Raw genomic sequence first — 72,089 nt, 5'->3', positions numbered from 1 at the left:
GCCAACTGGACTGTAAAGTTTTTAGGTACTGAGATGAAATGCTCTGGGGGAAAAAACGAACACGTCTCTGGAAATCACTAAGAGCTGTGCATGTAAAGATAAATAAAAGTAATGTTTCATATTTAAAACATTGGAATATTGAGGTTGGGTAGGATAAAGGGGAAAAGGGAGAAAACAGAAAAAATCCTTTAAAACCTCATGCTGAGTCAGTTATGTATTTCTTCATCGCCATTCCCAGAATTCCATCCTACCTTTTCTGATTTTGGCCCAAAATGATTAGTTTCCTAGGGATGTGGTGACAAAGTACTACCAACTGGGTGGCTTAGAGCAACAGAAATGGATTTCCTCACAATCCTGGCTGCCGGATGGCTGGAATCGAAGTCTGAGCAGGGCAGGTTTTGTGGGCAGGTTCTGCGGGAGAACCAGTCCACCTTCGCCCCTAATTGTCCGTAGCTGACAGCAATTCTTCGTGTTTCTTGTCTGGTAGATGCTTTACCCCAATTTCTGCCTCTGCGGTCACATCACATTCTCTGTGCATCTTGGTGTCAAAATTTCCTCTTAAAAGGACAACAGTCGTATTGGATCAGGGCTCACTCTAATGATCTCATCTTAACGTGATCACATGTGCGAAGACCTTTCCAAACAAGGCCATATTCACGTGTAGGGGGTAGGGTTTCAACATATTTTGTGGGGAAGGGGCGGGGGGCGACACCATCTCGACTCACAACACTGCCCAAGTAAAAAAAAAAATCTTCGCTTTGCGTGGGAGACCCAGGCTCTGGCCGCTTCCCTGTGGGGGGAAGGCCTCGTGGTGGCTGCCCTACAGGGACTGAGGCTCAGGGATCAGAACTGTGCTGCTATCACCTTAATGTAGCTTCTTCACTTGGCCCTCGCCAGGCCCTCTCCTCGTCCCCAACTTCCTTCCACTCTCAGTCCGAGAAATTTACTGTTAGTTTAACAAATGAAGGCTTCTAAGAAATAGTTATTTTGATGAAAAAGTCAAAGATTTTTTTAAAAATGGATCAGAACACGTGTTTCTACTCTTTTACACTCTGCTCCATTTTTCCTCCTCTGCCTTTGCCGCAACCACACGAAGGCCCCCTCTCAACCTTCAGGGGCTGCAGCGCCCCCGGCTCCCTGGAGGTCACACCCTCACTCAGCTGGAGTCAGCTGTGATATCAGATACATTATGAAGTTCAAGGCCCTCTGCTTCTAGATCTTACTGTAAAGCTTCTGTGAGTCATGTAAATTTTCTTGTCTGTAGCTATCAGCAGGAGCGGAGGACGGGGAGGAGGGGGGTGAGGACATTTTCAGCAGTGTGACATTTGCAAGACAGGATGTTATCTCTGGCCTGACCTTGGTTCACATTCTCAAGTGAACACGTGTGTATTGACTTTAGTATAGGACCAATTCTGGCTGCCAAGAGTCAGCTACTTTTTAGCGACTGCTGCCAGAAAATGGATTTTTTCCCCCTTTGGCAAAAATGTGAAATTGTAGCCTTTCATTTTATGAAAACAATTCATTTTTGACAATATTAATGAAATGACCTGAGTTTACCCGTGCTGAGTAAAGGTTTTCAAGGCCATTCTTGTGTGCTTTGACTGCAGTGCCCCCTCGTGGACACTTGGATACTGCACAAGGTTTTGGCGTTAGAATTTTCACAGAAATCTAGGAATGCATTTTAACAGACTCATTGTTTTCTAAAGTGGATCCATATTTTGTTTCTTTTTTTCCCCCTCCAAAATGAAGTTCACTTCAACACATAACCAAATTGTGTGTATGTTTAATCCTCTGATTGTTCATATGACATTGTCTACATGTCCCCTCCTTCCTCATTTCAAGAAAGAAGGCAGAGAAGGCAGATACAATAAAATAAGCACAAAAGCAAGTGACTGTATTGAACTGTGCTTGGTAACATGCTACATGTATCTAGAAAGCGAAAATGCTGAAAGTATGACTATGGGGAAGCTGCAAAACAGATTACCCTGATTTAAAATTTTTAAATTAAAATAGGGATATAAATTCATTCAGTGAGAGTCTATTTGGTGCCAGAGGGTTTGTGACAAGTGAGTGGGGGAGGAAACAGCAGGTCCTTAGATAAAGGCCACTTTCTTATCATTTTGCATAAGGACGTCTCTCCTGTGACTTTATTTCCAACTTATTCAGCTAAGACCAGGATCTCCAGTTGCCCTGTGCGCTCCCTCCTTCTGGTCCGTATTTGGGGTGACGGTGAAGGTCCTGCCTCACTTCCTTCCTCTGTAGCTTCCAGGAGACTGCAGGGTGGCAAAGCTCAGGGACTCCAGTATAGATTGTCTTGGACAGGCACAGATTTGGGGAGTTCTCAACTAATGCTAAGTTCTTTAAAGTAATTGTAAAGCCATTGCAGAGATGCCCAGATTTTTAGATCTTACAAACAAGCCAAAAAGAAAGAAAGTTTTGAATGGAGGATTAAAAAATTGCTGGTAAAAAATTTTCCATGTAATGGCATTAAAATAAAGTCATTAATGATTAAACAACTGCCATCGCCTATCGCCATCAGTTCATAAAAGAAAGAACAATTTAGTACAAAAGGTAATTTTAGAATAACACTTCTTTTCAGGAAAAATATATTTTATACATGTTTTTTGTGTGTATATGTGTATATACACAAACACACACACGCACACACACACAATTTTCCTTTCTAATCTTCCATTTCATCATGGAACAGGGAAAAGTTTGTATTGAACTATTACCTGTCTGTGACCAGCTTTTGTGGACGGTGTGGAACTTTGCCCCTGAATTTTAAATGTCCTATGTGATTTAAAGAGCGCCTCTTCTCTGTTATTTTTTCAACGTTAAGACTCAGCCTCCTCCCACTGCTGCATAAGGATGGATGAATCATAAGAGTGGCCCTCCAGGGTTATAGGACTTATTGCCTGCTGGCCTCTGCTTGCTGTGGAATGCATGTGGGAGTATCAGACCTCCGAGACTTTTGAGGACACACAGGACCTAGAGGGACTGCCTGGCGAATCCTCCCTGTTTGGTGCAGACCCATGCGTCAATCATCCCTGATGGGGGCGGAAGGATTTCCAAGCATCCAGGGGCATCGCATTCCAATGCTCAGGAAAGCTCACTCTCAAAAAGGAAACGGAGAAATTTAGAGCCGGAATGGGCCTAAAATCACATAGTCGACTTTCCCCCTGTTGCAAAGTCATTAATTCACCTGAAAGAGGCAAAGAACGAGCAGAGACTCACTAAAAGTGCCTCTGGAGAGTCTGACACTACTCCGTATGCTCCACTTAGCTCGGCACTGCTGCCCGGAACTGGGTCGCGCCTCTCAGATGGCGGGTGGGCTGGGCTGGGGACTCCTGACACGCATCTCACACCTAACCCCAACCCCTGAGAGGCACCCTTAACCTGCTGGTACCCCTGTGAGTTGAAGAAAGGCCAATAGCAGAGGCCTTTAAGAGTCGTTACCTGCTGGGCTGGGAGCTATCTATTATTTTATCTCCTAAGCGTTCTCTTAGCCATGCTCGATTTTTTTTTTTTATCCTTTCTTTAAAGGCTGTATTTTACAAATATTTACTTGTTTGATTTTTTTTTTCATATTTAGTTTCCTTTTCACAAGTGTTGTTCCAAATGGGCCACGGTATCCTAATGTCCAATTGACATTGACCGTTTATCCAATTTTTGTGTCTCCCATTCTGTACGTTTCGAGAGTCTGTACACTGCGTACCTTTGTTCAGATTTGTATTCGCTGTGTATCCTTTACTTTGCCTTGTTTTGTCTTCCTAACCTTTGAATTAGTTGTTCATTTCAACTGTTTAACTCTGTTTGTCTTTGATGATGTCTCTGAAGTGAGCTGAATGGCAGCGGAGCTGAATGGCAGCCGCCCCAAAACGTCCACATCCTAAACCCCAGAACATGCGAATGTTAATTTATATATATGTTTACCTTAATATATTACTTTAAATACATATATAAAAATATATAATTTTTTTTTACTTCGCGCATATATTGTTATTTTGAGATAGGGAGCTCATCCTGAATTATTCTAAGGGGCCCTAAATCCAATAACAAGTGTCCTTATAAGAGACATCCATGGGAAAGACGCACAGAGAAGGTGCTGTGAAGATGGAGTGATGAGGCCACAGGCCAGGAAATGCTGACAGTACCAGAAGCTGAAAGAGGCAAGGACGGACTGTCACTTAAAGCCTCTAGGGAGTGTGGCCCCGCCAACACCTTGGTTTTGAAGGTTTCCAGAATGGGGAGAGAATAAATTTTTGTTGTTTTAAGCCACCGAATTCGTGGTAATTTGTTGAAGTAGCCACAGGAAACTAATATAGTCTTTAATATTCTAAGACTACGCTTAACACTTTTCCTATACAGTGCTTCATTCAGCTATATACAATCATTACGCCCGCATTTAACTCTATTTCCCAGCTGTCAATATTTTACTGCACCTTTTAGGTCTCTGATCTCAGTCGTTTTGTGTATTCTAATCGTGGTCTCTCATCTGTCCATTTCCGGGCTGTTCTAGAATTGAAGGCTTCTGTGTCTCTACTAATCAACGGAAGATAAATGGTCTTTTTTTCTAATGTGTAGATTTTGCAGCAAAAGCCTGGAAAACTTGCAGAATCGAACAGTTTGACGTCTTCCAGGGAAATATGTGTCATGGGAAGGCGCTCTAGGGCAATTACACAGATTGTACTTCATAGCATTTAGTGTGTAATTTGGAGCTAGACTCCCTGGGTTGGAACCCAGTTTTACCAATTAATTGTGGACAAGTTATATTTCTTCCCTGAGCCTTGATTTCCTCATCTGTAAAATGGGTCCATTGACTCTACCAAGTCACATAGGGTTGTTTGGTGAAGGTGAAGGAGGTAATGTGTGTATCAGGTTCTTAGAACAGCACAGGGAGCATGTTGAACTCCACAGAAGTGCCAACTATTGTTCACGTGTTTATACCTTAAACCTCCAGTCAGTGCGAAAGCACTTTCAAAATATCGAGGGGTTAAATAGTGAGGTTATTAATAATTTAATAATCGTAAATTGTTTGCTTAGAGAATCAAGAAAGTGGGGTTCCAAGCAGAATTATATACACTTATATAGGAGTGAACAAGGAACGATGTACCCTCAGAGCTAGTATTAATTATCCTACTATTGATAGCTGTATTCAGCAGGCGGTGCAATGACAAACGCCCTCTTTTATTAAACCAGCCACCTCTGTCTCTTTTCTTGGTCCTTTGCAGTATTTCTCAAATTTATTCCATCATTTAATAGAGAACTCTCATCTAGCTCATTAATGCTTCATGCCTGCGCCATCGTAAATATTCATGGAACCCTACCTCATATGTCTAACAAGTCTTTTCCGTCCGGGAGAATTTTGGGCATGGCATTCAGCAGTCCCCAAACCTTCTGACATTCCCATTACCTACAGCAGTGGCCTCAAAGCTCTTTTGATCCTGCATGCAATCAATATTATACTAGGTGTACAACACAGTGATTAGACATTCATATAACTTACAAAGTGATCACCCCATAAGTCTAGTACCTACCTGACACCATATATAGTTATTACAATAATATTGACTCTAGTCCCTATTATATGCTTGTGTCTTATCTCCCCAACTAGATTGCTTTCTCCTTGATGATGAGCCTGCGCTTTATCATTCCTTAATTAAAAAAAAATTAATATGTGCACACAATTTAAAACATTATCGATACAAAAAGGCTTATAATAAAAAACTCTGCTACTCACTCTTCCTCATCTTTCTTTCCACCTTCCTGACAGACCTTCCCTTCCAATTATTAGTTGGTTCTCCTGATCATTTCCTCCAAATTTTACTGCTCATTCTTTAGTCCTTGAATCGTTGCTTGCAGACATCATCTACTGAGTTTCCGCTAAGGGTTATAGGAATAGGGTGTTCTGACAGCTCTTCCTCCCAACTTCTCCTGTCTCCTTCCATCCTTGCATTTTCTTAGTATATTGCAATTTTTTGTTCAGTTATTAGTCAGTATTTGCGTTATTATGACCGCTATTTAAATACGGTCTAACACTGAGACAACTAGAGTAGATGAGCTCATTTCTTTTTACGAACTTTTGTTTTTCTGAAGTTGCCACATTTTCTCACTTGTTTTATTGACTCTGAAGCTATCAGTACATTTTATTTCTAAATGTTCTCATGACACTATACAGAGTTCGTCAGTATTATTTTCCAGTTTCTCGAATGCACCACATAATCTTCTGGTTCAGGTTTTGCTGGGAGACCTTCGCCCACAGACATCCTTCACTTGCTCTAACCAGGACCAGCTGTTGTCTGAATTGGTGGCGCTGTGATCTTGTGACTTCCCTTTGATGTTCTCCTGTGTCGGACATCCAGATTTTTGGATCCTGTGTTCTGCTCCTCCTTGGTTTTAACTCTCATTCTGATGACTTTGAAATCTGAAAATGTCTATTCTAACCTCACTTTTGGTGCAGAGATTAACTGGGTATAAAATCTTAGATTAAGAACGTATTTCCTTTAGAACTTTAAAAGTTTTATCCTCTTCTAGCATTTCTGTGCCTATTTCTCATTCCATTTGTATGTTTCTTCTCTGGAAGATTCTCACATCTTCTCTGTATCTCTGGTTATTTTGAAATGTTGTGATCTTTTCATTCATTGCGCCAGGCACTCAGTGTACCTTTTCAATTTGGAGATTTGGGATCCTCGGTTCTGGGGAAAATGTTCTAGTTTCTTCCCTTCTGTTCTCTTTCTGGAATTCCAGAGATTTCGGACCTCTCGTTTTGGACCGCTGCCTTTCCTTTTCTCTCCCATTTTCTCTCTTTTTGATATTTTTGTTTTACTTTCCAGGATTTACCCCATACTGTAACACTCTACTGAAATTTTCATCTTAGTTATCCTATTTTTAATTCTCAAGGAATCTCTCTTGCTCTTGATGCTTGTTTCATATCTATCTTCCTATTTTTATTTTATGAATAAAATCCCCATAGTCTGAGGGTGTACACACACACACACACACACACACACACACACACACACACACTCATTTCCTGCACCATCTTTTTCTTCTGGAGTCCTTCCTAACAGTCTCCTTATAGTTGTGTTGCAAGTTTTCTTAATTACTCAATAATCCTCCATTATCCTTTTATAATTGAGACTTAGATACTTGAAAGCAATTTGCAAGCTCTCTCTGTGTGAGCAGAGCAGTGGACAAATGGGCTTCACAATAGGTGCCACACTAAAATTTGGCTTGGAGGCCAACTGGCCTGTTCATTAGGGGCCTGTTTCTCCAGAGAAGCCCGCAGTCTTTTGTGATTGTGGGGCGGATATTCCTCGCTGTGACTTTTTGGCGTCAGGTTCCTGGCGTCATCATTCGGCTGACCTTCAGCTAACTCCCTGATTTTCCAGTCTGTGTCTCCCCCTCTCTGTGCTCATCAGAAGCAGACTGGCGCCTCCCAGAGTCGGTTTCTGGAGGGCCCATTTCCAGCCAATGGTGGGGGGCAGGGAGTATGGAGGCGGTTGCCTCTGTTGAATGACTAGGTGAGAATCTGGGGGTGCATCTATTCTACAAAGACACTTTCTTTTTAAAAATTATTTTATATTAGTTTCAGGAATACAGTACAATGGTTAGACGTTTATATAATTTATATCGCGATGCCCTGATTACTCTGGCACTACACACAGACATTACAATAGTACTGGCTGTACACTCCATGCTGTATTCCACATCCGCATGACTATTTTGTGACTGCTAATTTCTACTTTTTCATCCCTTCACCTTTTTCACCAAACCCCCAACCCCCTGCCCTCTGGCAATTGCCACTTTGTTCTCTCTGTGAGTCTGTTTTCGTTCAGTTTGTTTGTTTCTTTTCAGAAACTTTTGACCGATCTGCCCCTCTGCCTCTAAGTCCTGGATGGATATTCGAAGGTTCTGCAGGGCAAACTAGCTTTCAAGCCCTCCTGGGAAAGAATTACAGTTTAAAAGCACTTTCTTTTTTATTAAAGGGGCCAATCAAAGAAATATCGTTGTGAATTTTCTGATGGGGTGAAATTCATGACGCTCGGTCTAGGTTGAAAGAATCAGCAGGAACTACAGGTCAGAATCTATGTCACTCAGGAAGTTGGCTGGTAGCAGGCAAATATTTAAAACTATACTGAGAACACTAACTTGTCACCAGTTTCAAAGGCAGTTTATGTTCTTTGGGACATTAGAATGCATTCTTGCTGAAACAATAATTCAAATTTGGCACCAAATAGATTTTGCTTTGTTACTGTACCCGAGGAGCGAACACTTTCTTTTCCTTGGTGCCAAGAATTCATTATCGTAAGTTAGTGAATTAAAATTATTTAATGGAATGGAATACAAAAATTAGAATATTTTAGGTGAAGTAATTTATTTTCATTGATTGTATTTGGCAGTCAAAGAACTGTGCATCTTCTGAATAAAAGAGGCTGCAGGAGCAGAGTAGCGGCATCAGGAAATTAACTCTATTCAATAAATATTCTTTAGTATGTGATGGCAGTTAATCATCCACATTTTCCATCGCTTTCCATGTAGAAGATATCTTAGCCTCTATCGGACTCTAAATCTCATTTAAAACTCTTACCGATGCCAAGCCTTGTAATGCAAATTAGAAAAAGCCTAATTTTTGTCATGAATACATATGGCAGGTAACATGAATGAATGAATAATGATCAATGACATTAATAACCTCACATTTTCCATTGTTTAATATATACCATCCATGCAGCGGAGTATTTTTGGTATTAGTTCATTTATTTTCACAACCACCATATGAGATATCATGTCAAACAACTTAAGACTGGGTAAATTAGGCTGCAATAAAAAATAGTGCCCAGATCTCAGAGGCTAATGACAACACAGGTTTATGTCTCACCCATATGACATGTCCATCATGGGGCTGCATAACTGGAGACCTAGAAGGTAGACCAAGACCTGGGTGGACATTGCGAGTCTCAGGTGAAGGGTTACAAGATGGCAAACCATGAGCTGGTTCTGAAAACTTCTGCTCAAAAGTGACACATGGCCAAAACAAGTCACACGGTCACTCCTGACCTCAATGAGTCAGGGAACTTTTATTCCATTTCATGGAGGGGCATCTCAGATCATGTGATCAGCTTGTTACCAGTGGTGGGGAAGTACCCTTCCCCAGGGGGGGCAAAAGATGTTTTGAATAATGCAGTCTACCACAGACAAAACAGAAACAGCGACACACACACACACACACAAACCACGGTGTGCAGAAATGTTAGAATCAAACTCTGTACGCCATTTTTTTTTAAATCTATAGTTATTATTCCAAGGGTTACGCAGTTGAAAAAGAAACATAAAACATTACGATACTATGAGGAATAACACCAAGAGATTGCCTTACAAAAGGGCCAATCTAGTGTTACTTATGCAAATGAATTCAGGTTTTAAAAGCTAGATTTCTGACAGCCCAGGTGGTCTCAAAGAAGAGCCTGCTTCACTTTGGGGATTCTCCAGTGTTTCATATTCATTGTGTGACTCTGAAATTTTCCAAATGTGAGAAATAGCTGAGATGCACGAAGTGTGATTGTTTTAAGGGGAGAGAATTTGAAGAGGAAATAATTTCACATCATCAGAAGCATATCTTAAACTCATGGGTACCTATCCAATCTTTACATTTTATTTCCTTTCTTGTGGTTGCATAGCCTTGTATGTCACAAGACAAGTAGGTGTATACACACTCCAAGGCTATAATCTGTCTTCAAGTTTATTAGAATCTTCATTAAAAAGTCACCACTTTTCTGGGCTTAACATTTATTGCACTATAGAAATGAGCCAACCAGGTGACAGTTTTCTTGAACGAGCCTACCACCTAGTGGTTATTTGGAAAACCAGACTTGGCAAAACTAGCACTTTGCTGTACTTTTTCCTTCAAAAATATTTTTGAGTGCCTAATGTGTACCAAGCACTGTTCTAGGTGCTGAGCTTACAACAGTGAGTAAAATGGGCAAGAATCCCTGGGGCTTACGTCTTATAGCATCAGGACCTGCGTGCATAAGTTAAAATTTGGAAATGTGGTCCATCGTCATGACCTGTTAGCCTAATATCCTACCTATATGTGTTCTCATCTTCTCCAAAGCTATATGCTTATGTGAGTGAAATATCCCCACTCCTCTAAAGGTCAGCTTTTCCTTCTTCCGTTCCCTGGATTCAAACACCTCTTGCCTTGTCAAGAGCTCCAGTACTTTGCATCTATGATGATGGTCTCTTTCTCCTACATTCTCACAGGCTTCCTCTCCCTTGCGTGTCCCCTTCTACATAGATAACAGATGTTTTGAATAATACAGTCTACCATAGACAAAACAAAATCAGTGATGGCTTTTGTTAAAAAAAAAAAAATCTTTCCTTCATCCTAAATTCTTTCTAGCTAATGCTGCATTTCCCTGCTTCCCATCACAATATAACTTCTCAAACGTTTTGTTTATCTCCCCCGTGCCTGCAAGAACTTCATCAGCCTTGTTTATTGCTGAATCCCCAAGCACTCAGAAATAGTTTCTGGCATGTAGCAGGTGCTCAATAAATATATTTAGTTTGCATATGAGTTCATAGTGCAATAATGGCAATGCCCACTCTGCCCTGGTCTGTAGGTAATCTGCTATTTGGAAAATAGAGGTGGAAAGGTCATTAAATTGAGAATCATGCTTAGCATTTGGGAAGATTTTGTAACCTTATGGATTCCCAGTTTGTAAAAGGAGGATTGGACTACACTGGCGGTGACATTTACGTATCATGTAAGGTATCTTGGAGTGAGCTCTCATTGGCAGTGGCATCTTGGGCATAATATCACAAAGAATTGTTTGGCTATGAAAAGAATGCTGTGACTAAATAATATATGTCACCTTGGGTGTGGGGGGCCGTGCTGGCCATGCATTCCTGGGACATTTGGTTTTCTCTTGCTCTCAGTGTGAACAGCAATTGAAAAAGGAAGAATCCCAAAACGTTTCCATTGCATTTTAGATTTGAACTAGACTTATCTTCTGTACAGTCTTCAACATTTAATGATACGGTGAGAGTTAAACTCAGACTCAAAATTATAATCTAAGATAAATAGAAATGGATTTGCATCTACTTATTTACCCAGAGTTCATCTGAAATCCTATGTCACGGAGGAAAAGTATTTTACTGTAGAACATTTTAAAATGTTCCTTTCAGGAAAATGTTCTGCACTAAGGCTGGTATTTATTATGCTCGATATTTTATTTCCCTCAGAAATGTGTGATTTTTCCTTCTTTTCTGGTTGGCCGATCCCACTTGTTCTCTTTCCCCTTATTTTGCTTCTCCATGAGGAGATAATTCTAGACGAGACTGACAAATATTTCAAGCTAGATTTCAATTACTGAGAGAATAAGTGTGAAATTAATGAGGTTAAAATAAAATAAACCTCAGAGGAAAGCGTAAGCCCTTTTTAATGGAAATCAGGATCAAATGAAAATTTTCATCACCTTATGTGCCAGACAGTCACAAATGTCTTGAGTGGATGAAAAAACATCTGTGTGAATTTGAAGATTTAAAAGAATGTAGTTTACCTTAGCGGAAAAAACAAAGATAGTGATTAACAATTTTAGCAAGAGGAAATTATTATATTAATGGTCTAGATCACGGGTAGGCAAACTGCAGCTCTTGTGTCGTTGCTGACCTGCTATGTGTTTTTGTTAATAAAGCTCCATTGGAAGGCAGCCGTGTCTATTTGTTTTCATGTTGTCTATGGCTGCTTTCTGAGACACTGGCAAAGTCTGCCAGCGGCTGACAGAAACCGACAGTATCACTATTTGGACCCTTCTAAGTGATAAGCTCCTCCATTAGAGTGTATGTTTTCGAAGGCATGGACTCTACGCTTAATCTTAATTTTGAATTTCTCTTTAAAAAAGTATCACTACCTTCAAAATAATCAGTTAAAAACATCTTCTCAAATGCTATATGCTTTTGTGAGTGAAATGTCCCCGCTCCTATAAAGTTCAGCTCTTCCCTGGTCTGTAGAGTGTAAAAATTGATTTATGCAGTGGATGGTATTTTTAAACATTTCTATCAGTAGTTACATGGGTCGATTAGGGCAGCCCTGTTTTTCTCAGCCCTTGGAGGAAGGCTTGTGTCCCCTGCTTCTCCTCTCCAGCAGGTTCTTCGGCGTGCCCCACCCTGGAAGGGCGCTCTGCTCAGCTGACATTAGGCCCAGCAACTTTCCTCCTGGAGCGCGTTCCCAGGAGCCATGTAAGGCACCTGTGAGCCCGTCCAGCTGGTTGATAGAGAGCACCCACCCTTGGAAGTCTTCCTGGCTCAGGACGCCTCTTCCACCCACGGTGCTTCCGGCCTCTGGGGCTTCTAGTCAGCAATGAGCAGACCCCCTGAGCCGATTTTAAGTAGCTGTCAGGAAGATGTGGGGTAGCCATTGCCAGACTCCACGGCACTCTGGTAGGCAGAAATGGGGGACCCCCTTCACCAGAACACAATGTAAGTTTCAAAGAAGAAGAAAAACTTAACATACAAATATTTCTTATTATTTTTCTGTCAACACATCCTTGAGAAGTCAATTTCTTTTTGCACTGCAGTATTTGTTTAAAGTGCACACCAAAATGTCTGGCATTTAGTGAGAGAAGCTAAGGGAGAGAGAGGAACTGCTTGATGGCCATCCTGAAGTCCCCTGGGAGTCTGGAGTCGCCAGGATGAAAACTTCTGCTTGAGACTCCAAGCTGGTGGGGTGGACATGTATTTTAAACAGATCTTGCTTGCCTAAATCCAAGGAGGCTTCTTGCTTCTTTCCTCCACTCTTCATTCGTGGAGAATCTTTGTATGTGCTCCAACACAGAGTCGCCTGTCTGGACCACATTATTTTTACCTTTTTATAAAAATGCATTAGCAGAATTATAATATGATGGTTTCTGCACTTTGCAGGTTCATATAATAAATGAGAAAAACTATATGTTCAGTAAAAATCATGATTGAGAATTGCCCTTTATAGAATTCAGTACCTTTTATATAAAGAAATACAGCAACATATTCCTCTTAAAGTTGATTACTAAGATTTGTCCCTCTCGACATATTAGAAATATTTGCTTTTTATTAGAAAAGTTAGTAAAAGTGTCCGTAACATTTTTTTTTTCTCTCTTGGCTGCCAGGAAGCTTAGAACTAAATTCCTTGTATAAACATCGTGACGTGCTTCAGGTTGTCCCTTACAGTTGTCTGTGTCCTCCCATCCTCCCCGATTCAGTACTTAACTCTTATATTACCTCATCCTTAATGATCCTGTTGGTGGTGCTTCAAAATCACGTTCTCTAGGATACAGTTTCTGAGTGTGTTTGATGAGCTGGCTAAGGGCTTTAAAATACATTTTCTTATATAATCCTCCAAACGACCCAGTGAAGTTGACATTTCCCCATTTTCCAGATGAAAAAGACTAAGGCTGAAAGATAGGAGGAATTGCGCTTAAACTCAAAAAGCTAGAAAGTAGAGGCAAAGTCAGGATATGAAATCACCGCTACCTAAAAGTCAAGCTTGTAAACTCGACCACCGAGATGCACTGTCTCCCTTCATCTGATTCCGGTAGAGCTCGACAGAAATCAAAGAGAACCGCTCCGTGAGAATGGAATGAATTTTCTTGGACGAAACCTAAACAGTGAATCGATATTGTAAAAAACAAAGTCTAATTAAATACACGCAACTCAAAACCATTTTGTACCTATGGAAGGTTGTGAAATGTATACTGCTGTTAAAGCTCTTGGGACACAGGTTCTCTTAAATTCTTTTGGTTAGACAGAATTTTTAAACCTCATTGGAGGGCAAAAGCCATACCAATCAGCACTGTGATGATTGATGGATCCCATTACTAGGAACTTAAACTGAGGAAATATTTTACAAGATGAAAACTGTGTGTTTAAAGCTGTTACAGCAGCATTATTAGAAGTAAAAAACGGATCGGGTGATAATTGGCCTTCACCAGAAGATAAAATGCGTAAGTGGTTTTGATTTGGCAGCAAGGTTGTGTACTGGAAGTTCATTCAGATGAACTGAGAAAGACACGAAAACCAATGTGATACATAAAAAAACAACTTTACATTGGTTATGGGTCCACCGATGCCAAAAGGAAGTTCAGGTACGGATCTAGCTATAGGGGAGTCTAGCTATAGGCTAAAATCTTCTTGTTCCTGCAATCGACTCAAAAGCCAGGGGTGTGGGGAGGTCCTCTGCATTTAGAAGTGGACTGCCGTGGGGCACCCTGGAGACCTGGGGCAGAAGCCAAAAGGGGTGCCAGGGCCGGAGCCACAGTCTTCATCCAAACTGAGCCATTGATTTAAAGATGAAGAAGCAGGAAGATGCAAGAAGCAGGGGTGCAGAGTTGAAGCAGGGGTGCAGAGCTCAAACACAGTGCACGGAAGGCTGATGAGAAGGCAGTCTCCAAGCAGAGATCGCTCAGCCCCAACAGGTCTCCTGGCCAACGCGCACAATTATATATTCTTCCCAAGGTCATGAATGGTCACTACAAAAACATTCCTCCAACGTGGAACTTTATCACGTGGTGTGAGAAAGCCGAGCAGCCCTCTACCTCACCTCTGAAATGACGCCGGTTCTCAGTGAGAGCTGCTGGTGGCAGTTTGGTCTAAAATCCTGTAGACATTTTCCCATGCATTGCTTTAGAGCATAGTAGGCAATACCACACATACGGTTCAGCTGCTTGATGTAGGCACTTAAGAAGTTGTTTTTGACATCTTTCCTTCTGTTTGATTTTGAGCAAGTGAATCTTTTAATGACAATGAAATTGCCTTTTTTGTCTTTGTTCCAAGTCTACCAGGAACACAGATTCTTTAAGATGAGAATTGTGATTTTCTCATTGTGTCAGATACCCTGGCCCATCACTGTGATAGGCTATCTCATTTTTATAGACAGCATTCTGTTCCCATTAAAACTACTGACATAACAGCTTTGTTTTTTGTTTTTTGTTTTTACACATCCTCGGCTGTTTATGCCAACTTTTTCCTTAATACATTTTAAAGTCTAGCTCTGCCATGTCTTACTATCTAATTTTTTTTTTTTTGGTTTGGAGAGAAATCATTCTTTCTGATGTTGGGTTGAGTTGATCTCAGTAGGAGATTCCTGGGCTTGCGACGCAATTGGGTTATGGCATCTGTTGGCAAGTCTTACGTAGTCTCTCCAAAGAGCAGAATTAGGTAGATGTTGGAATTCGGACAGCATTTGCACCTGGAGAAGTAGGGAAAATGACATGCCTTAACTTGTAGCAAAAATGTGCATTCTCTGCATTCTGGTTGACGACTTGCTTGTGCACTTACCAATCTATTTTGGGCACCATTCCTTGCATTGGAGTAAAAACATTTAAACTACCAGTAGGGGCTGATATAGAGTAGGAGCACGTGGCGACAAGGAATGGCATGGGACTTAAGGCTTGTGTTGTCTAATACTCGAACCTCTACAGTCTTATTTATTCAGAAGTAGAACCACGTGAATAATTGTTCTAAAGCATTCTTTATGCCATTGTAAGTAAACTTGTTCTGTGAAGGATTTAATGGGTGATTATGGAGGAAGGGCAGCCAAAGAATTAAGGAGTATTTTCCCAAGTAGAGATCCCTCTGTTTTAATCCCCCGCCCCACCCCGTGTCTGTAGAAACAGGTAAGCACTGCCTAGAAAAAGCCCTTGCTTGTTTAGTGGGGCAAACACTCTTCAATCATTAGTTTTGAGTGTTATCCTAATAGAAAAAGTCGATGAATAGGAAAATTACTTTGAGAATGAAAGTCTAGGTGGGGGAAATTCCGGGCTGTGACAGAAAGAAAGGAGTTGGCAATGAGCGCTCTTCATGTAGAATATAAGATTTTTTTTTTTTATCCACCTTTTATCTTGAGCAAAAAGTTCCTAGCACAGCGTCAAGGCCTGGCCGCTCCTTCCGTTTCAAGCGCGCCGCTTCCCGGTCAACACGTGTTCGCTCAGGTTTCCCAGCTCTTCATTTACAGTACATAAGAGGAAAGCGAAATAGGGAAATGAACTTCAACTGTTCTCCTGCAGTTACTCAGCGTGCAGCGTCAGAGTGGAACTCAAAATCCCCCACGTTATTCTTCAGCATTGCTCTTGAGGTGACCGCCTCGATGGGTGCCACAGTCAAGGAAGGGGTCAGGGGAAGGCTTGGGGTTCACTTGCCGGCCCCTGCTCAAAGGAGCAGCTCCGCTAAAGCCTTGTACCTCCAAACCTCTGCCTGCTAAAGACACCCCGAACCCCAGCAAGGGGCGGTTCCCTTGGAGCATGTGTTCTTACCAAAAAATCAGGCCGTGTCCAGCTTCGTGCTCTTTCAAACCGAGGTTTCTCAACCTCATCACTACTGACACTTTGGACTGAATAATCGCCCGTCGTGGGGCTGTTCTGTGCGCATCGCAAGATGGTTAGCAGCAACTCTGATCTTTGCTCGCTAGATGCCAGTAGTAATATTCTCCCTTGGACTCCCCCCAAATGCTTCCAAGGTAGCCGGTGTCTTCTGGGGAGCAAAAGAGCCCCTGTTGGAGAGCTGCTGATTGAAATAGAGGAAGTCCTTTCACTTGGCTGTGTGAAGGGGGAGTTTGTAACAGTGGGGGTGGGGATGGGGGGAGGGAGTGTAGGAAGAGAGAAAGATGGAGTAAATACTATGCAGATTTCAATATTTTCCTTTGATTAAAAAATCATAAATGGTCTTAAGGGGAAAAAAAGCTATACTTTCTTATATAATATTGGCCGTCTGGGCTTGAATTTGCAATGTGTAGATGAGATCTTGTGAAGAAATTACAGCCATTAGGTCCTCCAGCCAATACTTGCCAGCAGAGCTGAATTTATCAAGTTTCCTATGTGGATCTTTGAGGGTTTGGGTTAATTTAGTGTCCTTGCATAGAAGTTAGTAAAAAAGATGTCAAGTAAAGGTGGCTGGGTTAACACAGGTGACAGGGCCGTCTTCATGCTTTAGCTTCATTCATGGAATTTTAATCCTCTTTTAACTATTTAGGAGGAAAGGAGGGGAAACTGGAAGACGCCAGACCTTGGTGGTTGATACGGGAGGTACGGAGAGGGGAACGAGGTTTGGAGGTGAGATTTGGAGGTCTATATAAATATTGTAGACCCTTCGATTGACACAACAGATATGATTTGAAAAGGTGAACACACACTGAAGTTTTGTACACTGAGTACTAATTTAGGTGATGATGAGTTCATTATATAGCGAGCAATTCTATGACAAATATTTTAGCAAAAATCAGTAGTCACTGAATATTTTATCCTTTTGATAAATGTTTTCATAATGCAGACTATGACTGACTCGCTGACACAAATTATACAAGCAATTGAAAATGACAATGGAATTCATTTTACAACCCAGGAAGTGCCACTTTGTTTATTAAAAATATATTTCATTTGGGGGGTAAAACAGTTTTTATTTTCATGAGTATAATGTTGAAGGGTAATTAAATTTGTCAAAAATCGCACCTTTAACAAATGCTCCCAAGTCCATTTGTTTATAATCTAAACAGTGAGTGACACCCACAACAGTTAATGTTAACAATTTTTTAAACTCCACAGCTTCAAATGTTTATTCATTAATTCCCTAAGAGTGTGTTTCAAAATATTTTTCTAGAGCACACGCCTTAAAAACTTAAGATGTTAGATGGATGACTAAAAACATTACCAAATTGTACTTTACATACTAATGTACTGAGATATAACATTTTGGCTACCATTTGATATGTGTCTATAAATTCTAGAAAAGCTTTCATTCTTCGGGTTAATAGCACTGTCAGCTAGTTACATCATTATTTAATTAAAGAAGAATGTCTCAAAAAAAATCTTTTTAGAGAACAACTAAATCTCATGGAAGACAAAATTGAGGAGATCTGCAGTCTCATTGGTGTTAGCGTTTGCCTCCTGTTTCTATGGTAACCCGTGATCTGTATTCCAATCACACCTTTGAAGGCCTTGTTTTCTCTACCAGGAAAATTTAGCCAGAAGCACTGAAGGTACTGAACATTAATTTTTATGATGTCTTTTTTTTAAATGGAAAAAGAGAAAACAGAACATACCATCCAGAGCTTTATCATGCAAACACAATAGGGTCATATATTTATAATTTTAAGATGATTCACATGCCTGGAAGATCATAGGACTGAAAACTGAATACGAAATAAAATAACTACTTTGAAGCCCTAAGAAATAGATTCAATTGCAAATGTTTATCTAATTTGATAGGGTAAAAACTTAGAGACTTGCTCACAATGGTTTAAAATTTTATAGCCCAGTGGTTTTCAACCTGGAGTGATTTTTGCCTCCCAGGGGACGTTTGGCAATGTCTGGAGACATTTTTGGTTGTCGCAACTGGTGGAATGTGTGTGGCGGTGGTGCGTGTGTATATGTGTGTGCGTATGAGTGTGTTACTGGTTACAAGTGGGTAGAGGCCAGCAATGATGCCAAACATCCCACAGTGCGCAGGGCAGCACCCACTGCCAACAAAATTATCAGCCCCAAACAGGAGGTTGAGAAACCTTGTGTCTATCCTCATAGATGGTGGGCTGGAATGAGGGGCACATATTGAACATAATAAATTATCAAATACATATTTATGTTCAAATAAATGAAATGTTTTGGAGGCAATTTGCTTCTCCGCTCTTGTGCCACATTTACTTGTTATGTCATTTAAATGACTGAAAGAGAAAAGAAAAAAAATGAAAAGACAAACTTTCTTCTTATAGCCCTCTGGTTACAATGTGTCTAACTTGGTGCGGCGGTCTGTCAACTGCAAATTTCCGTTCAGTTGGGTACACAAGTGTTTCCACTGCAAAATCTCTGACCTAGCACTGGGTTGACACTGCCACCCCGCTTAATTTAAATGTAGTTAAGTTCGGATAACTTCCACTCGTTAATTGAAAATAGACTTACCTTTCCCCAGTTGAATGTGGATGCACTTGCCTTTGGCGACTTCCTCCCTATATATGATTACATTCTGTCACCCGGAATTTGGAAGACAATTCTGCCCTAGTCATACAGACGCCCAAATCAGGAGAGCAGATCCACCCAAGAGGAAAACCTGCAACCCAATCGTTTTTTCTTTGCTGGGATGTAGGCAAGCATGAAAGCCATCAAAACACAGCCAGAGGGCGCCAAAATGCCGCAAATGAAAGTTCCAAAGGTTCAGACGGGTTTTGTGGGAAGGTAAAATGGGCTTTTGTCTAATGAAAGAGTTATCGTTGTAAGCGATGTCATGTTGTGCTATCTTTTGCATTTGCTTCTTGCCGACAGATAAGCAAGGTGAGCATACCTCCCGACCCTGGCGGTTATTTTGTGTCCCGGTGTTAAACAAAGTGGCAGCCCCTGGGACTCCGCGACACATCGCAGTTGGCCCCGGCTTTGGCTTGTGCGCTTCTGTGGGTCGCCTCCGCTGACCCAGTCTTCCCGAGAACTGGTGGCTTCCATTAAAGCACAGACATAAAAAAAAAAAAAAAAAAACCAACAAAAAAGAAAAAAAGAAAAAAGGAAACACACACAAAAAACCCCGACAGCTCCTTTCCTCGGGCTCTCGTCTTCCCTCCTTTCTCTCCCAAGTCCCGAGCATCCTCGCAGGGCGACGCCGCCCGCCTCGCCAGCTGGACCTTAGCGGTGGCGCTTGTCGGAAGTCGCCGCCCGCAAATGTGCACCTCGTCCGCGGGGCGCCTCCCAGACGTGCCTGCTGTTGGAGGTCACTCTCAATCCCGCGGACATCCGTCCTGATGGGCTGAGGGGGAGTCACCGGGTCACCCCCAACCTTACTGCCAGAGGGGGTATAGGAATCTCAGCCGACGTCGAGAGCATTCGGGATTGGGGTGCTGAGAAGGGTAGCAGGTGGCAGGGGGCGTCATTCATCACCTCGAATCAGCCCCTTAAGTCTGAGCTCAAGCTCGAGCCCTTCTTATCCAACCCTTCCAAAGGGGAAAGAAGGGGGGCCAGAGAGAGAGGAGAGAGACCATTGGGACAAAAGGGCGGGGGGACTCAAACCGAGTGGCCTCAGGATGAGACGGACGGAGGAGGCTAAAACGGGGGAGGAGCTGAGGGAGGAGGAGGGAGGCGGAAGGGGCCAGGGGATGGGAGGGGCGGGAGGGGCAGGGGGAGGAGGAGGCGGCAGGGTCAGAGGAGGAGGTGGGCAGGGCACGCGGCGGGGGAGGGCGCTGGGCAGGAAGGGGAGGGGGAGCGCGAGCGCCAGAAAGCGGCGGCGGCGGCGGCGGCGGCGGCAGTAGCGGCAGCGGCGACGGCGGCGGCGGCAGCGCTCCAACTCGCTCCTCGCTCCGGGCTCCGCCGTCGAGCCGGAGAGAGCCTCGGTTAGCGGCCAGACACCAGGCCGGACGACGCCAGCGACCCGGGCCCCTCGGCGACACCGCGGTCACCCAGGGGCGGCGCAGGCACCCAGAGCCGGTAAGAAGGCGCGGAGCAGCGGCGCCGGCAGCCCCGGGGGCCTCGGTTCACCCGCTGAACAGCGCCCCGCTCCCCAGGCCCTTCCTTCTCTCTGCGCGGCAGCCCGATGGGGGTGGGCGGGTGGCGGTGCGGGGCCCGATTAGACGGCGCAGGGCGTGGGGTCCCTCCACGAGGGCTCCATCGCACTTCGGGGATCTGGGGTGATGGGGGGCCCCCGAGGTGGGTGGCTTCAGCTACTCGCAGGGTGGGAAGGATCGAGGGGCGTCAGTCTGATAAACCGAGTTTTTTGGGGGGTGGTTGAGGAAATTGCCGAAGGAGAAACCCTTGAAGCGCACTGAGTCCCGAAGAGACAGTTTCGTGGGGCCCAAGGGAGTGTTACCTGTCATCCGGACCTTCCTCTGCCGGCAAGAAGGCGCTGGGTGCGAGGGCGCAGCAGCCAAAGATGGAGGGTGAGGGTGGGGTGGGGCGGGAGTAAGGGGAGAAGGAACATGGGGAATCTGGTCTGATCAGAGGAAGGAGGTGGCCTTTTGGTTTAGCAAATGTGTTTCCTTGGCTCGTGGGACTCTTGGCTCGGGGTGGCCAAGGAATGCGAGGTTCACACGACAACGTGCCTCCAGAAGCACATCTGATCTGAGCTGATCCACAGCCTCGGCCTCGGACGTGGCTGAATCGCCTTCCCATTTACCCGTGGGCCACCTCTGAGCATTTTATTTTTTGGAGTCTTCGGTTCAGAGGATGCATTAGGAGCCTCCAACCGCGGCCCCCGCCCGGAGGGTGTGAGCTTGAACGTGACAGCGCGCGGCCCCTGACGGCCCAGCCCTTCTGTGATTTGGTTGGGGTTTAGCAGGTTTTGCCTTAAGCACTAACTCTGAAACCCGACGCTCGGTTCCAGTCCCCCCACTCCACCGCCCCAGCCCCGAAATGTAAATTTCAGAATCCCTGGATCCTATCATACACACAATGCGCGGCCGCAAACCGCATTCTTTTCATGAATATTCATCGAACGCCTGGCTGGGCTCCTTATCAGCTTTCCCGGAGATATTTCCGCCTTGAAAAGAACTCCGTGGACGGCCTGTGCTTGTGTAATTTTCACCCCGCCGAAATTAGCACGGCGCACACGGGTCCCTTTTTTAGTACCTTGAGCAGGGTTGACACACCTCGGTCTCCTGCGAGGCCAGTAGCACATGTATGGCGGGTTAAAATCAAACACTAGCTTCGAGGTGGTCTTCCTACTGTAGGGGTGTGGACCAGCACCCCCCTTTCCTCCCCCCCTGGGATTACAGCCAAGGCTAACAGATCCCCAGTACTGCGGGCAAAATGAATGAATCAGGACTGTAATTACCTATTCCTTTGTCTTGGCCTCGCGCATGCGCCGCAGAGCAGGGTGTGGAGGGCCCGGGCAGCCGGGTCTGATCTCTCTCCATCACCCACCCACCCACCCACCCACTCCTTTCCAAGGCCGAGGAACAAAGGCGTTTGCCCTAAATGTTGCGTGAAACCCTTGGGCGCAAATGACAGTTCCCTCCACTGCCCCCCCAACCACCCTCCGCCGTGTGTATGTTTCTTATTTATCAAGATGTCTCTCATCTTTTGCTTTCTTAGTGATTTCAATTGACAAAATAAGATTAGCTTTTACAATGAGAGAAAATTGTAAATTAAATATTACTGAACTGAACACTGTTATTTTCCTTTCTACTACTGTCCATTGTTCTTTTCCCTCTAACATATCGTACTGCAGTGATGGTAACCCTTAATTTTCATCTGTTAATTGTTCAACAGATTTTAGCTGTTGATCATTTGATTAAGGGACATAGGTCTCAAAACAGAGTATTGCCTTTAGTGTCACCACTTGGGAAAAAATTGAGACATCTTGGCGTTTATAGGAACAAGATGGCCTACAGAACCCAGAGCAGAGAAAATGGTTACGTTGTCAGGATCCTAACTCATTTTTCTCTCAATTCCTACCTCATTGTTTCATTAGGAATCCCAGCCAATTCCATGGAAATGGAAATCCACTCATGGGGGAGGAAGAAGGCAGTCTGGGGTTCCTGGGGGTGAATACGGTTAAGTTCATGACGCTTCCCTTTTGTGTGTGTGTGTGTGTGTGTGTGTGTGTACATATATATATATAAATACATTTATATACATATGTACATATAAATACGTTTATATACATGTGTATATAAAAATACATTTATATACATATATAATACATTTATCTTGGATGGCTGATTTTCTTTCCAATAATGTATTACCCAGGTTATGGCTTTTTAGATTTCTTTTTGGGCTACTTTGTTTTACCATCCAAAAAGGAGACGCTATCCATACAAAATAAGAGCTAAATATAATGTTTTTATAATGGTACATATATTTAAAATAATTTTATGCTTAAGTATTCTCAGTACACCCCAGTAGGACAACACGTGGCAGGAAAATGGAAATCATCTCTTTTGTTCCTTTTAATAAAAACGTGAACTTTTTACATCAAGTCATTTGATTAAGGGACATTGATGGGGTAGCTGCCTGTTACCCTCTCTTATTCCTTAGCATTGAGTGATTTATCATGGTTTAGGGGGCTATATGTAGTTTTTTCCTGTTTTCTTTTCCTGTAGGTTGTGTTTTTGAGGGAGAGCTGAGTTGGAATATAGACCAAATTCAATAACAAATATATACCAATTTACCCGAAATTCAGTGAGTCTCAGGTTTTTGAGCAAGATAATTTTTAAATGGAATTTAAAAAAAAAGGTGTTACCTTATTTTTTTAGCTAGCTAGTTTTTTGCCAAGCTTTAGCAGGTGGAGAAAGGGAGCTAACTGGGCCTTTTGAAAAAAATGCACCAATAGAGACTATGTAGACAGTGGCATTTTTGTCCTTAACTGGTGCTCACGCTTTCACTGTGGCATGTGTAAGAGGACCCTGTCTCCCCCGCCCCAGATCACTCTAATTAAAACATCCAATGGAAGAGCTCAGGTCAAAGGGCTTTGGTGCCCCATCCTCAGAAGCGTCTTTAGTCTTTATAATCTTCCTGGATTTACTAGAACAAACCATGTTATAGTGTAGGATGTGATTTGTTGTTTCTCTGTGTGTGTGTGTGTGTGTGTGTGTGTGTGTTTAAAATTCACATTAAGAACAATTTTAAATCATTTTCAGTCCATGGTCAAAATAAGTGGAATATGAAAAACTTAAACATTTGGAGAAGATTTGATCTCTGCGAAATAGATGTCTTTGTTTTTCATTTTAGTTTTATAAAAAAATTATAAAACCCCAAACCATTTTTAAAGCAATTAGGATGCTGTGTGTGTATGTGTGTGCGTATGTATACACATGCTATAAAATAAAACCTTATTAATGATATGAAAGTAAACTAGTTTTTATAGAATATTTTATAGTGCTTCATATTGGTCTTTGAAAAATAATAAATTTTAAATCTGTATGTAAAAGGGAGAGAGCCTAGCTAGTCTGCTAAGAAGCTCATTTTCAATTTCTACCAGTATACCCCTAAAACAAATGGGTTGCATTGAACATCTTAAGATGTTCATTTATAGGCTTAAAAACTCACATTAAGTACTACTGAACTTTAAAAGCTGTAATAACAATGCTTTCTAAATAAAGGATTTATAAAATTGTTTTGTCTTATTTTTGTGATATCTTATAAATTCTTGTTTTAAAAAATATCCAGAAAAAAAAAATAGCCTGTCAACCATTATTTGTCAAAAGCTATTGCTTCTGGTGTCTGATTGTGTACAAAGAAATGTTTTGGTTTGCTTAGGCTTTTGTTTTATATGTCGTTTTTTACCTACTCATTTTATACCTTTTTAATCAAAAGATTAACATCTTGGTGATTGTCTTAGCTGGTAAACTAAAAACCAGGTAACCGCTGAGGAAAAACTCTGCGTACGTAGACAAGTTGAAGTTCTTGGGGAAATTGTGTGGAATCTTCATTTTATCAAGTTTTCTCAACTCGCTGAATCCTTTCCATTTATTCTTAAGACTTAGCAGTAACCCGATGCAACATGAACTTTACTCTTTGGCTTAATTATGGTGAATACATATCAGGAAATTACTTTGAGGTTGGAATAGTCAGAATTTTTTTTAAGGGTACACTTGGTATGTTTTGGAGAGATTTTTTTGGGAGGGTTTCCTGGGGTGTAGTGGAGAGAAACTGGACTTGGAAAGTCTTTAGGCCCTGGCTCAGCTGCTTTGCACACATTATTTCAAACCTCTCTGGATTTTACTTTCTTCAGTTGTAAAACTGGGATAATTATTCCTGTTTTCAGGACATAATAAGGATCACACGTGTAAAAAGTGCATAAATACTATGGCTGGCTCTTAGGGCCTCCTGGACCTCTCTGTCTGTATTTCAACGCATTCTCTGTGATTGACACCAGTAACTAATTTCTATATATTGAGCTGTGTTTTTGTTCCATGCTGATAAATCAAGACCTGAGGGCTCTGGGTGTGTGCAGTTGAATGAAAGCTATTTCATTCTCAAAGATGCTCAAATATCCCAATTCCTAACAGATATACCTATTTGAAATTCTGAGACACTGTATGGGAATTTGCCCAAAAGTGGATTGAGCGAAGTCAGGATGGCCACCCTCATGGCAATCTCCATGGTTGCTTATGTAATGCAAGAGATGGCATTTAAGTTCTTTGAGAAAATACTGGGCTAGTCTTAGAATCACGGAAGTTCCCAGTCTGCCAAAGGAAGGTTTTTGTTAAATGTCATTTCCTCCACAGCTATTAAGGCAGACATCTAGGTAAGTGTCACGTGAGAAAAACTGTCCAGTGAACCTTATCAAGAGTAATAGACAGCCATACAGAGCCAACTTCTTACCAGCATAGAGTTAAACTCTAATTTTGAGAGGACAAAAGGCTAAGAAGCATTGTGATTAAACGGCATTCTGTTTTTCCCTCTGGAAGTCTGAAATGGGGTGCCCGGAGAATCTCAGAGTTTTTCCTTCTGCACCCTAAGGATTTAAATAACTTTAAAAAAATCAGGCTTTCCACAGGCAGAGTTTTTGAAGAAACAACAGGAAAAGAGATTTCTTGACTAGCCAAGTTCATCAGAGAGGGGAGGTTGCCACTGAGCAGGCTTCAAAGTCTGGGAATAAATTCCTGAAAGCTTTAGAGATTGAGAAACAGAAAACATCTGCAAGCACAAGACGGGCCCAGGGCATCAGGAAGCATTTCAAGATAATATAGGAAAATGGCCTTCAGTGGTGAAGGCATAGCATTTATACATTATTCCCCCCTTATGAACTTGATTTTGAATTGATATGTTGTAGTGGTTGTTCATTTGGATGAGGAGGAAGGGCTGGGCTTTGCTGGTTTGTTTTTGGGGACTTCTCTCTGAAATGTGTATTTCAGTCACTGTTTGTACATTGTGTGGGGAGCGTGATACTTAGCGTGGTTCAGAGGTCTAGGTGTGGTGGGGTTGGTCTCTGGAGCCAAATTCACTGGATTAAGGATCTCGTCTCTGCCATTTTCTAGCAGTGTGGATTTTGGGAAATTGCTTAGCTTCTCTGTGCCTCAATCCCCATCTGTAAAATGGAGGTTACAATATAGAGTTACGGTAAGGAGTAAATGACATCCTCCAACACTTAGGACAATGCCTCACACGTATTCTGGGCATTTTTATTCAGCATATTCACCGTAAAGTTGTGAGGGGATCGGCTTTTTTTACTTCATCTTCTACATCTATAGCTGTTCATATGTTTGTTTCAGAGAGGTCGAATTGCCAGGCGAGCCATGGTGGTTGGTACCTTGAAGAGAGTTTGGTAGGACATTGAAGTCTGTGGTTTAGAAAAATGGTCCAGGTGTAGCTATGGTATTTTGAGTGTGTCGCCAGGACACTTGTCCTGGTTTCAAAAGTCTAAAGTGGGTAGGTTGGTAGAACCCCAGCCGCCATACTGAATTGGTATTAAAATGAAAAAAAAAGAAAAAAGAAAAGAAAAGCGAAAGTCCTTAGAACTTGAAAGACCTTCAGAGAAAGGCCCAATGTATGACCTTGAGGACATATTTGGCTTTCTGGTGTCCTGAATCAAATGCATCATTAGCATTCGAAAGGAATGTCTTAGTCATTAGTACCAAGATTGATATAAACCAATTTGATACTTAAAATTCCACGTTGGCATATGGTATACCCTTTCTCTTTTTTATATCCCACCAACCCCATTCCAGGAATAAAACTGTAACTTGTATTATTGCAGGAATGTAAAGATGTTGTCACCTGTTGACAAAACCGTTGGAAGTAGTTATCAACATGGAGACCTTACCCATTGTGACCTCTTAAAAACAAAAAGGAAGTTCTTTGGAATTTCAGATATTTGGGATTGGTTCATACTCCAATCATTTCTAGCCTTTCTGGCATTTAACTCCGGGATGTGCCCAAGTGATCTGTTTTTGACCTTCTAGACACTGGGTTTTGCTACTGAAGAAAGGTAAAGTCATTCTCATTTTGGTTAAATCGTTTTTTAAACAATTTCTTTAAACATGTTTTGGATCTTACAGATTCAGGAGGGAAACTATTTATCTGTCAGGTATTCATTGTAGGAAAGGAGTTTTGGATATGGTAGTTGTACCTTTTAAAATGTTTTCTCCATCATAGGATTTTTTTTTTTTTAATCTGGAGAAGTTAGAATGAAACTAGACATTTGTCGACTGTTTATTGCATATCATATGCTCTAATTAAACTTTATCCCCTCAAACAAATTGTAAGCTGCATTTTACCTGTGAACAAATGAAAAAAACTGAGGGTTAACTAATATACATAAGGTTCTAGAGCTAATAGAAAGTGATAGAATTCAAATTCACATCTGGCGGCCCTGTTCTCCACAATGCTACACTAAACATCTCATAAGCTTTGGCCATTCTATCTTATACAGTATGGATAAAATAGATAACCTTCTAACATGTTAACATTTTCATGCTCATTTAGAGAGAGTTGAACTTAGCTCTTCAAAGAAAAAGTGACCCTATAGATTAGAAGTGCTTTTTGGCATAGTGAACATGGGCTGATATCTTTAAGTCGTACCTTTTCCAGTATAATGATGATGGCAGCTCTTAATAGGGACTGTGGATGAATAGGGCAGATTTGGTTGGTCTCCTTCACTTGCCTCATTACACTTCACAGGTGGAGGTAATCACTCGAATACCTTACCTGTAACTGCTTTGGAAATACTAATCAAGACACTAGTCAACCCTCTTCCAGCTATGGAGTTAGGGTTGTCTGATTAGCAATAAACCAAGTCCTGAATTTGTTAACTGGTTTTCATCCTGCCCTCATGCAGGTTTCATTTGAAGAAACTCCGCGGCTTCTTTAAATATTGTCCTAACTACAACCGGAGTCCTTTGTAAGTACTTGTGTTATCATAACACACGCTTTGAAAGCTCATGACGAAAACGCGTTAATTTTGGAACTCAAAAGGATCTTAGAAAAGTCAATGGCTTATTCAGGGTCCCATGAGGTGCTTCGTGGCTGAGTGAAAACCCAGGTTATTTCCCGGTAAAGCATCACTCCATGGCCCCTCCCTTCGGTCTAATTGAGTCAAACTCTTACTGTTTGCAACTTGCAAAAACCCTACCATTTTTTTTTGAAAATCGAATCTGATGCTACATATCCCTCTCCTCGTTGTCCTCTGTCCCCTCTTGTACCCTTTGTCACCTGCTGCCGTTTTATCTTTGTGCCATCTTTTCCTCTCGGCATAACTCTGCTTCTTACGTGACAGGCACATGATTTCCTTCAGATGCCAAAGAATTTATGGTATGAGTTAAAATACCTTTGCTCATAACACTAAAATTTTAGTGTCATATCGTTGTTTTCTTCCTAAAATGAACAATGGTGAGAGTTTGGGGGGCCGTGGATGGAGGGGACACACTTGAAAAGAAAGCCAGTTGGGTTTTAGACTAATTCGGGGCTATAGAGCAAGTGGCAAGAGGCAGGCATTGTGCCCTAGCGAAGCTCAGGACACTCTTGGAAAATCCTGCAGGCAGTGTCGTGGGGAGATGGTGGATGGACACAAGCTTTCGTGCCAGTTTACTGGTGTTACCTGGCTGTTGGTTTGAGAGCTGTATAAAACATGAAGTTTAATCTTTTTTCTTTAGAATTATCATGTATAGTATTTGGGCTGATGTAGAGGATTTAAAAGAGCTCTAAGTTTCTGAAGTAGTCATTAAAATATGGAACTTAGGTACAAGTTGTTAAAACACTTTGCAATGCTTAATATTCAGATGTTTGAAACTGATATTTACCAATTTTAATTGTTTACATTTGTATTTGATGAAACTTAGTTTTAGATAAGACACAATTTTAATTTTGTATTTAAAATGATCTATTTAGACATTTAAATAAGTGGAGAATAAGCTTTGGTGAATTTATGTTTTTTTGTAGGGAAACCTGAAATAAATAAGTGACTTCACAGTTTTTACAATACTTTTAATTATTATAATTTTACAGGTTTAGAAAAAGGACGTATTCCTAAAATAAGCCCAAATTATAACTTTTTTAAAGTTTCTGAAGAGATAGATGTAGAGAATAGTTTTTTTTCTGGTTGAGCATTCTAAATTACAAGTTTTCTGGATCACTAGGCAAAATGATTTTGTAAAGACCCACATCATTTACCTGTTGACAGCCATTCAAAACAGCATTGCCACCTAGGCTGGTATAAAAGCCAAGTTAAATAGTAAAAAGATCTAACTGGAGAAATAGTATATCAGAAAGGAAAACAGCAACCATTTAGTAAGTATGAGACAATCCCCATTTCTTCAGGATTTATAGAGGAAAGTTCTCAGAATTGTTGGGTCTTTGTAGAATACTGTTTTAAGCTCCCCTGAGCTTGTCTTGGAAACTGTAAGGGCTGTAGGAATATGTGTCTTTAACCTTTACGAATGTTCCCAGCTGTTTCAATAGAGGATAAACAGCTTCTACATTTGCCTTAGGCATATTTAAGATGATCAGAAAAAAGAAAATCTAGAGATAACAGTGATTTATGAAATGCATTGTTATGGTAAAACAAGGTGTTCTGGAATTTTCTCTGAATGACTCACTTTCTTAAGGAGAGAAAAAAAAAATCTCAGTTAACAATTAGTGGTGACAAGTAGTTCCTGGGTCTTCTTGTGATCACGCAACCTTGGTTGCCACCCTGTTGACAGGGGGTGTATTGTGTCATGAGCATTTCCCCAGCAGCCCTGGCGGTCTTTTATTGAGACCTCGAGCTTTGAATTCCTAGGGCTCACCCAACTGGACTTTACAGACATGGTTCTAGAACTTTCAGCGTGTGGTTTTCAGACAAATAGCAACAAGCGTTTGTCCCGATGTTCCCCAGAAGGTCTGTAAGACAAGACTGATAATGATTGCCCACAGCTGTGTTTCTTCGTGCAACTCACGTCTGGATGTTATTCTTCTCCTGCATCTTAGACCAACGGTTGACTGATGAAAAGTCCCACTGGTGAGACAGACAAAAACATTAATAGTTCACTCTAGTCCTTCTACCCTTTGTATTCAGACTGGTTTTATTTCCACCGTCCAGAGAGCTTAGCTCAGACTTCGGCTGTACTGAAGATTCCTGGGTGGGTGGTCATCCCGGGAGACCTCGGCAGGCCACGATACAGAGAGAAGTAACCACACAATGGAGTGATAACACATGGTTTCACTAAGGTAAGAGTTGTAGTTTTAAATGCAATATAGTCACAAAGGGAAAGGGATTACTCCGAATACAGAGAATGTAACAAAAACGTGAAATTAACAACGGCAAAAAAAAAAACAATTTAAATGTCAGCAGTCTTCACATCTCTCTCTCCCCATCACCCAAACAGCCAGTGTTTATATTGACGCTTCCTGCTTAAAAAAAGTCCCTCTTGCCCTTTAAACTTTAATGCTGTCATCGGTAACACATTTTTTGGATGGTATCCTTGCTTCCAGCAACAAATATTACAGTGTTAAGGGGAGAAGAAGGGGTGGTTGGCGGGAGGATTTGGTAAACGAGGACAAGTGTGCTCGTGCTACCGACCCCTTCACTTGCCTTCTTTAGAACAAGACATCAGGGGCTCGTTCTTGTATTGATCCCACTGGCTCGACACACGGCCAGAAGAAGACCAAGGACCCTTCATCATCTCTGTAGTGAGATAGTCTAGAATCTCAGAGACAGGGCATAGAAGTCCAGAATGGTGTCATACTGTAAAAAATGTTACCGCTACTTCTAAGAGGAGTGGAGAAAAAAAAAAACCAAAAAAAAAAAAACCCAAGCCAGTTTTGAGTTGAACCTGATTCCTTTTGGAAGAGGATGTAAACTGGGGAAGAGAGATCTGAAAACCAAAACAAAACCCAAACTCTTGGGGTGTTTAGATAGTTGTTAACATTAGTAGCATGCAGGGTGGCCAACCTGCAGGCCCTTGATTATTTGCATATTTTACCTGATAGAGAATATACGTCACTGCTAGAACAGGTGTTTTAGGGCACGAATATACACTGTGGTTAGTGTGAGGTTTAATCGCAGGGGATGCATTTCTATTTAAATCTGATTCTGATAACACATTTAACTACCTTCCTACCTAATTAAACAGCCCAACCTAGAGAGGGAGAGGCATTTGTGAGCAACAGTATTTCTTATTAAATATTTAGGTTTCCAAAAAAAAAAAAAAAAATCTTCGGAAAAGGAGGAAGTGGTTGTGCTTGGTGGGAATTCTACACAGTGACCTTGCAACCATGTTTCTGGAGGGAGCGAGGGGACACCATTCCCTTCTGTCTCCAGGAGTGTTCGTATTCACCTGGTGTAGGCAGGGTTTCTGATGAGTAGAATACAGGAAGCAAAACTACATTGTTCTAGATCAGCGGTCCGTTACCTCCCGTGGCTGAGCCCCACTGCTCGCTCCTCCTAGTGTGTGCAGGCGTGCAAAGGATAACGGCAGAGAAGGGAAGGGGCAGGAGAGGGCGGAGATGCAGATGCAGCAGTAACGGGAGTGGTAGGAGGCACTGAGGCTTTGTTCCTGTTTGTCTGTCTGTGCTGCCATAACAAAAACACCACAGCCTGGGTGGCTTAAACGACAGAAATCGATCTTCTCAGAATTATAGAGGCTAGAGGTCCAAAATCAAGGGGTCGACAGGTTTGATTTCTCCTGGGGTCTCTCCTTGGCTTGCAGGTGGCCACCTTCTTGCTTTGTCCTCACACAGTCTTGCATCCGGGTGCTTTCATCCCTGGTGTCTCGTCTAATGTGTCCTAATCTCTTTTTTTTTTTATAAGGACACCCGTGCTATTGGATTAAGGCACACCCTAATGGCCTCCTTTTAACTCAGTCATCTCTTTCAAGGCCCTATCTCTAAATGCAGTCACAAATTGAGGTACTGGAGTTGACTGCTTCAACCGATGAATTTTGAGGAGATACAGCTCAGCTCATAACAATTCACGTTTCATACCAAGAGAGGTGGTTTATATAAAGTGAAGAACAATTCGAAGCTTCTGGGCAAAATGCTGATTCACTTGTTCCTGCCCTCAAGAAGAGGGGAGTGGGGAAACTGAGCAACACTTGAGTCCCTGGTTTAACCCTCAGGGATCCAGGTGGGAGAAGCATAAGTGTCCTCATCTGACACATTAATGCAGAGAAGTTAATTTCCCCAGGATTCCCATTGCTAGAAAAGGCAGAGCCTGGCGTGGGATTTAAAGCCATGGGTCTGTGGTTCTGTTGCCCTGGGCTTGGCAAAAGGTCGCGTAGGTGCCATTTCCTCAGTTGGACTCATGATAGACATGGGTACATGGAAGAAGCCTCGGGATCCTTCTCCACACAGTGCTTTAGGCAGTCGCCACCAATCAATAGGCATGAACACGCAGCGAAACCTATTTTTCATTCTCATACTATATTGGTTATTACCCTGCTTTTTTCCTCCGCCTGAAAGCTTTTCCATTAGCTTGTTTACATACTCAAATATTACAAGAGAGTGAATAAAAGAAGAGAGAACGATTTACTTAGTGTGTCTAGTGTAAAGAATTAGCTTGTCTTGAGTAAATTAAAAGAGTCATTCTGAGAAAGCCCATTTTAAAATCTCTTGCCGACGGTGACAAGAATCAAGAGCCCTTCTAATTCTAGATGGAGGTACTGACCAGATGTGTACACCAGTTTAAAATCCTGTTCCAGCATCCATGCTTATTGGTAGGGATTCACCATACAGAATGTTACTATGGGGACAAGTTTTACTTGAAGATATCAGAAGACAGAAGCTTTAACAAAAGCACGTGTGGGAAGGATGGCTGGAATTTTGCGAGATTTCTCTGCAGGGAGACACTCAGGAGTGGGAAGTAAGAAGTGTCAGGAATCATATGATGTCTCTGACTACAAAAGTCAAGGCTAATGAACTTTTGGGTCTTTCCGAACAATGAAACACATAGTCATACTTAAGGGATTCTTTGAGGGGCATTCTCAACAATTGGGGATGTGGGTATGTTCACGTTTAACACTTCTGAAAGGCTTTTTTTAAAAAAGCAATTTACAGTTTTTGAGGGCACCCTCTCGAGTGATGCAATCATTGCTTTCCATTTCACATTAGAGGTCATGTCACATGTTAACTATGGCAATAAAAATATTACCCCATCAATCCACGGTCTAATTGAATATAACAATTCAATTTTACTGTACCAGATAAACCACTGGCCCTAAAGTAATTGAAAGTAGGTACTGTTTAATATCTTTCATAAAAAATTAACTGGTAAATTATTTTCTGCATGAAACATGTGATGTGAGTTGCTGTAGAATATTTTATTTTAACTCTTTAATTTATGCAGCATCTATTTTCAAGCCAATGCCCATGATCCTCTTTTAGTGCTTACTTTCTTGGTCAATAATACCTTCTTCCATTTATTCTAGAAAGCTGGGCTTTTCCTGGTAAAAAAGCCTTGTGAACCCTACCTTGTAATTATCTCACACACATGTCCATTTCCCTTATTGAGGAGGAAACAAATTTTATCCACCTTTCAAGGTTCCTCTGTCTGGTCTAATAATCAAATTGACATGAGAAGGATGAAAATTAAAGTTTAATAACATGCATGTCTCCTGTACTGTGTAACATGGGAGAGACCCAGGAACACTGAGGAACTCACCAAAACGGCGGAAGCCATCACTTTAAATGCCACCTTAGCTAAAGACAGAAGATGTTGGTTGTGGCAAGTTGGTCATGGAAGATGAGCAGGAAAAGCACAGTAAACAGATAAGATTATTATGCGGATTTAAGTCCCTGCCTTATCCATTGATAAGTTTCTGGGGATTTAGACATCTTCCTGATGCTTTCCTACTGTACCTCTACAGATAGATACTTCCCTTACACATGTAAATGCCCTTTTACAAAGGATAACTTGGTTTTCAGAGCTTCTCCCATATCTGCTGTTTCTTAAAATTAACCTAAGATAATCAGTATCCCAAAGAGGCATGTTTTGGGGTGGCAGACTCAGCTCCCATTCACTCAGTACTCTTAAGTCCTGAGCTTACTCAAAGCTTCTCTCCCGCCCTTGGTTACTGCCTTAAGTCTAAGCACGGTGTTCCGGTGCCTATGACTTTTTCAATCAGGACTTTCTGTTACACTTAGACTGAAATAGCAAGACCTTCGCTGGTCTGCAAGTTCCTGCACGTCCGCCTTCTGTTTTCCTCTTCAGCCTCCTTTCATCCTGTTCTCTGGCCACGTGGCCTGCTCTTCAGTTCTCTCAGGGCTCCAAGCTCTTTCCTACTGTTCCTTCTGCCTGGAATATTCTTTTTCCTTCTGTCCAGGTACTCCTCAGCTTAAATGCCGTTTTCTCAGGCACGCCTTTCCTGGCTGTCCCCATACCTCTGGTAGCACTTCCCATTCTTTGTCCCTGTATTTAAGAAAACTGATGAGATTATTTCACGTCTCTAGATAAAAAGACCCAGAAGTCAGGGATGGGTCGGTTTTGTTGACCCATAATTATGAAACATACGAAGCACACAGTGTCAAAGGTTACCTCCAGAACGTTATATTCACGGAGGGCATGTGTCTTTTGAAAGTCACCTTTGGCAGCTGAGAGGACTTCCATTTATGGACCATTGATTTCACCTCATCAGTTGTGCTTACTATGAAGATGAATATCTGATGAACTCCAATTAGTGTAATGATTCTGTTTCTATGTAGTAACCTTAGTAATTGTTCTAAATCCCTGAGACATTATGAGTAATTAGTACTAATGGCGGGTGCATCTAAGCTTCCTTCCAAGGTAGAATCTCAAAGAAAGAATGACATTGTGTATTATTTGTGGGAAAGAAATAGTGAGTATCACACTATAGAATCTTTTGGGAAGTAAGCCAAGAGGTCTGAAACCTGGGCTGATTGTCTTTCCATTCTTTACTCCTTCCGAGGCATGGGACATCATGGGTCCGCCCCTAGTTGCTCACTGTTGAGCAGCTTAACCAAGCCATTTTTGTAGTAGCCTTCGTGATGTTGGGAGTGTTCGGGCCTCCAAATGAGCATGTGGATTTAAATCTTTGTTTACACACTCATTGGTTATAAACCTAACAAAGTAAATAGAAATGTAGCCCACGTTCTGTGCTGTGACTGCTTAACAGGAGTTCCTCCAATCTGGGATCTTGCTTCATGAATCTTTGGGTGTCTGTTTCTAGCACAGAACTTGTGGTCCAGGAGAGGGCTGAAGGCATGAGGGCATGTTCATGGCTCTTGACATAGTGCTGTACAAATAAGGCAGCATGTGTCAGAATGTTTACATTCGTGATTTACTCCCTGCGCCCCCATGTACTCCTTGATGCTCAGTGTTCAGTTTTCACTGTCTCATCTCTAAGTGTCATTGGCCTTAGTCTGAACTAAGATTATCAGAGAGACATATTTTCATGTTAACCGTGAGATCTCTCACAGGTCAGTGTCTGGTTTTCTAAAGCCAATTCTTACCAATGGAATTCTTGTTAAATTTTAAAAGATAGTTTTTAATAGTGATATGAAACTTATTTCTAAAGTAATACGTAATTAAGAAATGATACAGGGTTCCAGTAAGCAAGTCTAATCTGGCAATACAGTTTAGTCATTCTAAAACATTTCTAGATATTGATACTTTATTTGCAAAATTTTATTTTAGTAGGCTTTTTTTTTTTAACACGTTAAGAGTGTGGTTATAGTCAAGGGATTGCGGAGCCTTTGTTGTCAACATCTGTGAGCAGAGCTGGGGTGTGAGACATTTTCCTACCACCTGCATGATTTATACCATAAACACTGGCTACTTTTAGTATTGAATCAATACTTTGTCTCAAGATGGTCTCATTTTAAATAAATTCAGTTTATGGATTAGCTAGTGTTATTGTCCGCAGCTTCGACTCCTTTAGCTCCCTCTACATCCCTTGATGCCCCCTTCCTCCAACATGCAGAGTGGCCCTTCCATATGGGTCTGAAGATGCTGGTTATCAGGTCAAGGGGGCGCACAGCTCTGGGTCATCTACTCCACAAGGTCAAATCAGTTTGATTTAAATCGAGTGGTAAACTAGAAAGGGCAGTGATAGCTCTTTGCAATTCATTTTTTATCTTACGTACTATTTAGCGTCCCTAACTCACCATACCAAACTTTATGTTCTGTTTTGAAGCCTTGACCCAGGTCATAGTTGGCATACTTGCAGTGGGTAATTAGCTGGAATGACATGGTGTTGATGGTTGAGCAGCAGTTTGTGGCACAAATGAGTAACTGGATGATTGATACACGGTTTGATGTGTATTTCCAAGCTGCTTACTGGAAGATGTTTTCTTTCATTTTTTTTTTAACCTTCTGATATGACTTGCTAGGGGGAAGGTTTCATTTTGGTTTCAAAACTGGGGAATACAAACAGAAAAGTTGCCATGGCTGCAGTAAGGAAGCCAAAGGCATGATTGATGTTTAGATTCTAACATCTCTGACCTCCAGGAAAGATTCTCCGTGAGCCTGAGTCTTTCACAATTGTAGGTACATACTTCACCTCCCTTCAGTAGTGTGAAGATGGTTCTGTTTCTGCACTTATTCATTTGATGTTATAAGTAAAACATTTTACATAATTAAAAAAGGTATAAGTATTGCTTTTGTGATGAAATAATTCTTTATTTAAAGATCAGTGGCTTTTGTAAATGTATTTTGTAAATGTATTTCTCAGACTAAGCTTCTTATTCATTTTTTTATTAAAAATTATTCGGGTGACATTGATTAACAAAATCAAATAAGTTGCAAGTGTATCATTTAATAGTTAGGTTGTATATATAAATGTATTGTGTGTTTACCACTCAGACTTAGATTTCCTTCTGTCTCCGTATATAAGACCAAGTCTTTTAAAAGCAGTTCAAATGAGCAAACCACATGGGGTTTTTCTACTCTGTTAAATGCAACGTGGGGAAATACAAACTACATCAAAATATTGCACAATTAATGTTTGTTTATTGAATGATCTGGAAGATGCAAAGGCCTATTTCTTTCCTTTTAAGGAACTTGCAGTTAGTGAAGGCAAACAAGGACACAGAAATTTCAGTGAGACGAGTATTAGTCCATAGAGAACATGGAACAGACGTACTAACCAGCCGATAGTCATGAAATTAACTACTCGGACCAGTCATTATCCGTCCTTTATTCTGCTCTCCGATCCACCTCTTTCACTTAACTAAGCCATGTGAGATATTCCAAGTTCATTGGTATTATTTAAATAGTTTTATGTAAATATCACTTTTTGGAGACTGTGGAATTCAGGATTGATTTCACTTAAGATCTTAATCACTAGATAGAAAAGACATTCATATATCTTAAATTTCCATCAACAACAAAGTTCTTTGGGATTTTAAATGGAAAGAAAAACCTTCTAAGAATAGTTACTTCTTAGAACACAGAGAGAACATAACATCCTTGAGCAGCATCCTTACAGTAACTGAAGGACCACTTAGGGGCCTGTCCGCAGCAGGTGTGCCCTCCTGCCAGTCCGACTGCCTTCAGACAGGCTACTCTGTTTGAGAAACAGGGAAGAATTGCTGCTGCTCTTGTCTTTAAGATTTCAAGAAGAGCACACAGTGGTTTTGCAGGGTCCTTCAAATCTAGCGAAGTTAGTTCTTGAACCCCAGGAGTGAATGGTGCTTGTCCTTTGTTCCAGAGAGGTCTATAGGAACACAAGTTGAGGGTGCATGGAAGTGACTCTGAAACTGCATGTGACATGTGATGAAAGAGAGTGTCTCTATACAAAGAAAACATTTCATTTTGATAAAGCCTACTTTGGAAGATGTTTCTTTGTGGATTGAGTAAGTATGCAGTGCTAAAGCTGATGGATTAGTTTTCTATTAATATTTTGTCATAGGAACTATATTTCCCTACGTAGCTAGTACTTTCTGCCCTTAAGTGGTGATTTCTCTTGACTCCTGAATTGCAAATAGCTTGCAGAGGTAACCGGGATGCTTGAACATGGCTTTTTGTTTGTTTGTTTTTTAAATCGAAGTCTCTCAATAAACTTGGGGCAAGGTTGGCCATCACTCCCTTATCGTTCCTCTAGCCTTCGCCTTCTAGTCTGATTGCAACTACCTGTCGTCTGTCATGGCTGATGGACAACCCCACAGGGAAACGGCTTAGGCATAGAAGAAGCCTGTCTGCTTGACGGTTGTGTCTCCCAGAACCCAGAGTAATTGCTCAATGTGAGTCAATGTATTCATCTTTAAGGTTATTCTACCTTGGGGGAGAAAAGCAAAAAGGATTTCATTCATTGTTTATAAAAAACAAATCTTTTAATAATAGGAATTAGAGGTTTCTATCAAGTCTTCGTAAACCCTAATATCTAAAAGTTGAGTAGTTCAAGTGTGCTGAGTAATGCACATTTTTAATTCCATCCACGTCTTAAGAAAGGCAGTCTTGATAGGCAGTCTTGTAAATAAATCACAATTCGGTGTATCAGAAGAGCTGTTTGTGCTACTGTGTAATTCCCCTGAAATTTTCAAAAGCTGGAATTTTTCCGTGTATCTTGAAAGCTTGTTAAAGGAATCTTCCAGCCCAGACTGCAGTAAACAATCAAGAATTCTTCCTGGAGGTGTTGTAAGGAAGGCTGCCTGATAGAGCCACAACAACCCTCCTGGAGCTCATCTGGAATGCTTTTCTGAATTGAAATACAGACTAGAGCTCGGTTCCTGGTATGAATGATGGATGGTTTTCATTTTGAGGAAGGAAAACCGCCTCCATCTGTGGCTGAACTTGCAGGCATTATAGACACGGACCTCTGGAAATGTGGGGTGTAGATGAGGATTCAGTGTCCTGGCCCCGTAGGAAGAGTATCTAAAGTACTTGTAATGTCACCAAACTAGTAGGAAGCACAATGTGTGTGCTGAGCCTGTTTAATCATATAAACGCTTATTTGAGGGATTATTGTCTTTCCCCAGTTCTCTGTCACATTCTCTTCTGGGCGGATCCAAGCAGTTTGGCACTTCTGCTGACACTGTACTTGGTTTGTGATGTGAAATATTTTCGTGAATGATATCTATTCTGTTGTCTAGGTGCCTTTCCATTTCTTCTCTATTCAAACTGCTCTCTTTTTGTCAGAATAGCTCTGGACTTCCCTTTTCCTGAGTCATTCCAGTACAGTTCTTCTCATCACCTCGGCCTTCTAACGCAGGAAAAAGTGGTCACTCTTTTCAGCTGACTCAATTTATGTGGCCGGCTACCTGAGTTTTTATTGAAACTGAAATAAAACTTCAAAGAAACTGAAGAAGCTTCGCCTCCCTTCTCTCCCTTTCAACTAACACCTACTGATGTTTATCTTGGAAATAATTTGATGTTTATTTGTTGAAACATGTAGTTAAGTGTTTGTGGAGACTAATGTCAAGCTTTGGAACAGTGTGCAGACACCTTTAAAAGTCTACGATGGGCATATGATACTCTGGTCGTGGGTTTCTATGGAATCTATGGAAGCCAGGAGTAAAAGTGCCCCAAAGAGTCCCAAACGAATGTCCTAAGTATAGCTATAGTCATTTCGCATCTGAACTTGACCCTCCTTTTCTTCTTTATTTCCTGCCATCTCTTCCTGCATCACACCATCTCCAGTCTGTCATCCTATTTTCTGGCACCATGAACCGTTCGTAATTTCTGATTAATGTCTGAAGTGTGGCATAAACGATAGGCCTGTTTAAACATGACTCATTTTGAATTGTATTTAAATATTGATATGACAATGACTTTTCAAAGAATACTTGGAAATTTCTTGAGTGTAAGCTATTAATCATCTGCTTTCTATTCACATTTGGTTTTCTTCAGTAAATTTTGCAGTTTCTTTTCATTTAAGTGTGAGGACTGCCCGGTTATCAGATAAATGCCTAGAAAAGGAGGATTGATTTACTGCTTGCTCCTTTTCGCTAGGTAGGAAGCCAGTTTATCTGGCTCCCTCCAGTAAAATGGGTAAATGAGTGGTGAGCCAGGCTACACTGCTCCTTCTCCTTACCTGAAAAATCCATCCAACTTGACTGAATGTTACACACTTCCTTCAGCTCTTTCGGAAAGAAGGTATGGCACGTATGAAAAATGCCCTCACTCACTTTGGTGTTTTTGGCAAACCATCTTTGAAGTCCTCAAATTTGGAGTCCAAATAAAAAATAGGTCAGTATTAGCACAGTGATCCCCACTACCACCTTATGCTCCGGAAATATGTTTCCAGACTTCCAGCGGCTGTTTGAAACCTCAGAGGATGCCAAACCGTACATAGACTACGTGTTATCCTCTCTGTACACACCTTGCCACTTAAAGGCAGCGCTTTGTGTCTTCTGTGGCATATCTGAATTGCCGGCATCACTACTCTTGTGCTTTGGGGTCATTATTAAGTAAGAGAAGGGTGACTTGCACACAAGCACTGAGGGGTACAGTGATAGCCGATCTGATAACCTAGATGGCTACTAAGTGACTAACTGGTGGGGAGATTCATGTCCCTAGCAGGACTGAGCTAGACAGTGAGAAATTGCATTGTTTCTCAGAATAGAGCATGATTTAAAACTTATGAATTATTTATTTCTGGAATTTTTCATTTAATGTTTTTGGGCCGTGGGTAACTGAAACCATGAATAAGCGGGAGCTACTGTACATGTAACAGAAGCCTGTATGTTTGGTGAGAACCGTTGATCCCACACCTTAATCCTGCATCTGGGCCTCAGTGTCCTGAAGGGTGTGTTGAGATAGCCCTGGCTGCTCATCTTCATTACAGCTTCAGTTACGTTCCTCCCAGGGCCTCGTGAAGTAGGGTTGACCCCGTTCCTACTCAGTTAGGAATTCGGAAATGTGTGGCACATAGTTGCATCGGATAATGGCCTCTTATGGTTGAAAACAGAAAGCTTCATTTGGTGAAGAAAAACTTCTAATTTAGAGTGCCCCCAAATCTGTCAGTTTGTACTTACTCAGAATCTTCTTTACTGGGACCACCTTGGTGTGGGGATCAGGCTCGTGAAAAGGTCACTCAGTAGCGTGGTGGTGTTGGCTTTCTCTGTTTCGGTCTGTAGCCCTGTAGTTGGAACTGTTGAGAGAGAGAGAGATGTATTTTCAAAAACTACGTAAAAAGGCTTGATTGTTGGGATTTTGATTTTAAGTTGATAACATAAGACCATTATTACAGGGAAGGCGACATTATGCAAAGATTTGTTTTTAAAATAGCATTTCCCACTATTTTGTAATCTCTTTTAATTATAAATTGCTAAAAAAAAAAGTAAACCCCAGAAACCTTTTAGTTTAGTGAACACAGGCTTTTCGCCATATGTTCAGCATATCTCAGCTTTACAAAGATTTACATTCTATGATACAGCAACCTTTCTGAATGTTGTCGGACAGGGTGCGCCCATCTTCCAGCTGCTTCCCGGCAAAGATCAGCCTCTGCTGGTCCAGGGGGATGCCCTCTTTGTCTTGGGCCTTGGCCTTGACATTCTTGATGGTCTTCATGAAGATCTGCATTGTCAAGTGCCGTTTGCAGTAGTACGCTGACAGCAGTTAGTGGACTCCTGGTCCTCCGTCTCAGAGCAGGCGTGCAGATCTTCGTGAAGACCTTGACCGAGAAGACCATCACCCTGGAGGTGAAGCCCAGCGACACCACTGAGCACGTCGAGGCCAAGATCCAAGATAAAGAGGGCATCCCCCCTGATCAAGAGAGGCTGATCTTTGCCAGGAAACAGCTGGAAGATGGGCACATCCTATCTGACTACAACATCCAGAAAGAGTCTACTCTGTACCTGGTCCTTTGCTTGAAGGGGAGGTGGCTAAGTTCCTCCTTTTAAGCTTTAAACAAATTTAATACCATTTCTCTTTCAATAAAGTTGTTGCATTTCTCCCCCACCCCCAAGAATACAGCAACCTGACGAGGCAGGTACTTCTGTTATCCCATTGTACAGAGGAGGCAGCTTTGGCACAGAGGAATATGTGATGGCCCGGAACTAGCGTCGACTCGGAACCAGCGTCAACTCATCCTTCTGGGTGCATGTTCCACGCTCTCACCGAAAGTGTTCCCAGCCAATAAGAAAGCTTAATTTATCGCTTCCAATTTGGGTAACTTTTCTTTGACTTTAAATAAGTGCCATACATTAGGTGCATTTTTTTTGGAAATGAATGAGATTCTGAAGTTTCATAGGATCTGTTCCAGAACGGGAGCAGAGCTGGTGTGCACAGTGGTCACCATTCCTGTGAGCCTCTGGGGGACACCAGTGTTCCAGACACCCCCTTTTTCAGACTACGCTGGGTGAGCGTCAGGCCCGTTGGTCGGTTCACCAAAACAAAACAAAGGCTCTCGACCCACTGATCAACCTGGAGCTAATGGACTTGGGGACAAGGCTGCAAAACTCGTACATGGAGACAGCATGCAAACTTGAGGTTTTCTGAGACTCAAATTTAAGCTTTAAAAAAAAGTAACTCAGGGGACTCTTGACTGAGAAACTGAACTGCGGTTTCCCCTCAAAATTCCAGGCACACTGCCTTTTTTAGGGTAAGCGGTTACCTCAAAGAAAGTACCTCCCTCATTCACTCGTACTCTGTGTGCTTTCTTGAGTGACAGAGAAAGGGGCGAAGTCACAGTAACTCGTCCTGTGCCTTGTTGACATCTATGTTGGCTTGGGTCAATATCTCCAGCCTTCTTAGCGTTGGTCACTTTGGTGTCTCATTTGACATGGATGGTGGCCCCCTCGCGTCATGGCGAGGATTAGCCAGGCACGGAGGAATCCCTCAGGAGGTGGGGGGTGTTACTGTCCTGCCCCTTTCTGCTCTCATCGAGATCCTTGTTTCAGTACAGCATTTATGATACGTTGTAATTATCTGGTTTGTGATTTTGTCTTATTTTTTCATGCACTTGTTTTATCATGAGATCTTATTGTTGGTGAACTGGTTCGTGTGTGAATCTGTCTTCCCTTGTAGCCCGGAATGTACGCTCTCCGCTGCCAGCCCCGGGTCTGTGTCGTGCGTGGCTGGGTTTCCAGCACCCCGCATCTCATACGTCCTCAGTGCATATTAAACAAAGGACTAGAGCCCTTGCCAGAATGTTCTTCAGGCACAATTTCTTCAGTGTGGTGTGTGCTGAGTACTGTGTGAAAGCTGGTAAAGTTAGTGCTTTGCAAATGTGTCCTTACCCTGTACACTATAAAAGTGGGTCGAAGATTTCTAATGAACATTTTAGGTTCTCAAATATTGCGAGATAACTTTCTGTTTGGTGAGAATCTATATTAAGTATTTCCGAGGTATGCCTTCTTGATAAGAATAGATACATTATGCCTTCTCAAGGTCTGGAAGACAGAATAATTAGGTGAAAAATTGGTCCAACATTATGTGTCCCCCTCCTCTCCAAATAAGTAATTTAATTTATGTCAGTCTAATTGTATTTATGCTAATGAGTAATCTGCTTTAACTTCAGGCTGGATTTTGTGATTTTATATCGTGTCAGTTTTTGTTTGATTTGCTATGTATCTACAGGTGAAAATTATATCGAATCTCAAATGTGAGTAAAAAACATATGAGTGTTGCCTGATATCAGGGAGACACATTCTAGCTTACGAGCATGTCGTCCATGAATGTCTGGGGACCTACACTCCTGTTAGTGACTCCTGCCGAGTTGGGGTCTGACATTGACTCCTGGCAGTTATCTCTTTTCAACATCCCCCTTGGGGATGAGGGAACTCTTGGCAGAGGGACTACGAGTTACCCACAAGCACACTGAGGGCTTCGGTATATACTGTCAGATCTTAAGGTGTTATTTTAACTTAAATGGGACTTGATAGACGGGTAGGTCTTGAGTATATATTTCTCTTTATGTACTTTGAAGATACTATAATTATAGTTTTTAAAAATAGTTCAATGTCAATGTCGGAATAAGACGTTTTTCCCTGTAGTGGCTATCAAATAAAATATATTAAATTGTTTTTAAATTTAACATTCAAAAATATTAACGTTATTTTAAAATTAATATTCGATTTCTTTAAAAAAATTTTTTGCTTTCTCTCATTTCGAAGATGAAGTTTATTTTGTCATTATTAATACTGTTTTGTCTCTGAAGCTACTTATTTTATTAATGCATTTGCTTAGACATATTATAAATGTCACATCCAAATGCCAAATATATGATATTTGTATATAAATACATACAAACTTATCGATACCACTTTGCCTCCATTATTAATTCAGTTTTGTAAACATTCTCACCTCAGCAATTTAATATATGAGATTCTGACATTAACGATAAATAAATTTTATAATTTTATAGGCCTTTATAAATTACCAGCTCTGTAAAGAAAGTCATATAAAGTTTTTTCCCTCTAGGCAGGGAATTCCTGGCTCTTTTACTACTTTACTGTTTGTCTCACTTAAAACACACACACAGACACAGAGAAAACTTGCTGGCAGTGGGGGAAGACAAAAGTAGAGAAAGGAAGAAGAGAGGGAAGAGGAGGAAAGCGAGACAGGAGAAGAAAATGAGATCAGGGCGAATGAAAACGGTGCTCAGGTAACTCGCGTGTCACAGAGAAGCACTAGATTCCGAGCCGTGAGCGTGATGCTTGAGCTTCTGTGGTTACTCTCAAGGAGTCAAAACGTAGAACTGGGGGAGAGTAGTGAATTACCGATACGTCGAATAATATCAATGAAATGTATGGGCAGAGGAAAAAAATGTCAAGAGGACATGAGAAAAGGAGAGAGAGAGACAGATGTTCTCTAGAATTTTTCTAGAACTTTCTATGAACAGCAGAGGAGGCTTTCCGGAAGAGCTCCATCATACTCGAAGGCATGTGGAGGAGGTCTCTCAGCCAGAAGTATTAGCTGCGACTTGTCTCAACTTTGAAGATGGACCTGGCCTCCTCGAAGGGCAGTCTTGGTTGTCTTGATAAGAGCAGAACACTCCCTGTAAAAGACCTTTGTCTTGACACTCAAGGGTCAAGGCACCCATGAAAACTAGGCTGGGAATTGAGCCCACGTGATGGCAGTGGGCAGCCAGTGGGACCGATATTTCTTCAGAGCAGCAATACTAATGCAGCTGCTGTACCACAGTTCCCAGCTCTCCGAGGCACGTCCTTGTGAGTTGGGAGGGAGAGGAAGAAACTCATGTGCTGGGGGCCCTGTTTATTTGTTATTGCTGTTTAATTCTAATGTCGTTAAATACAGCTCATTATTAGAGAGATGGTGCTATGCTTTGGGTCTGCTCGCATTTCTAACTAGAGGCAGGCTCATAAGGATATTTGTAACTTGGCAAAATCGGAAGAAGGGGCTTCATTCCCTAACTTATTTTCCAATTTGCTTTACAGACCCTTCTGCAAAGGGTCTTTTTCAAAATTGGGTTCTCCCTCTGAGCCCCTGGGGATTTGAACTCTGGCTGGGACCAAATTGCCTTTGTCTTCTATTAGTCATTTTGCACCGCCTTAGAAATTTTTAAAGGTCGTTTGGAATTTCAGAAAGTGGGGTTCATCTTTTAAAAGTCATTTGAATTTCTGAATGTTGGATTCTTACTCGGATTAAAGTTCTGAACCTACCAAATAGTGGCCACTGGATCTGAGAGGCCTTTCGGTGGGGGCCCACAGCATGAGAAAGTGCTCTGTGGGCTCCGTAAGGGGTGTGGCTTCCGACTTCATACATACACCCATGTTATTGTGTCGTTTTCATCTCGTTTGGAGGAAAAAAATCCCATAAATGTTACTGTGTGTTCATTCATCTATGGAAGAAAGCGGCCGAATATCAGCTGCCCAACGGATGTGCACGTATATAAACTTTCAGACTTTTGAGATGGATCCGAAGTTTAACTCTTAACACAAACGCTGCTTCTTCACAGGGTACCAGAGGTGGGGAATCAGCTTCGATGTGGCTTACGTAAAGTTCCTGGGCCAGCACGTAATCTGCCTTAAATTTAAACGAGATAACCCCTTGTTTAAATTTAAGAAACTGAATCTTTCAGGGTAAGACAGCGGCTGGATATGAATATGGCATTTCTGATGGTCCCAGTTTTAACTTAAAAGAATTAGTGGGCTTCATGTTGTGAGAATCGGGGGGATACATGTATCTCAGAGGATTTGGAAAATATCTAGCATTTTGTGGTCTCTTTAGCAGTGCCCCACTTTTTCCTGGAAAAAGGGCGTCAGTGATCAGAGAGATCTTGTGACTCTCTCTGCATTTGGGCCACCACGAGTTGTCGTAAGCATAAACTGGTCAATAATGCCAGGGTCGTGAGACTTCTCAGTCTTGTTCCCAGTTGCTTACGAAGATGTCAGCTCAAACACTCAAAATTCCAGATCTGGAATAGTGAACAGATGATTTCATGCTTGTCAGTATATTTTAGATGGTCGCCTGTAGTCATATTGTCAGAATTCTCACTTCAGCAATAAACCTAACAGTCTCTCTGGCACACACTTAAATTTAGCTGCTGTCTGTAAACAGTTGTGATGAAAGGACCAAGTTCACATCCAATGTCTGTGACCTGCAGAAAGTGACCAATAAGTATAAGTATCAGAGCAGTCTCTGTTGTGACCTACATCTCTTGATTTGATGTGAAAATAATGATGCCATTCTTTAAAATGAAAGGGTTTTTTCATCATATGCTGTTGCTGAATGTGTTGAATTAAGATTTTTGTAACTAAAAATTATTTCCTTACCTCGGCACATATGGGGCGTTAATTCTATAGTTGACTCTGCTGCGTGAGTTTAAGTGGGAGGTCACTTCGACAGAATCATTAAAACAGTACCTGCTTCAGCTCCTGTTGGCATTACTCTGGGGTATGTTGGGGTTCAGTAATGATTACCATAAGGACGGTTCCATGTCTATTCTACAACTGAACATTCTCTTTGCAGAAAATTGAGGATTAATAAAAGCAAGTTCGGCTGCTGACCAAGTCCAGATGCCGAGGTGTTCTTTCGAACTCGGAAGAAAGAGGCGATGTGTTCCACTGTAGGGCATGACTGGCTTCCAGCCCTCAGTGTAGCATGGCGTCCTAAACCAAGCATGCTTATGGGCGCCCACCTTAGACAAGAGGGCATGGGATGACTCTTTTTTTTTGTAGTTTTATATTTCTTTTAATTAAGTTTAATGGGGTAACTAACATTGGTTAATACAATTATATAATTTTCAGGTGTACATTATCATTTGACATCTGTATATTCTATTGTGTGTTTACCACTCAAAATCCAGTTTCCTTCAGCTACCATATATTTGATCCCCTTTACCCACTTCACCCTCCCTCTCCCCCACTATATTTGACCCCCTTTACCCCGTCTACCTTCCCCACCCCCTGCTCTCTGGTAATCACTAGTCCATTGTCCATGTCCCTGAGTCTCTGTTTGTTTGTCCTGTTCATTTGTTGCTTTTGAGTTTATATCCCATATAATTGATATCATGTGATTTTCAACTTTTCCTGTCTAGCTTATTTTGCTTAGCATGATTATCTTGAGGACCATCCATGTTGTCGCAAATGGCAGTATTTCATCTCTTCTTATGGCCGAGTAATATTCCATTGTATAAATGTACCCCAGCTACTTTAGCCAATCATCTATCGTAGGACACTTCGGTAGCTTCCGTCCTGGCCACCATGAATAATGCTGCTATGGACATCGGTGTGCAAATATCTTTTTGGATATGGGTTTTCAAGTCTTTGGGGTAAATACCCAGTAGAGGGATTGCTGGATCATATGGTAGATCAATTCTTAGTTTTTTGAGGAACCTCCATATTGTTTTCCATAGTGGCTGCACCCCTTTGCAGTCCCACCATGGATGACTCTTAACACCGTCCATGCCACCTCGCAGTTATGTGTTTTTGTAGTGTTTCGGGCACTTTTACATGTTGTTGCACTTGCTTTAGGGCTCCTGCATTACCTTTTTCTCTTCACATACCACTGTTCCATGGGCTCTAGCGTCTCTTATAGAGGCTTAGTCTACATCACGTTAAACATTGAAACACTCACGTCCCAAATTAAAGATAACTTGCGTGACTGTGTATCTATCTGTGTCGTAGAAGCTCGTTGGCATGACTGTTAGTGCAGATGCTTGCCTTAGCCTGTTAGGGCTGCTCCGACAGAATAACCAGACCGGGTGGCTTGTTTTAAACCACGAATGTTAACTGCAGTCAGCTTTGGGGGCCGGGAAGTCCAGGTCCAGGCACCAGCAGATTTGGTGTCTGGGGAGGCTTCTCTTTCTCGTTAGTAGAAAGTTGAGTTCTTGCTGTAATTTTATGGGGCAGAAAGACAAGGAGCTCTCCGGGGCCTGTTTGATTGGAGCACGAATCCCATGCATCAAGGCTCTGCCCTAGTGACCTGACACCTTGAGAAGGTGCCACCTCCTAACACCGTCATTAGGTTTCAACGTGAATTTGGGGGAGGGGCCACAAACATTCCCTCCATGGCAACGCTTAACACTTAATTAAATCTGGAGGTCTTCTTCCTGTATTTTGGAGGCACTGTTTTATTTCTTGGAAATCTCAAACTTTCGAACTTCCCAGGGCCCTTGCGAGCTCAGGCACGCTTGACCTGTGCCTGCGGGGCCTGTCTCTGTTGCTGGCTTTGCGTTGCTTCACCTCTTGACGGGTGTGTCAGATCTGGGTAGGGTGCAGTAAATGTCAGTCTTTCCAAAGCCTTGTTTTTTTACCCAGAAAAAAATTTGGTCAAAGGTGAGAAGCCACCTGCTCTTCTTGTGTGCAAACTGCAGTAGCAAATCAGTTGTTATCTCCCAGCGTTGGAATGTTTGGGGCGAGGCGGTTCCCTCGAGCTGTGGGGCCAGCAAAAGTCTATTACACGTGATGTGATTATATCTGACAGAATTCGAAAAGCCAAATTCAGTGACTTACTTCCATGAGACTTTTTCAACCTAGGCTATCAGTGCTGAGACAGTTTCACATCATACCTTTTTCTAACCCTGTGTAAAATCGCTTGCTACACACATCCTCTTTCTCTTTTGAGACTTCAGCGTAGACGCTATCATGTTTTCTGTTGAATGGCCTTTTTTTCATACAGTGACGTTTCTGTATCTTTGCTTACTTTGCCCTCCCTCCTTCATTAATTTTTCTTCTGCCCACAACTTCCTAGATGTCTTTTTTCTTGACCATCCTTGAGACTTCTCGTTCGATGTGTATTTAGGGTTCCCTTGTGTTTTTAATCACTGAGACTCACTCTTGCTACAACTGTTTTGTCCACGTATTCTAAAATACACCTCTTTTAATTTGAGTATGTTCTACTTAACCGTTCAAAGTCACTTTGTTCTTTATGAAAACTCTGCAGTGTGTCGAAAGTGTATTCTTTGATTAAATTGTTCTCATGTGAGACGAGCTGCATTTTTTTATAGTATTAGAAATCAATCTAATTTCTTGTTACGATTTATTTTTATAGCATCAGTAATATTTTATGTGGAAGATTGTTGAGTAGACTCGATATTGTCAAGTGGTATCATCCCCTGAACACTAGCAGTTGAGAAACGTATGTGTTTGAGAGATGGCGATGGAGGTGGAGGGGAGTCATAAGAATGCTTTATTGCCAAATGTGTTGAGATATTTTTCCCTGAATCTTTGGTGCTTGAGTGATTTTGAGAAATTTACTCTCTGTAAATTTACTGCAAAGATAGAACAAAACATCCCAAATAACAACGGCTTAAATGAGAGACGTTTAATTCTCTTTTCCATAAAATTCTGGAAATGGACTCCAGGGCTGATGTGGCAGTTTTGAGGTGGTGTTATCAAGACACCTAACTCCTCTCTTACATGTCTTTCGTTGTCAGTGTCGATTTCAGTCTTCATGGGTCAAAATGGCTGCTGGGGCTCCAAGCCATCTTTCTTCAGTACGTACAACACTTTAGATCACGTTCGTTTGCCAGGACTTAGCAATGGAGTTATGAACAGATTATAAGTAGAAGGGCATAAAAAAGTGGATGAGACAGTGGTGGTGCCAGTGCAAGTCGGTCCGCAAAGGATCCCCATATATCTGCCTAGGCAATGGGGCGGACGGTGGTTCTAGACTCTTGGATGGGAACATAGGAAAAAGAATAGGTTTAGATAAGTGGAAAAGGTAGCAGTGAGCTCCCTTGGGAAAATCTTGAGTTTGAAATACCCAAGGGGTGTCCTATGTTGTTATGCCACTGTGTGTGTGAGTCTGAAGCTTAGGACACAACAGTTAGTAAGCTGTAGATGCCAGAAAAAGGGATCTTCGGCATCCCAGGAGGCTCTTGAAACTGTGCAGGTGGGTGGATCTCCCAGGAAAAGCAAGACGACTGAATCGGTGAGGACCCAAGGCTGATGCTGCCACGAGCCGTTGAAGAAACTCACGGACGGAAGATTGAGTTTAGGTTGGGACTTGAAGATGAGAAAGACAGGCCGGGGAAGGTCAACAAGAAGCACCAGCTGTGTTTCCTTTAGCTTCGCCTTCGCCTCTGGACTCTTGTTGACATTATGGAAGTGTCACAAAGATGAGCATTTTACCTGCGGTGAATGCGGGAGTGGTGTGACCCAAAGGGCATGTCGCAGGGTCATGTTAAAGTCTTTATCATCTTATTCAATTGTTATAAAGTCTCTCTCACGCAAAGTCACTATTATCCTCATTTTATGCTTATTTAAAAAAAAAAAAAAAGGCTCACAGAGATTCTGCCATGCAACAGAACAGGCTTGGAAGCCAGGTGCGTTTTTTGGTTCTGGCCTGGATCTTGTGCCATGGCATCATGTCTCCTGAGAGGTTCAGTGACGGGTCCAGAAGTCTTGACTATGACATCAGTCTCTTTGCTCTCAGGAAGTCAATACATAGCATAAGTGATGAGAGTTTAAAAAAAAAAAAGACTGGTTCCCAATCTTTACTGATAATATTATTGTAAACCAAAAAGGGCCCAATTACGATTTGTAACATCTTTAAGATTCGAATGAGACTCTCATCTGATAGTAGGCGGGCTGAGTCGCTGGTTAAGCCTGTTCAACTAAAATCTTAGGCAGGGGTCAGCAAGCGTTTTCCTTTAGGGCCGGGCAGTAAATATGTCGGTCACAACCTCTCAACTCTGCTTTTGCAGCATGAAAGCAGCTGCACTATGTAAATGAATGGGCCTGGCTGTGTTCCCATTAAACTTTGTTTTCAAAATCATCAAGCAGAGGTGGCCCAGTTTGCCGACCTCTTCTCCAGAAGAAACTAAATTCTAGAATTTCTGCTTTTAATCCTGAAAGTAAAATCGTCGAACAAAATTGTGAAAATAGTTTTTCTTTTTCATTTCCAGAACTCAAAACATCTAGGTAACTTCGTTTTTAACATTAGCTTGTCTGTATAATAATCTTTTATATAAGTGTAATGACGTTTTTGGGAGAACAGATGCAAAGTATGAAATTAGAGTCCCCGTTTCATTCTCTATTTTACTTTCTCCTGTGTAGTCTGGATGGAATTCCAAGCTACCGAGGTTCTTCTAAATGTCTCAAAATAGTTCATATCTGAGGCTTTATGAAACAGACAAATCCTTCACCATTAGTGACTTTATCAGGTGGTTTCTGTTTTTTATTATGTAGAGGTACGTAGCAATCTTAGAAAAGCACTGGAAATGGACTTTGCATGTCAATAGTTTTCTGTTATGTTCAAATTGCAAATCTGCCTTTGTACCATAGATGAGTTTTTGGTAATATGAACTGGACTGGATTTTTGAAGGGAAATATCTTTTTCTCATGAAAGAACAAACAGGAGAACTTTAGTACCATGTGTGCTAGTAAGTGCTGCTGATAAGTGAGCATAATTAATGTGTAAAAGAATCATAAGCAGGTACTGGAGTCTTTTTAGCAGTTAGTTCTCATTTAATATTGAAAATTTTTTGTACAACATAGGGAATATAGTCAGTAATATTGTAATAACTATGTGTAGGGCCAGGTGGGTCCTAGACTTATCAGGGGGATCATATCGTAAGTTACATAAATGTCCAACCACTGTGCTGTATACTTGAAACGAATATAAAATACTATGAATGTCGACTGTAATTGAAAAAAATTATTAATGAGGTCGAGCACTGCTAGTAATATCACTCAGATTTACCTTTCGTAAATTTGCCTATATGTAGCCTTTGCCCATTTTATGACTAGGTTTTTTTGTCTTTTTCTCTTTTGTAGGAACTCTTTAAAATATTCTGAATATAAATAGTTTTTATATGGTTTGTTAAAAAAAAAAGAAGGAAATTTTTGCTAAAATAATCCTGATTCCTCCTCTGTGTCCATTTAGAAGCAGCCCTTCCCGCCTAGGGAGGCTGTGAGCATCGCAGTCATACAGGACGCAGCTTTAGCAAGTGGACCTCTCACTGCCGTTGAGAGTGGTGTATCTGTTTGACCTTTAGCTCGCCTCATCACTTACAGGAAATAAAATGTTTCTGCTGGCCCAAAAAGTCTTTTGAAGTTAGAGTGATGTGGGGTGGGGAGGAACGTGGTTTGAGAAGACTTGACTGGGTTTGGGAAATTCTATGAATCTATTGTCATCACCTATGACAATCAACTTTTACTAATTCCAAGAAAAAAGACAGCCTTGCCTGACTGAGAGGATGGTTCAGATTTTAGGATAGTCTGCTTTCAAAGCTCCATTGTAAACGGACTACATCTGTGAATAAGGAAAGTGAGGTAAGTTGATAAAACATTCAATTTGCCATGGATCTCACGTTGTAATGAAGAACTCAAGGATATTTTGGAGTAACTATTTCTCAGATTTTAATTGGATACGAATTTCCATGTTTGAGTCATCATAAAATGTGAATCATGTGATCTAGAATAAGGAATTTTTACTATACACCATGCTTGGTGCTGCTCCCTGAGACAGTTTAGGCTTAAATTAGTAAGAAGTCCACTAGAAAAATGGGAAGAATGAATCTTAAATCACCGTCTATGTTGGATGCCCTTATTTCAGCAGGTAGCAAGTTGGGCAGGCTTTTCATTTGACACGGAAGGAAGTAATAATGTTCTGAGATTAATCTTTATCTTAATAAATGCTTCCTCTTTTATAGATTATCTTGGGTAATTTCAATTTACCCTCTTTTTAGCCTTCCAACTGACTGAAAGTGTAGCTTTGATTTTTCATTATGTTACGTGATAATTTATCCTAACTAGCAACACATCTATCGATTTGTTTATTTGAACCCTTTGTTGCAAACAGGTAATCAGTCTGGGACGTGCAAATTTTTCTGTTGGTATTTATTGTTTTAGTGTTTTAGACACATGCAATTTTTGTTGTGTAGAAAAACTTCGTTGGTCCAGCGATGTGAGGGACAGGTTAGTCACAAGAGCTAGGGGATGCTGTTCTAACAAAAGTTCGTCCTTTGGTTCAATTTAATCTGTTTTAGGTCTCATGGCAATGATGTAGTAAAATAATTTACCCACTTGACACTATAAAAAGTTCACTAGGATTTTTCCCATTAAAACAGTCTCATGAGTCATAGCTTGGTATTACTTTCCAGCTTTGATTCTATATTCTCCTTACCTCGAAGAGTCATAAGAAGTCTATGGTACCTGCGCCCGTCTGGGGCTGCTATGTGTTTTGAAATCTCTTGCCCCACACTGATGCCTAGTGTCAATCAGGAAATGTCGTAATTTGTAACCCACCACCCTCGAGGGTGTGACAGGGTAGGAAGTTGTGGGCGTGCTGGGTCAGGCAGGAACGAGTCGTGGAACCTTCAGAATCTTTATCGAGGCTGAATTTTGCCAGCTTGTGTAAGTCAGATAAATTTTGTCATATTAAACACATCTTCGCTATCACTTCCACCTTCTGTTTTAAGTGGGCAGTATGCTCGCTTGCCTTTGACTTTCTTGTTAAGAGTATACCTCTCCTCAGCTGTATCTGTCACAACTCCAGGATTGCTTAAGACTCACGCTGTCACTGGTGTTTTCCATTTAGCAATGTCCTACAGGTCAGAGTGTGTTTACAGACAGTGAACTCCAGACACCCACATGTTGGAGATATGGTTTAAGTGCCTAGGATAGGAGCCTTCGTCGACTAAGCAGAAGGAATTTGTGCGTGATCAAGCGAATCTCGAAGTGTCTGTTATTGACATCTGAGGTCTCACTTGTCTGGTATCAGCATGACTTTCTACCCTTGCCATTCAGCACCCCACTTTTAGCAGCTCCCCGCCTCAGTCCTCATCTCATGCAGTACATATAACGTTTGAGGGACATCTGAGGAGACTCTAGGAAGCCTCGATAGGAAAGATGTTGGCCCTTACCTATGTATTTTCTGCTCTAACTCCTGCAAAATAAATTGGCTTTCTGTTGACATGTACTTGTTAAAATTGTTTAAGCCACACTGTCAGAACCCAGCCCACAGACTAGCATTTGCTGTTTACTTTTGACCATTTTAAGAGGTATCGTTTTACTATATTCCCGACTGGGGAGGTTTATGTATAGCTCGCAGTCAGCCTCGTTTTCTGTTGGGTGCCCTGGGTCTAGCACGGTGCCTGGACGTTTGTGGCATTTCCGAAATAAATGCCTAAGTGCTTTTGAGTCCTCATTACAATCTAGTTAAATATATACGTTATTATTGTGCATTCGTGTAAAGAGTAAAAATTATTGACCTAAGAAATACAGGTTTAGTCATTTACATAAAAATGAAATAACCAAGCCTGGAGGAGTTGAATATGGCTTGTTTAACATAAGTAGCTAGTAGTGGTTATGGTGAGTCTCAAGTCTGGAGTTAACAGGTGTTTAAATATTCTAGTTCACAGAAGCACATACAGTGAATGGTGTTAGTTCCTTTTCTAGGGAGAGTGGTTCAGGTGAACTATTGTGTGCCTGAGCATCCTGAGAGGGATGCTGTTGAGGCATTAAATAGGTGCCCTGTTTTCAGCTCCACATGTAGGGATGGTATTTAGCACTTGGTCAGCAGGCTGAGGACCAAGGTGATATTGGTGTGGCTTGGAATGCAATGCCACATTCTCTTGTGGCTCCCTTATTCTAAAAAAAAGTGATCATGGATTCGGGACATTGGTTTTTCTCGAATTGCTTTTTCTAAGCGTATAGGAAAAAACAGAGAAATGACTGACTTTTCACTTGAATTTTATGTTAAGGTTGAGGAAGGAGATCTGGTAATTCTTTCCTACTTTGTGTTTGACTATACTATTTAATAGCTGCAGATGAAAAATGAAATATTGTCGGGGAAAATGTTTATCGATATTTCCATTTTAAAACTATTATTCAACTGCAAACAGGTGAAATGAGCAAGATGAATATTGTACATGGCCCTTTGCCACAAACTTGCAATTTCCTTAAAGCAAGTAAGATCGAAATAGAGTTTGGAAAAGACTCTCTTCCAAGGGTGCTCTAAAGGCACGGCCTTTCTTGTGATTTTCCCTGTAATATTTCGTGGATATGCTGGGCTCACTTAGCCATTGAGTGTTGCTGATTGCCATCTATCCTTTCCCAGCGAGAGGCCTCCATTCTTACCATTGTGAGAATTTACCCATATAGCAACATTTACTTCTTAAAATCTACAGACCGTATCATGGATATTATATTCTTTAACCTAGGGTTTAAACATTTAAGAAAAGCGATTATTATAATTGAATCAGTTTCCATTTGTTTGCCTATTTTGAATACAAGAATTCGTTCCACCTCTGTTTTTACTTAATCTTGAAATTCAAACTTTCTATTATATATTAACAGGACTGAGAAATGGTTTAGGTAAAGGAAAGTCAGTGAGAATTTACTGAGTACTTACTGTGTGTCATGAGCTGAATTATACATAGCCTTTCCTGCTGATAGTCCATTTAATGCTATTAACAACCGTTTCCCCCTCTTTTTTCTTTAACAGGTGAGGTTGAATTTGATGAGGCTGACTTCCCATAGTTGACCGTGGTCTGATGACCCCATTGCCCATATGCTTTCTCCCACAGGGTCAGGGCTCAAAACTCATTGGCAAGCTATCAGAGTTCCATTTGAACTAAAAGAGAAAAAAACCTGTTTTCTGAAATATGAACTCTATAAAATGGATGCTTCTGAAAACAGTATTGTCTCCTAGGGAGGGCTGTAAACCTTGAACTACAGTTGAAGCCTCACATTATGTAAAATAGGAGTTTACGGAGGCGGATAGTCACTGTACTGTGCTTCCCCCACCGGTGGTAGAAGCTGGAGCAACAAGGGACCACGTGAGACCTGGTGCAGGCATGGGGTCTTTTCTGCAGCTGAGATTGGTCCAGAGACTCATTCTTCTGTGCGCGCTGCTTATGCGGTGTCATGCGGTGTCCTGGGTGGTGGAGGGGCGTGGGGGCAGTTGGTTGCTGGGGAGTGTCTGCGGGAGTAGAATAAGCCCTAATAATTGTAACATATTTGTGATTCTAGTAGCAAAGAGAACTCAAAAACAAAATGACTCAGTAGTCCATGAGGTTTCTTTGGGGTTAACAGCTCTTGTTCTGGCAGCTTTCCCTCTGGTTCCACCCAGCTAGGTGTTCTTCCATGCTTGTTTTCAGCTTTGTAACCACCAGTAATCACACTGTTTTTGGGGATTTTCGCGTTTTTGTTAAGAAGGAATACCTGAAATCTCACAGCATTCTGAGACTCAAACCTTCAGTGTTTCCTCAGTGCTGAATGCCCCAATAAGCAGCCAGGATGCTCAGATTCGAAGAAGGCAAAAGCGTGGAGGGGGAGTGTGAGTGTGGACAGCGTGGGGTGGGATGTTTGATTGAGAAATTTTGAGATCTGTTTAGATTTGTCAGGAGTGGCTGAATTACAGGTGACAGTAAATGTTACATCGTGTTGTTTAAACTCAACGTGAATTTCACGTCTCTTGAAGATACAGCAACACATACTATTCACCTGTAGGTCGAATACATTCTTTTTTAAGTCAGCAAACATTTACTAAATCCCTATTTGTGCTAAGCATCCCACCAAGAAAAACACATTTTTTTGTTTAAATCAAGGACGTGTATAAATAATTTTAGAATAATTTTCCTTGAAAATGGTTACAATGTGAAGTAGATTTAGGGCTGGAAATACTACTTGTTATTGGTGCAGAAAAATACATTAAAATGTCAATATGTGATGATATTAGGTAGTCATAAAAAAAGTGGAAAGTAGCCCTTTCTGATCAGAGATAGAAATTACTGGAAATAAAATTGCAGTCATTCCCGGTATGGGTAGGCTTGCCCGCTACTCCTTAGCCGCCAGTTTGCCTTTGTCGGGTGGGCTGCATTGCACAAATCTGTTATGGCTCCAAGCCCATAATGGTCTGTCTAGCCCATTAATAAGCAGCAATGATATCTCAATTGCAATTAGTTTTAGCCCTGTGCTTTATTTTAATTCTGTCTTGAGCGTTCTAACTTAGTTTCGGTGATAAGACATGTTCGTTTCTTGGTTCTGTGGATGAGAGGAATGGTTCAGAAGTGATCTCAGCAGTTTGCATTTCCGAGCTGGTTGCGGTTCGCTTACTAGCCTTATTGACTAAAAGAGCAGGTGATTCATACACAGTCCTATGTTAGCATGCCACAGCCGGGGCTTTTGAAAGGACTGCCGTTAAGTGCAAATAAATAATGATGTGGATGCACAGCAGACTCTAAAAGCATATTAGACTATTGATGAGAATGAATAATACATGTTTTCTGATAGCGTTTGCTACATGTGGCAGGATATTTTAAACCGAGGGAACCCCCTCCTCCCACCCCGCATAAAGTCTGCATTCAGCCAACCTTTATATCCAGATGTGCTTAACTGTTACCTGCCATATTAGAGCAGCAGCATCTCTTCAGTTTTATGGTTAAAACCTGTAGCATCGATTAGGAGATACCATTTTGAAAAGTTTGTTTCTACAACATGGACATAAGTAACTTCAAAGAAAAATGTCAATGATTGCATTGATTTCTGCATTCTGGTCTCTATGTGATGGGTCCTGGTGCCATAGAATCTGCCATAGCAGGTGGTCGCAGCAACTGGCCACGTCTCATTTAATGGAATGGAAATTTCAGCTATAATTTAGCATAGTTATTTCTACTGTTAAGTGAAAGCTGAGTTTACGTAGCTCTTACAAGTTTATAATTTGAAAGTTACATGTTTCGGTGTGTAGCGAGTCTGCGATATTTATCAAGTACCCATTGCGTACAAACTAAAATAAAACAAAATCTTTGTCCTGGGATCATCAGATATATGTTGAATAAATCTGAAGAAAGACTCTTGGTCAATGTTCAAGTGAGAGTAGATTTGTTTTACTGCTAAAATTCTCAGCACCATACAACAGAATATGAGGGTTAAGCAGTAATGATACAGACAAACAACCAAAGACGAATGGCTTATCTAAAGATCAGATTACATAATGAGGAAAAAACAAGGAGAGCAAAGAAGTTCTTAAGAATTGAGGTCCTTTTTCTACTTACATTGAAAATTTGTGTCTAGATCTCAACTGGTCATCCCTTATCTCTTAAACCCTTCTATAATGCAATGAGCCTGTTTGCTTTACTTTTGCAAGGTCAGATTTTTTCACAATGAGGCCTCTTCAGGTTTAGCGAACACTATGTTCATTCTCTAACATTTTAGTTTATGAAATGTCTGTCCTTTACCTCCCAGCACTTGAGAAATCCTAAGTGTCGTAATATGAAAGAAACCGAGGAGATAAATGACTAGACAAAGACTTGAAGGACTGAAAGATAGAGGACTATTTCAGAGACACTTGATCTCACATTTACGAGGGTGAGATCTTATTGAGTCTTTGGTCTGGAATAGTTCAGATTTGACCACGTTCTCTTGAAAGACAGTGATGCTGCATCTGGGAACAGCCAGTGGATTCGGAAATTACTTCTCTCCTTTCTCCCCCTCCCTCCACCTGTATAGTAAGTGTCCCTTCTTATCAAGCTTAATTTTGATGTACTTTGAATCTTCCAGAACATTGCCCCATCGTTTATTTTCCCTCTTCTTTTTACTTTAGTTTCTCTCTTTATTTTTGTCTCATCCCAACTTCCCATACATATCAGTTCTTCCAAATTCTTATAAACAATTAAATGAAACTCAGTCTTGACAAAATTGCAAGTTCTTGCCTTGACTCTTGCCTTCCCTTCGCCTACACTCTTATGCTGACCGTCATGGATCTCTTTCCCGGATGGAGCCCTACCACAGAGAAGGCACGTGTCCTCACTCCCCCACCTGAGTCACTCCAGGTCGGTGGTTGACAGCATGTCACCAGATCGAATGGCACAATTTCTGTTCTTTCTTAACCTTTGTGCAGCAGCGTATAACTCCTTCAAGCTGCTTGCTAAAATTCCCTCTCCTTTTGATTTCTGAGCTTTTTTTCCCCTCCCTTTCTAACTCTCTGAGGAGCTGGTTTTCTGCTTTCTGCCGCCTAACTATATTCTCAGTTAGGCAACTTTCATAGACTGATGTTTCATCATCTCCCCCTGCAGGTTGGTAAGCTGTGTCCTAAATGTAGGTAGGATTTTCTTAGAATCTTGACTGTTCTTGTTTGTTCGCTTTGACATAAACACTTTCCACTTCCCCATCTTCTTCTGTAGACAGCTTAGCCACCTTTCAAGGCACTTTATCGTAACGGTTAAAGGATCTCACTTAAGGTGAGCCAGGGGTGCCTTGGTTCACCCCACATCTCCAGATGACTAGTTGTGTAATCTTGGATTAAGTTATTTACCTCCAGCATATCTTTGTTTCCTCATGGTAAAGTGGAGATAGTAATAATTTCTTCCATGTAGGATTGATGAGACAGGTAATGGGTGAAAAATTTAAAGGTTAAATAGTAAGACAGTCCTAGGCACAGTAAGTACTATGTATATAAGTACTTTAGATATTTCTACCATTAAAACCCCACTTTTCTCTATGAAACATATTCCCGATCTCTGAAATCCAATGACAGGCCCTCTTTTCTGTGAAAGCTCTATTGTTTTTCACTCTCTTATGACATTTAACACTCTTATTTTGATTTTTCTCTCTGTACGTCTTATCCCTCTAGCTAGACTAGACTAGGCTTTTTACTTACTTATGCCTTCTGTCATGGCTTACACTTAGTACCCACTTCAAAAAATTTTTTTCCCCCACTATAATCAAATCCACTTTTCTAGAATAATTTCTGAATATCTGAAGTTCTTGAGGCCACTTTGCGTGTTGGAATTTTGATGAGAGATCCGCAAAGATCCTTTGAGGATGCTTTTGTAGGGCAAAGTCATCTTAATGAAACCTCTTTGGGGAAATTGTGTTTTTAGAAGTTTGAGAGTGTGTGTACTTTTTCCCGCATATTTCTTACACCTTTTTACAGTACATTTTTACAGTACAAGTTTTTATTGTGACGGAATAAATTGTCTTCAAATTTTTAAATATAATTTTACTGTTTAATAGGTATGCCTTAGAAACCTAGACATGGGTTGATAGTCTTACTGTAGTTTTCTCTCCCCAAAGGACATTCTCACCCCTTAAATGTTGGTGACGCTATAATTGCTGAATAGAAGCTTTGACTGAATCAGACATAGAGAACAACAATAAGTGTAACGATGGAAATTATCAGGCATTGATAAAACCTGATAGCGAATCACTGTGACTGAGTACATCCTGGCAGGAATGTCAAAAATACACTACAGGTTACACGGTTTTTATTTCATTTTCCTGTTTTAGAATAAAGGTTTTGACCATTTAAAAGAAAAGGGCCCGACATTTGTTGGAAATAGAAATTGTTGGACATAACCAAATGTTTTAATTTTTGCCCTCTATTCTCACTGAATATATATATATTTTTGAATTTGTTGTGTTTCCTTATGAAAAGAATCTAAATTTTTTCCTTAAGGTCAGCCAGGTGCCTTGGTTCACCCCACATCTCAACATGTTTGGCCAATAACTTGGATTCTTTTAGCCTGAGTAATTATACACCCAACTTGTCTGGTGATGAGTTTGTCTGAAGATACAGCTCACAAGTCAGTCCTAACTTTATATGGTACCTTAAGAAAATCAGTAATGGATTGCCTTGTGTACAAATCCATTGAACTTTTGCAGCCTTGAATTCACAGAGTGACAACTGCTTATTCAAGGGTACAGTTAATATGCTGCAGCCACACATTTAACTGTCAATGATTCATTCTCTGTCTCCTGTGAGGCAGATATATTTTCTTCTGATTATAAGGTGGAAACAAAACCCAAAGAATGCCATTTCTTGTCATGATCACATCACGAAGCAGCAGTCAAACCAGAAATAAGCTCCAGTCTCTGATGCACACTGTTGAATATTCATGTTGGGTTTTGCTATGGACTTGGAGTCATCTTCTTCATTGTCATCTGTTTGATATCATCCTTAAGAAGTATGTTCTCTCGGTCTTGTCGAAATGGTTCATGAATCCAGATTTGTATCTAAGTCATTTTCTGGTTTCGTACACCAGTTAATGTATGCCAATGATTTCCATCGTCGTAGCATCTTATTGTTCATGGGAAGAGTAACAAAAATGTAAAAATATGCTAATGAGAAATGGAATGGGGAGGTGTCATTGAGCATGTAGTACTTGTAGGAAGAATACAGTGCATATAATCCCCCATGGGTTTAGGCTAGTTAATGCCTGGAAACTGTCATTATGCCAGGTTGCATTTTCGGAAGAGGGACAATGCTATAACTGGGGCTTGCATTTTTCATCCAAAGACTTGGGAAACCCTAGCTAATGGACATAACCAACAAACTGTCTAAAACGAAGATTCAACAATTATAAGCGATGATCATCTGCACATCAAAACATCTAAAATTCAGTGCGTGGGCTGAGATTAACATTTAATTGCTTGCTACCAAGATGCAGAAGGGTTCTTGAAAGCTATTTGGATGACCCAGGGCCTCTTGAGAGGGCCTCTTCTCAGGTGCTCGATGGCATGCTATTACTTAGACCTGCCTCGAAGGACTGAAATCTTAAAGCGGCTGATGACAGCGCTATAGGTTTTGCTCCTACTCAAATGCCTTCTGATCCGACATTTCCTCTTTTACCCCTCACCTACACCCAACTAGACAAGTTAGTCTTTTCTTTTAGGGAATAAAGAAAGGAAACAGTAAATTACAGCTCCCAGAAGCCTCACATCTTCATCTCTAGCTAGCTTAGCCATCTTTCAAGGCACTTACCTAATGGCTAAAATATTGGCTAAAATAGACACTATTTGGGTGTGTAGGGCTGCGCCTTCCTATGTCTTAAAACACTGGCAATTTTCTCGGCTGAAATGGAAGACAGTGGGGCTGAGCCGTGACTACTGAGGACCAACTCAGCTTATGGCCCCAGCCACCACAGCAATGGCATCTGCCAGATCAGGCTCCCTTCTTAGCACCAGAGAACAGGGGGACAATTCCGATGGGCTTCCTCATTCACAATACAGTTGCTTTAGCTTTGCGGAATGGGGTCAAGGTTGAAATCCTACCTACACTGCTGGATACTTGCGTTCGTCGTTCTTGCCTCTGAGGGTGTCCTGCTAGAGAAGCTTACCGGATAGAATATTTGGCTTCGCTTTCCATACGTTAAAAATGTAGAAAGAGATTTTACCCAGTGGAGAAGTAGCTTTTCAGAAGGAGCAGTGTAAGGAGGGTGGAGGGAGGCCTTATTCAAAATGAGAATTCTCTCTCTCTCTCTCTTTTGGTCTCACTCTCTCTTTTATGTCGGGGTAATATGTCTTCACCTTACTGTGTTTAAATTCACCATGATCTTATTGCCAATGTTCCCAAAGCAAAGTTGTTGGCATTTAAAACCTATTACTGGCCTGGGGCTCTTTCTCAACTTTTAAACTCCATACAAAAATCTGTTAAAATGCTGCATTTCAGTAGCTCTGTAAAAGTGGTGGTGTGTCCTAGCATGGTTATGATTATGCACAGCAAGTTCAGTGCATGCCATCTGAGTTTTCTTGCTGGGCCACTCAATGGCTGGTGAATGTTCAGAATGTGGAGGGATAGATACATGGGTAGTCGGCCCTTCCTTCCATTGTAACTGGGATTTAGGTTTATGTGACTTCCAGGGTGGATTACTGGTTGTAGTTGTTGTTGTTTTTGGTAACTGCTGTTTTTTTAACTTCGAAGTTCCAATTTCCAACTTCCTATACCAACTGATTTCTTTCAAAGTTAGAAGTAATAGAAATGAGAAAAATAATTAAAATAGATGCCCGTCCTGCTCTCTGATTTTGTAAGGATCATGATACAAAGCTCCACTGGTTAAAGGGAGCCATGAAAAGTTTAGGGACATAGAGTACCCGAAGTTCTGAATTTCTTCATTATCTCATCAACATCTTGAGTTTCGGAGTCACCCTGGATCTGTACCAACCCTGTGACCCGGGGTGGTGACATTCCTGAGATGAGAACTCTGCCCATTTGCCAGCTTCTTAGTGGAGTTTTGTTGGCCTCAGCCTTTTGCTTGTAGTCGTACTGCTCCATGAACTTAGCTAGTTAGAATTTGCTTATGGGTGAATGTTCAGAATGTGGACCTTATGACCTTATAAGGTGGAGATTAAATAATTTAGAAATGTGCGTAAGTAATGGATTGCGCCTGGTACCCAGCAAACAGTTAATCGATCTTAAATTGTAATTTTAATTTACCCCTGAGTGTAGGCCAGGTTTTCACCCGTGTTGTCTCGAAAAATAACCAGCTGCCTTGGTTTTCCAGGGTTCTAGTGGATTCTTTAAGCTTCCCTCTGATACTTCACTCTAATTAACACAGACAACTAGCAAAAAAGTAGGAGTGTTTATTAACTCTGTTTGAAAAACAAATACAAATGGAGACACTTTCTTAACTGAAAACTTGATCACATACGTTCATTTCCTTCCCAGAAACGAATCTATTCTTAAAACAAAGAATAGAAACTGTGTTTCAGAAAACCAATTTTAGTAACATAGATTTTAGGTTTGTAAACCAACATGACTTCAAGCCTTTGGGGATAGCTGTATAGAATTTCATACTGTGCCTGTTAAAAAGCACATGACTATGTTATGTTTGCAACGCACACTACATTTGCACTTTGTCTTCTATTCCGTAATTTCCAAGTTGGCGTTTGGGTTGCTATGACAGAATTGGGAGGCAATCCTAAAGGCAGACCTGTCAGGTTTTCTATTTCTTAGCTGTCTTGACATAAGAGCAGAGGTTATTTTGATATACACCGTGTATTTTGGTTTATTACAGTCGTGATTGCTTATAGGATAAGAGTATATTTAATTGTATTTTTACCATTTGTGATTGTTCCCATTTCTGAGGGAGAAATAACCAAAGATTAAGTCAAATAGAGCCTGCTGGATGTCTGAAATGGGTTATGACCAGAAGCCACTCCTTTTTTTTTTTTTTAAATATGTAAGAGAAATTCTTTCTTTGATAACAGAATGAAGGTCTTTCTTGAGAATAGGAGCTAATATTTTTGTCGTCTTTCAGTTTATTGCTTTTTTCCCCTCCTCCATCTATTAAAGTCATTCCAGACAGGAAATTAGCATATAGAGTGGGGAGACAAGTTTTGACTTAAGTCAAAAATCTTCAGATCAGTGTTCTTCTACCCAACACTCAACTTTTAAATAGAATAAATGTGGCTTATTTCACTGTCATGAATTATGATGTCAAGGAATGTAATGAATAAACACCAAATTTTCTAAATGGGTGATATTTAAAATAAAAAAGATGACTGGTCAAGGAGTACTTTATTATTTTTTTTAAAGTAATTTTTTTGTTTTTCTATTACAGTTGACATACAATTTTATATTAGTTTCAGGTATACAGCATAGTGATTAGACATTTATATAACTTACAAAGTGATCACCCTGATAAGTCTAGTAACCATCTGATGCCATACATAGTTATTACACATCATCGATTATCAGGATTGATATTTTTAGTGATATAAGATAAATTATAAGCTTTCTGACAAAAAATAAACATAAAAAGAGAAAACAGTTGATGTCTAATTTGATGGCATTCGAGAACCATTTGCTGTTAAGCATACTCAAGGAAAGATACCTGTTTAAAAAAATTTACTAAAGTGGCACTGAAAAAAAGTGCATGAAATTTTCAGGATTATTTAAAATATGTCAAGGAATTCTTTATACTTTCATCAGGAATAGGCCCTCATCTGGAACCAAATCAAATGGTCTCACCTGTACTTCATAACCTTCGCTTAGGCCCAAGGCAAGGCTCTCTTTCTCTCTATTGGACTTTACTTATTTGTCAGGACTAAAGAGGATATTAGAATGTGATTTTTGCCATGTTTCATCAAGCAAAAGCAACTGATTTTCCTCTAAAGAGCAACATTTCAGTGGGTTCCCAGTGATATATGATGCCATAAAAATGCAGTGCCTGTTTAAGCCCTGGCAACAGTTTTGCACTGAATTTATGATTTATCTGGATTAATATTTTGGTACCAGAGGAGAAGAATTTAGGATTCAAATACAAAGGCAGGTTCTTATGCCCAATCAAAATGTCAGCCTCCAGGAAGCTGGAGACTTTGAGTGAAAAAGGCTATTACTGACCACTGATGTTGTACATCTAGTTTGAATTCTATTCAGGAAATTGGTAATAAAGGAGACTTTTATATTGCTCTGGAACTATTTCTTTTAAGCTCAAAACACCTTTAAAAGCAGTGAATGCAAGTCTGGCACAACTAACAAACTAAGTTAACTGGGAACACTATGCTTTTCATTTCTTGGGAGATAATTTTCGTTTAACTGGTCCTACTCCAGAGCGGGATAAGCCAGCTCCTGCTTGACTTCGGTGTTTGAGGATGTGTGCTTATATGAACATATATATATGAATGATGGACTTTGAAAGGACCTTATAGTTTGAGATTATTTTCTTGAAATTCATGATCTGTGTTGAAGTATTTTACTAGCTATCCTATATATCTAAAATGGCTGCTCTGCCATTTTTGTACACATGTTCAATATTTGATGTTTGAGGTGGACATGGGAAGACAGATCGGAAACGTACTGCCCACTTCTCTTTACAATGGACAAGCTTAGTCTTTAATCACCGATTCTTTGATCTCAGCTTATTTCCTCAGCTTGCTGTGATTAGACACGCTATAACTGAGCTCCTTTTTTAGGATTCGCTGTTGTATTTATAATTGTGGCAAAATGCATGTAAAAAATTTACCATGTAATCATTCGAAGGTGTACAGTCCAGTAGTGTTCTGAACTCTACTTGGTAAAGTGAAGCCTCTTTTGGTTCCCGTACTTGACAAGCTTCTTCATCCCTTCTGGCTGCTGTAACAAATCACCATATACCGAGTGGCTTACAAACGATGGGCATTTATTTCTCATAGTTCTGAAGCCCAAGATCAAGCTGTGGGCAGATTCAGTGTCTGCAGGAGACCCGCTTTCCCCACAGTAGATGGCTGTCTTCTTGCTGCGAGGTCTCTTCTGGAAGGGCACTCTTTGGGGTTCCATGAGGACCCCGCCTCCAAATCCCAATTACCTCCCAAGGACTATCATATTGGGAGTTAGGATTGTAGCCTATGAATTTCGGGGGACACAGACCTTCCATCCAGAGCCACGAGTAAGTCCTTTTCGTTCTGTTTTGTGTCGTTACAGAACTCCACGATGGGAGGCAAGCTGAGCAAGAAGAAGAAGGGATACAATGTGAATGATGAGAAGGCCAAGGACAAAGACAAGAAGGCCGAAGGGGCAGGGACGGAAGAGGAGGGAACCCCGAAGGAGAATGAGACCCAGGCGTCTGCGGAGACCACCGAGGTGAAGGAGGGCAAGGAGGAGAAGGCGGAGAAGGATGCCCAGGACGCCGCCAACAAGCCCGAAGACAAGGAAGGCGAGAAAGGCACAGACGCAGCCAAGGCAGATGCTCCGAAGGCAGAGCCGGAGCAGACGGAGGGCGCGGCCGAGAGCAAGCCCGAGCCCCCGAAGGATGCGAAGGATGCGGAGCAGGAGCAGGCCGCCGCCTCAGGCCCGGCCGCAGGCGATGCGCCCAAGGCCTCCGAGGCCGAGGCCCCTGCGGAACCGGCCGCGGCCTCCAAAGTGGATGACAAGAGCAAGGAGGGCGGGGAACCCACAAAGACTGAGGCTCCCGCAGCTCCTGCCGCGCAGGAAACGAAAAGTGACGGGGCCCCGGCTTCAGACTCAAAACCCAGCAGCACTGAGGCTGCCCCATCGTCCAAGGAGACCCCAGCAGCCACGGAAGCACCCAGTTCCACGCCCAAGGCCCAGGCCCCCGCAGCCCCAGCAGACGACGTTAAACCTGCCGAGGCCCCGGCAGCCAATTCCGATCAAACCGTAGCAGTGAAAGAATAACAAGGACAGCCTAAGGAAAAGAAGAGTACAGCTTAAAAACAACCTGTTTCTCTCTCTCTCTGTCTCTCTCTCTCTCTGTCTCTCTCTCCTATAACCTGCTTATTTCAAATTGGAGAAATAATATTATCTGTGCCCAAGGAAAAAAAAAAAAAAAGGATGTCCCATCGAGGGAGGGAGGGGGTGGGGAGAATCCAAATAGTATTTTTGTGGGGAAATATCTAATATACCTTCGGTCAACTTTACCAATCAGTCCTGGATTTTAAAGATCAATGTCTGAAAGTACAGTACATCTTTTGTACCTGAACTGCTGTTAACATGCACTCCGCCAACTAAGAACCGACATCTTGTCTTCTGCCAGGGGACCTGGGAGTGATGGTTCGACTCTGCCCACAGGGCCTGTTCCAAGGCAATCAGATCTTTATGAAAGCAGTATTTTCTGTGTTTTTTCTTTTTAATTTGCAGCCTTTCTTATTTTAATATTTTTTTAATGTTGTGGATGAATGCCAACTTTCAGACAGCCCACTTAGCCTGTCCACGTGTATCCGATGCCAATAGTCCATTCTTCCACCCCAGGTATTTTTGGGAGTAACAAACATTCTCTCATCCGACTTAGCCTCCCTAGATTTCTCATGACGAGTTAATGCATGTCTGTGGTTGGGTGCACCTGTAGTTCTGTTTATTGGTCAGTGGAAAAGAAAAAAAAAAAAGTCTGCATTCACTGCAGTTACAGTTTCTCTTCCATTCTGTGTCACAGACACCAACACACCACTCATTGGAAAATGGAAAAATAAAATAAAAAAAAAACAAAAAAATGTACAATGGATGCATTGAAATTATATGTAATTGTATAAATGGTGCAACAGTAATAAAGTTAAACAATTAAAAAGAAGTAATAATGACTCTTGGTTTTCTTTGGCCCTCACTTCCTCCTCCGTGATGATCTCAACAGAGGGCAGAGCCCTATATCCAGCATTTTCCCACATTTATTTGGATAGAAGTAGAAAGCAGGATCTTCAAAATTTTTGTGGACGTTGTCTGTTTAGAGAATTAGATCGGTGTCGATCTTGAAAGGCTACACTGAAAACTTACTATGCCTATGGATATGCACCCTACAGAGATGTGGGTTAATAAATATACTTAAAATGAGCGAATATTTTGAATAAAACACATTAAAAGACAATGAATAGATTTGATCTTGAAGGTTGCGAAGAATTACAAGATCTTACAGAAACATCGTATGTAAGTTGTGAAACCACTGATGATCATTTCGTTTTATCCCTTTATTTATCATATTTGTGACAGAGCAGGCAATGAGACAGCAGCAGTGTGAAAGTGAAGCATGGAGCTGGCCTTTATGGGGACCAGATTCCTGTCCAGGTTTTGCCACTCTTGTGTGGCTTTTAAGTCACCTCTAACTAACCTCCAGGCTTCCCTGCTTTATCTACAGGAGGGCAAAGACTATGATCTCTAAGGAAAGACCCCTTATTCAACTTATGAAATATTTAGTAGTCTGTATATATCCCCGGTGACCATTTTACATTACGGTGGATAGGTATGTACCAACAGATGTGATATCACCTCCATCCTTCGATTTCTCCCCCAAACCCTCAGTTTGTTTAGGTTTCATATGTCCTATAGATGGGAAAGGGGTTGGAGACTGTAAGGAGTGACTTTGATGGAGCAGCCAGGCACGAGGATCAATTCTTTAAGAAAAGAAGGAATTGTCGCTTGGATCTTGGTGGTAATTTGGGTCTTTTCCAATTGGATATTAGAAACCAAATCTCAAATATAAACACTTAAAACTGAACTTAACAGTAGCCACTGTAAAAATTGCTCATGCTTGAATCAGTTAAGTATCAGATTTTGTCGGAGAATAAGATTAGGTGATAATTAGCCGGAATAATAAATTCATACAATTTATACTATAACGCAGGAAGCGTTTATAGTCTTAACATAGGGAATTTTCTATAGAATTTGTGAAGGGCCAGTAAATATACCGAAATTTATTCCCAAAGGGACCTTAGCAGTACAGTAGATGAGGATGAACCTGATTTTATTCTTATGGGTTATATTACTCATGGTTGAATAAAAAAGGGGAAGAAAAAATCCTCTCCATTTACCTTCTGAGTGGCCTGTAGCCTGCACCATATGTGTAGCCCACCACTAAGATAATGCCCGTGGTAATATTGGGGAAGATAAATGGGTGAAATTGAATATTAGGCAAATATACCCATTGGGTTGAATTCATATCTGTGATCACTTTTTTTGGCACTTTTGGTTCTTGTTTTTATAATGAAATAAATTGGAACTCGTAATGCTTGGAAGGACAGCAAACGAGATGCGTAAACACAGTAACCACCAAGCAACTGTTTTAGGTATGAAAAACAGCAGAAGACTTCCAGATTATTACTGATGTGTCCTAGCATATATGAAATAGTTTGGGGGTGGGTTGGTGGTGGTGGTGAGGAGGGAACAGATTCAGTGAACCATGGAGACATTTATATGATTACTAATATTAAATACATGTCCTTGCAGATAAATGTGCTTAGCAGAAGTAATATGTTACATACTCACTGTCTCCATCCCCTGCTTTTAATTTAAAAAACTCACTAGGTGTTTTGGTGACTAGAACAATCAAATCAACCTCCTGGATTAGCATTTATTGCTATAAATTACTGTTTAGAGAGAAATGAAGTTAAGGAGACATTTTTCTCAGTTCATTTACACTTTGAGTTGTTGAGTAAGGGTACAAGAGAATTAAAATTGTGTTGAAGCAATTAAAGAATACGGAAATGTGGTCACCAAAATATTTAAATCAGAATTTTAACCTATCCATGGCTCATGACATTTAATTTTACCATACCTATGAAAAACTTAAGATGTAGTTTGAAATTGTCTATTCGGCAGAAAATATCTTATGTGTGGGAATGACTGGCCCAGTTGAGAAAGGAAGAGTGTTGGGCATCCGAGTTAATTTTGGATTGACCTAAATCGTTCCTACCTCATGAACAATCTAAAACGAAGGCAGGACAATGCACAGGCTGTACTTAACAGGCAAGTCAGCGCTACTCAGGAACTCGCCACATATTTGGCTCATGGGCTCACACGTGTGCAACATCTCTGAAGAATGAAGGGGTTCCAGGGCCTGACACCTTTTTGGTGTTCATGAGCAGACAGCAAGGAGGAAACTAACAGTGAAAACGAACTTGCTCAAGGTTTCCAGCTTCGTCCCCCCACCTTGAAGATCTTGTCTTAGGAGCTGACATGATGGGGGTAGACCCAAATCCCCAAGAGCTTGGCTGTGCTAGGCATCTCCAGGATGGTCCTACCTGGTCTCAACTCTAAGAGAAGACCATCTTCAGCCTCTCGTTGGCCATTGAGGCAGAGGTAACATGGCCATGATCCAGGCATGCCATTTGTCATTCTTGGAGAGTCTTTTTTCTTTCAGTGGGGTCAAAACATAAGTTTAGTGTGCAGTAGGGAGTTGGTTGTCAGCTCTGGTGCTGACAGATCTAGACATTCTTCAGCTGCCTGAGTTGGGTAAATTATTAGGTGCCAGCAGCAACACGGTTTTCATAAAGCATCCTAAAACCTTAAATCTCACTAAGTGAAACATGGTGTATTGAAACACAGCATCTTCACTGACACACATCCGGTACAGTCATCTTTTGTTGTTCCTTTCTAGTTATAGGGTGCTTTCAGTGGTTTCATTTATGGGGGAAAATCTGTAAGACTTATCAAATTTACTATTTTGATGTTATTCAACATTTTGTCTCATGAATGATGAGGTTACTCTCTAGCCTTTTGATTTCTATTATGCTTTTCAAGAGTAACAGTGTAATTATTTTGAGCTTTATTTTTAACTAGTTTGCACAATATCGAAAATTGATGCTTGGAAGGTAATCTTAAAAATATACCAAATAGGAGTACCACTAATAGTTGTGGGATTGATCAGATGAAGTTTTACACACGTCCTTAGACGAGGAGGCAAAATTTGCTTGTTTATAACTGGCACTATTTTCTGTCAGCCAAGTAGTTAATGTTTTAAATATTTAGCTCGGGGATTCTTGTTTGGCAAGGGTGTCAATTTTTTCCTTCTCTCTGTAGTGTAGCAATTTCTGATGAAGGTGCATGTCTTTGATTTTTTTTTTAAAAACTATTTCTTATCATGAGTTTATTTGCTCCCTGCCTTTTTAATGATAGAAATTTTATTAAAGTATGAAAGCTCAAAATCCAGGAACCACTGGCTTAGTACATTTCTCCAAGTTTTCTGTCCTCATTTTAAGAGCAATTTTTATTCCGAAGTTGTGTACTTCCATTCTTATACATATTTTAAGTAAATTCCTAGCGAATATCTTTTTTGAAAAAGACCTATGATCTTTAAAAGGAATACTCAGAGTGCCACTGTTCATATCGAAATAGGAAAATTAAATAAAAATATCATCTTTATCTCATGTGCCCTTGACCTTCATATTTTTCTCAGGTCCTAATATCACATTTGTTCCTCGTTTTGTTTTCTTTGAGGATAGTTTTATGTTTCTCCTGAGGGAATCCAGAAAAATTCACTTTGAATATTGCTCATTTATAAATTAATTGGCCTTATATAATGTATCATTTATTTCGTTTTAACCCAGGGCACTGTGTTAAATGGTCAAATGACAAAATGATGGAGCAATATGCACAAATTTCGAATCATTTAGAGCGCATTTGTATTTGCTTCCTTCACATATGCTTTTGCTTATATAATTCAGGATTGAAGAGAGTAAGAGTAAAAGCATCTCAATAAAAATACTATTTTAGGGAATTCTCATCTTAAATATGCTTTTCCATGTATTTCCCTAATTCCGAAGCAGAGTTTCACATAATGAAAACCAAACATTGTTAGGCTACAGGCTTCTGTGAAGTTGTCGGTATAGAAATGTATATGAAAGCTTAAAAAGAAATTTATTTTTTTAAACGTAAATATTCTGATAGATTTTTAAAATATTTATCTAAACGACGGAGTTCCAATCACTACCAGGAAAGCCTTGTTATGGGCAACCAGTCTTTTGGCTTTTTAAGCTATGAATTCATGCAAGTAAAAATGTTTG

At 41.1% G+C, this 72,089-nt stretch overlaps 2 protein-coding genes across 2 annotated transcripts; both read left to right on the top strand.

Annotated features, from left to right (window-relative positions):
- Positions 1-20,227: 20,227 nt before the first annotated feature.
- Positions 20,228-67,108, top strand: BASP1 (brain abundant membrane attached signal protein 1). The gene is made up of 2 exons (XM_039842746.1): positions 20,228-20,429; positions 66,289-67,108. Exon 2 carries the CDS (start codon positions 66,298-66,300, stop codon positions 66,997-66,999), a length of 702 nt encoding a protein of 233 aa, XP_039698680.1. The 5' UTR covers positions 20,228-20,429; positions 66,289-66,297; the 3' UTR covers positions 67,000-67,108.
- On the top strand, positions 40,048-41,711 carry LOC120586115 (ubiquitin-like). Its single transcript, XM_039842532.1, has 2 exons — positions 40,048-40,097; positions 41,327-41,711. Exons 1-2 carry the CDS (start codon positions 40,048-40,050, stop codon positions 41,652-41,654), a joined length of 378 nt encoding a protein of 125 aa, XP_039698466.1. The 3' UTR covers positions 41,655-41,711.
- Positions 67,109-72,089: the final 4,981 nt, after the last annotated feature.

Source organism: Pteropus medius, unplaced genomic scaffold, assembly GCF_902729225.1.
Source record: "Pteropus medius unplaced genomic scaffold, Ma_sr-lr_union100, whole genome shotgun sequence".
Taxonomy (NCBI): domain Eukaryota; kingdom Metazoa; phylum Chordata; class Mammalia; order Chiroptera; family Pteropodidae; genus Pteropus; species Pteropus medius.
This window is presented reverse-complemented; position numbering and strand designations above follow the sequence as displayed.

Coding starts and splice junctions, on each gene's coding strand:
- LOC120586115 (XM_039842532.1), top strand. CDS start 40,048: ATGTTTCCAGACTTCCAGCGGCTGTTTGAAACCTCAGAGGATGCCAAA. Junction 40,098..41,326: donor ACCTCAGAGGATGCCAAACC/GTACATAGACTA, acceptor GTCTTCATGAAG/ATCTGCATTGTCAAGTGCCG.
- BASP1 (XM_039842746.1), top strand. CDS start 66,298: ATGGGAGGCAAGCTGAGCAAGAAGAAGAAGGGATACAATGTGAATGAT.